We start from the raw sequence: 72,089 nt of genomic DNA, 5'->3' as shown, positions 1-72,089 counted from the left end.
CCCGCCTTCATGATACGAGATGGTTACCTTCAATATGATCAGCATTGTTCAATAAGCAGCAATTTGTATATGACTCACTTACATTTAAGGCGAATTGCCTCTTAAAGAAGCGTTTTCTGATTCAAGTTGACAAATTCTTGTTGAATATCTAATTGCCTACATTTGTTTAATGGACGCCATCTGGCGATGGGTGGTTGGTGGAAATAGTATGGGCCAATATGGGGAAATGTTATTTTCGAAAAAGCTGTTCAGTAGCCTTTTGGCGTTATACATAGCAAAGTGATTTTTAAAATTGCGCTATGTAAATACAAGTTACGAGTTACATTTCAACTGGGTGTTTATGGTTTGAGTGTAAAATAAAACACGATTTATACAGAGTGGAAATTCCATATACTATAGTTCTGACATTTAAAGTATACTCAAGCCAGGAGCATATCAGCATATTTTATCTGAGTAAATAGTTATGTAGTCATTATCACCCTCCCCAGTACTAGGCTGAACACATAGCAGCCTGTTATCTCTCTCCAAGATCTATTGAACACATTGGAGCATCTCAGCAAATACTAGCCAATTGATAAGGGTTCCAGAAAATAAACAGTCAAATACGTTAATATGTGATCATTACATTTTAGAAACTCGATAAAACAGGTATTGAGACAATCGTGTAATTTTATATGTAACAATACAAAAAATCTTATCTAGTACTTTTATGAACTCAATGAAATATAAATGTGTGTCCTTATAGAACGTTTTAAAAGGGATTAGATTGTGGTAAGTTCTGTTTTGATTGTACTTCTACGTTTACCAACTACTACTACAACAACTACTATTAATACTACTACTACTACTACTACTACTACTACTACTACTACTACTACTACTACTACTACTACTACTACTACTACTACTTCTGCTGCTACTCCTGCTGCTGCTGCTGCTGCTGCTACTGCTGCTGCTGCTACTTATTCTTCTACTACTATTACTACTGCTACTACTGCTACTGCTACTGCTACTGCTGCTGCTGCTGCTGCTGCTGCTGCTCTGCTGCTGCTGCTGCTGCTGCTGCTGCTGCTACTACTACTACTACTACTACTACTACTACTACTACTACTACTACTACTACTACTACTACTACCAGTACTACTAATAATAATATAATGATAATAAATCAATTAAATTTGTAAAATTGTCCTTAAGTTAAGCCATATCTTTGAAAATATCAAATATAGGCAGCACTCTTTTGGGGCGCCGACTTATAGCCTACTACATGTCAAAGGAGCGTTCTACACAACAATATATTTAGGCATCGTTTTTCTTCACATATCTCACACGAGCGTTCCAGTGCCATCATGAAACTCTTGTTTTGTAACAGTGATCAAACAAAGAATAACAATGACTTGAATAATGATTGATTGCAACAGATTGTAATACATCATTTTTTCATATCAAGCCCATCATTATAATAGCCGTCTTCTAGAAAGCGGTTTGCTTTTTGGGGATTTTTATTAAATATACGATTAACTTAATAATTTCTTTGGCGTCTTGAAAAGCTTGCATTGGTTTCCGAACGCGCATTTAAGATCAGCAACATACAACTAGCTGGCAGTTGCTCTTGGTGAGTAGCAATTTGTGCAAGTCAGTGGAATCTCTGCCACTGAGATGGCATCATAATGTATTGCACCAAATAAAGTATTTAACTGCATGCATTCAAAACACATTTTCCCGTGTGTTTTATTTTGATATGTTTTTCCGCCCTTTTTTGGCCCCATTCCTTTCATGAAAAAGAATATATTTTTCGCTTCCCCATCAAAATCACCTTTACAAGAAAATCATTGACATCTAAATATTTAACAAATGTAGCGATATAGTGCAATTCATAAATATCTCGATAAAATTGTTGAATTAAAACTTTGAAAACAAATTGAACTTTATATAAATCATGTTAATATTTTCCTCCTTTTTTGCAATTGACGCTATTTTCCCTGATCAAAGGGACCCGCCACCATTCACTTAAAAACTTCTCACTAGCTTCATGACACAGTTTGATTCTGGTGTTTCTTGTCTATGCTTGTTTAAATCAAAATTCCAAATACGATTCACTTATTTACCAACTGCGGCACCCATTAGAAAACGGTTAGAACAAATGGGTTACTTTTGTGATATGTTAAATTCTTCACGACTGTCTTGTCTTTAGTCCAGTACTTTGGCATTGCAAGAGCTATAAAACACCGTTGAAAAAAAAACCCACTCACAGCCCAACTCAGCGCTACCCGCACTGTCAGTTAATAAGGTTTTCATTTTTACACTAATCCTGTTCAGGAATGGGACATCTGCAGCAAATTCTGACAAGAAGCGAAACCACATAAGGAAAAGATCGCGCATGTATTGCGTAATCTTAATTAAACTTCCAATGCATACGTAGCGTCATAAAAGCGCCATAATAGGCTCTACTTGAACAATTATCTCGACCAAAGAAGCTCATTTTATTTCAATGACTGAAGGTCATCAGCTCATGTGAATTTCCTGGTTAACTAACGTGACATAAAGGTTTTCAAGTTCATAAAATCAAAGAGCGAGATCTTATTATAATTTTGAATGTGTCAATCTCGAAAAAAGCGTATTAAAACAGTTGTAAAATCTACCCGTTTCTCTTCATTTATTTAGACTTCAATTCCGTTGGAAACTGTATGATAACAGTAATATATCAGAATTTCATAAACACATTGTTTTTCACACCGTTGGTAAAAGGATGGTTGTTAATATTTTTACAACATGGATAAATGTTGAGATAACTCAAAAAAGAAAGATTACCGAACGAAAGGTTAAGGTCGATGTATATTACTCCTTGAACTTTTATTTCTCCTTTACTTTCATTCAGAGTAAGATAAAATTAATAGGCACAGCAGAAATGCTGATATTATATCTCTCTATTGCCAAAAAGCAATAATGGCCTATATCAAGAATCATATCAACTGCTTTATCGAATGACGTATACGACATTTCTTATTCATCTAAAGATACCCTGTAATATTCCACCGTATTTTCTATGAAAACGGAGATGGGTAATAAGACGGTGTCCTGTACAATTATGTATCCCTACATTATTCACGACAGCGAGTGCGGGGCCCTTAGACAAACGCCATAACTCATAATCAATGCGGCTCGATGGGTCATTTGCGAGGCGCATTTTAAATTCGCCGGTCATGTTCACGCTACCGAAGTCTATAAACGAAAAAAGCGTCAGTCCATTGTTTAATGTTTTATATTTTATCGGGCCTCGATCCTATTGATAATTGCTTCACATCATCTTGCGTTTTTACTGGTCTTTCGTCGTATAACAATTAAACAAAAGCAACCATAAATGATGTTAGAATTAATGGAAGCCGAGTTCAAAAATGCCTGTGTATGATGGATGACGTTAACATAGTTGCATTCTGCCCTCAAGTTACATTAACTTTGCTGGTGATACCTTGCTCACAATTTGCTAGATCCATACAGGGTGTGCTAAACTTGGCCTGCACGTCTGAATAAGTAGTGGATAGCGCGACGCTGTGTGATTGGGCACTGAATGTCATAGCGCTTGTCGGTGCTATTGACACCTTTGCAATTTAGGGCGTTCTTGATGTTCACCTGGTTGCCCGTGGACTGTGACCCTGTTAACGGCATGGTAGTCTCGAACCTGGCGCGCTTGGCCGCCTGCAGCTCATGGTTGATGTCGCGACGATCCGACTCACACATATTATGAAATGGAAAGAGAAAAAAGTAAGCGAAAAGGACAGCATGGTTACCCATTAGCGAGTAAAATTATTTTTTTCTAAGCATTTTGCTTACAGTTCTTTAGTATGTATGCTATAACAATGCCCACTAAACTGCTACAATATACAGTACAACACAATTATTGCAGTTGTGACAATACTGATAAAACGTATCTCACACCCTTACAAAACGTATGTTCCCTGAGCTGAAATGAAGCATATTGAATTCCGGTATTAAATAAAAAATCAACAAATTACAAGACGCACCCTCCCAACTCAGATAGTTATGCGGAAGCTGTCATTACCATTCTGTTTGAGATACAGCTTTATAATATCAAACCAAGGGGTAGTTACGTATTATATTATAGATGCTATTATTATTGAAACCCGATCTAAAACGTACAGCCAAAAAATATTTGTTTCGACGAAGTAAAAAACATTTTGTTCCGACTTTTTCCATATTCAAACGTGACCGAGCTAAACGGAGGACACACCTTCACATAAACTGCTGCAGTCATTGACACAGTGACACAGATATCGATCTTATAAAAAAACTCTGTCAATTTAGTTACATTTGCAATGTATAAATATATCAAAAAATTCTTAATTGCCATCAGCTCATTATACTTATCGCAGACGAGAAAAAATACTGGAAATGTTCTTTAGCTTGAAATGATATTCAAAAAACCTAAACGAGAAAAACAATTTATCTCGCATGAAAAGGATTCTTAGTGCGCGTGTTGTGTATGACTGTTGGACTGAATAACTTTCTATAAGAAATGCCTTCAAGGGTCTTGCACAATTGGCTTCTGACATAACGTCTTAACAGCTTGACATTTCCTCTGATAGAATGTCAAACTATTGCTGGAAAATATCGGTGGGATTTATTAATTAAAATGTTTAATTGACTGGAATAAATATCAGTCTTTTTTAAGAAAAAAACATTTACGAGGGTTGTCGCATTGTAATTAACAGCCTGATAGGATTGCAAACTATTGCAGATGAGTTTCTTTTCAAAGCTGTGAGATATTAATGATACAAAAGTAATTGAAATGTATAATTGTTCGGGGAAGAAATGCAATTTCAGTTTCCAAAATAAATTAAGAAGCAGATCTCGTATAAACCCAAAACTTAAGTATGTGTTGTCTCGACCATCCATGTTTTCTGAACATGCTATATACAATATGCAAAACTATAAAGAAATGTTATGATGACGCAGTCAATTGATATAAAACACACGTGTGTCTAAAACATTTTGATATTTCTTTTTTTAAAATTGTAGTAATAAAGCATATAATTAACAAAATACGATTAAAGTGAAAAGTTTGACAAAGAATTACCTTTCTTTGAATTCAAAGCAAGAACAAAATGAATGTACTTTTGTTTGAATTGGCGTATATAATAATATAAAATTATGGCCTGCAGTATATACATGTAGTTTTTTGTTGTTTCACTGGTAAACTAATTGAAAGAAAAGCGTGATTTCTGTTCATGCTTTTCGATGAAATATGGGGTTTTATCAGTGAAATAACAACAGTGAAAATATCAAATTTGAGTTTGTAGTTACTTCCCTTTCATCAAAACAGAACACTTCACTTTGAACCAGAAAATGTTGGCATTTTTATTTTTTAAATTTAAAGAAACACTTTATAAATTTAAATAAATATGTTTTTGGAAATTAACTACTTACCGTTTATTACCGCATATCCCGTTTTTCAAATGTTTTCTTGATCTTGAAGCTGAATGTACGAACATTTGCTTTCATACCAAACAAATTACAGACAAACAAAACTGTCCGAACATAAAAAGAATCTTATATCATCGTTCAAATGTATTTTGAACTGTTTGACGTTATAATACGTAAAACGAGCTTCCCAGAATATTCACACAACAATTTTCGGATAACCTGATTTTTTTTACCTCACCCACGCCTCAAAATTTGTCAGCAAACTAGCGTGGAATTTACTCTTTACCATGAAAACAAACCTGTTTCCAAGCGAAACAGACTGGTCTCTGACAGTTAGATGACTGAATATTCATATATCATTTAACACAGTCTAAAACTAAGAAAAATGATTAAATCCAATGATTATCCGCATTTGTTTTGCTAACACATTTGACCTTCCTTAAAATAAAAGTGATTTCGTTATTATTTGGAACATCTGTACACTTATAAAACTTCATTGATAACTTTTCATAAGAGTTTTGCAATAAAAAATGAGCGAATAAAAAACTATAAGAATGAATAGCAGAGAACTTTTTCTCAACAAACCGGAAATAGGAAAGTTGACAGCTATAATTTGATGTAAGGGGCGCCCCACGGGTAGCGGCGTAAATAACACCCTTTTCAAAAAAGGGGTAATTAAGAAATAAATTTTAAAAAAAATAATAAAATTCCAAAAACAAGCATAAAAGAAACAAAAAAAAATGTTTATATCAGTGTAAGATCGTATCTAATTTCACTCGTTATCATAGAAAAAAACTATATATTCAGTCGTGGCTTCGCCACTCGTTAAATATGTTTTTCTTTGATATTCGTGAAATAAAACACAATCTTACACTGAAATAAACGAATATCCTCTATATTTTTAAAAATGTTTTCACCTTCTCTGACTAGTACTGCCATCCATGAATTTTACGAAATCTTGCATTTAACTCACCCTTCATAGTAACGTTAGTATAGCGGGCCTATTGCACAGTGAGTCACGCTTCCTAGATCAAGTATACTCCCTGTGGCAGCGCTAAAGCAATCAAGCTTCTGAATGATAAATGATTACTTGAATATTGCAGACAAAAAAAATGGTAATAGAAAACATGATATATCTCCGACATGCGCAAATTTCACGTTTATATAAAATATTAAATTGTACAGACAGTAGGAATATGTTATTTGCTTGCATGAAGTGGAGGATAATTGGATCGAAAGAGTGAAGTTCGATTTGATCGCACACCGAAATTCTATATGATAAGGATCATGTCGATTCATGGCGTTTCTTCACAGATGAGAAACACACGCTCCTGCTCTTTAAGGAGCTCTATAGAAAAAAGGGCCAAAGACATTTCCGAGCTACAGTTAAAGTGTGTTTATTATACTCAAAAGTAAGTATCACTCATTCTTTTACCTATTTGCGAACACATCGAGTGAAAAACATTTTCAACTTGGTAAAGAGAACGATATGTTCTTTTTATTAAGCAATACGGGAACTCAAAGCTAGAAGTGCAGTAACAATTTCTTAATGGATTTTTTCACTGCACTGAAAATAACAACAGTGGAAATATCATAATATTTCAACTTGTATCAAAGAACATTGTCTTTCTCGTACTTAAAATGAGGTAATTTCAATATTATTTTTATAATTTAGATCCTGAAGCTTTAACGATAATTTGTATCCTTTTTAGGCTTGTCATGTATTTGATGATGTCAGTGATATTTTTCTGCGCTATGAAACTTTGTTTCGTCAAATTTAAGACGAGCATGCACCAATCAAATAGAAAAAAACCTAAACGTCGGTCTCCATCTAATTTGAATTCACAAAACAGGAAAATCATTATTAGACAAGACAAGCCAATCCTCAATACAATAACAACAGAAGTAATGAAAATTATATACCACAAGAAACCTAAAAACAAAAGTTAACGCGAGCGATTAAACATTTTTTAATATCAGAAGAGCTCTTACAAATCAGATTATCCAATAATACTCTGGACAACAATAAATATACGCATCGCGCAGCAAACACAAGTGACCAATAGTATTATACGAATGCAGGAGAAAAGCTTGACGTTGAACAGAAACACATGTGAGCTCTACAAACGTAAGCTATATATTCGGCGAGGATGGACGTTTTGCCAAGAAACATGTGACGTCATCAACAATGCTCCTCAACCAAAAATGTATCGGAAATAAGAAATTTTCTAGCAAATCATTAACTGACGAGAAAACACAAACAGAACGAGAAAATCTAGCACTCGTATGAGCCAAAGAGCATTGGCATATTTTCTTATGTGGACACTCTTTCACTTTCGCAAATCTGTGCAAATTCAAAGTCGACTCCACCAGCACGACTTGAACGATGAAGAATGAGGTTCCAAGTGTACGATTGCAAGGTGAAATACACACCAGAGATTCAAATATGTCTAACTTTTACAATAGACATCCGAATGCGGCTAGACCAAAGCCAACAAATAAGTCAAAATGTACCCAGGAATATGTGTCATTGAAAGTAAACCATGCTGTACCAAAGTCAGTGGAATTATTCGGCATACACACAAGGACGACCTACTACAAACGGTGTTGTCTATTGTTAAACGCTCGAAATTGCAAAATTGAAAAAAAAAAACACAGTGTGATTGAGACTTTTTGCACGGTGAAGAATGCAATAACTGTCGTGCTCGACTAATTGCAAAACAAGAATAACGCAATAAACTCTCGACACCATTTGATCCAAAGCCATATGAGATTATTGAAATCATTTTAGATAATAACCGCTCGGCGAGAAGTCAAGAAAATCAAAAGAAAATCGTCAAAAATTAAACCTGCTCATAGTCAACCCGCTTTATCCTGTTCCAATAAAAAGGAGATCGACTTTCCGCCTTTTGATCTACCAGCAGCTCCAGTACGGCTGCGTAGGTTTAGAAAAAGTTCGATAGCCGCCGATATGTCTAAAAGACTATGTGTGTAAATAGCTTTGTAAATGTGTTAATTTATGCATTTGCCCAATAATCCATTAGTAATAATGGATTATTGGGCAAATAATTAATAGTAATAATTAAATAGAAGTTTAAAAGGATGTTTGTACTTGTGTAAATAATTTAATTGTTAAACTACGTTAGAAGTGCGTGTATATGTACATATATGATTTTGTAGTATCATCATGTGTCATTTCTTAAAATCAAAAAAAATTAAAATTTTAATTATGGCACTCTTTATTTAAATTAAATGACAGGTCTTAACTATTGAGCACCATTTTCGAATATTTAAAAGAACACTCTCATTACTATAAAATTTCATTCATAAGAACGTTAAACCTGATACTGACTGAAACATTTTCTCCTGGAATTTCAAGCCGCACTGAATAACTTGCAATTAATATCTATTAACTCTTGACAGGTGCGATAATGTTGAAATGGTTCACACGAGCAACACATGCAGTTGGTGTTTTATGTTCATCTTTACAATTGTTAACTGGTTTGACAAAAGTTCTTTAAAACTGAATTTGAATTAGAATGCAGTTTCTTTTTTGAAAACAAATCCACAATATTATTAATTTATAAGCCATGCAAATTTCAATGTGAGATGAGAGAGGATGTAATGTTTATTGTTTCTTAAATGTCAATCTGTAGAGCACGCCTAGCAGAAATATTAGTACCGCCTCCATTTTTTTTTATTTAGTTTTTTCCCTCCTGATATCATCAACGTAAACATGTAATTTTAGAAGTTCTAAAATATTAATAGTCCTAAAGCGTGTTGAATATTCATTCCTTAAAATCCTACGATGTTACAATGACAAGAACTAATTTATTTTGCTGCAGTCGAGGTGTGGAACAACCTTACGAATTATTTTAAACAAGTAGAAAATTTTAAAGAATCAAAGAGACACCTGTTCAGGACCAAACTACAAGTGTTCCATGTGTCGTTTTAGTTAAAACTGTACATACTTTTATAAGCACTAGTGCTCTACAATTCCGTTTAATATTATCTCTTTTACCTCACCTGTTATAATTTTATCAGTTAGAATTCTGTAGAATTTACATTTGAGTAATTTGTATCTGCATTTCCAAGCAATTTGAACCCTCTTTTGAATCTGCATGTACATGGTTCTGAATTATTATGTTGTGCTTTGGTAGTATTGTACATGTAAATGTCTTAGCTATAGTACATGCTTAGAAGTAGCGTTTTGCTCAACCCTGTGTTTATCCTATAATCAATTTTATTTTAAAAGTGCATTTTTCCTTTCTTTTGTCACATTTTCCCCAGATTTGTTTTATGTCTGAATAGCGACTGTTATAAAAGAATCGCGAGTTCTTTCATGAAAAGATGCATATCAATGTATTATAATAGATTCGAGGAAATACAAATGAATTTATTCAGCACTAACACATTTTGCTGTTCAGGCACCCTTTCTTTCTATTTTTTAAACTATGCCATACACATGCAAGACATTTAATATATTAAATGAATGCAAATTGTATGAAATGAGTGATGTATGGTAGTGTAGATCAAATCAACAGATCAAATATATTCGTTCATTTTATGACATATGCGTACTTACTTTTCCGATTTGTTGGTCATTGTAATCTGATTTAAGACTTTCTTTAATAAAATTTACTTTTAGAATTGTTTTGCGTTTAACATCATTTCCAACGCAATTGCATATTTTTGCGTGGGCCTAAATTACTAAACATCACTCTCAAAATAATGTAGATTTGTGTTTTAGTGCGGTGGTCTCACGTATTACAAATAGTCCACTTGTATTGTTTTTGTTGTCCATGTGGTTGGTTCTTCACATATTTATATTTGTATTTGCCTAAAAGTATTTAGGTAGGTGTAATAGCGGCGTGAAACCGTCAGACTAGAACACAACATCCATTAAGAGATTGTACTTCTTAAATAGGTTTTGGCATTGTACTCGGTAATTGTCACCTTTAAGCATCTTTCTGCACCCCTCCAGTCAACTGGAGTTGTCACACCTTCTTTTCCAAGAAGAGTCGAGAAGGAACTTTTCCTCTTTTCGATCAAATTAATCCGGTACACCTTTGGAAACACCATTTATAATCTTATAGTTGTTTGAATGTACATTTTAATTTTCTAATACAATGTAATAAAACAGTCATTGAAAGACGTGTCAGTCTATACTAAAAACTGTTTGCTCTTGGTCGTGCAAAGACCAAGGCTACTAATGACCTCGGCCTACCTGCTTCGGGTCCTTTCCCGACCTTTTTCAAATCTACTGTTGACCTACGAAGTAATTAAGTAGGTGTATTATAGTTGACCGTGTGACTTGCTGTTTGAAAGTTTCCAGAATTAAAACCTGATCCAAATCGTACAGACAGATAAATATTCATTTGAACTAAGTAAATCATCCCTGACTTTTCATCCGACACACATTCTTGACAAAGTCAATGCAAACTGCTGAAGTCAATGACACAGTGATACAGATATCGATCTCATTAAAACCCAATTATAAACCCTAATGTAATGTCCTCTGTAAATTTAGTTACGTTTGCAAGGTATTAACATTAAAGGACAATTTGAGTTTCCATCGTAAACGCGCTCTTGGTTTTCAGCAGTTCATTATAATTATCACAGACGTTAACACTTAGTAGAAATGTTCTTCAGCTGGAATTTCTTTTTCAAAAACAAAACGATAAAACAATTTATCTTGCATGAAAATGGCTCCTTAGTGCGCGTATAGCTTATGACTGTTAGACTTAATAACTTTCTATAAGAATTGTTTAGATTTATTCAGGGCACTTGTACAATACGCTTCTGACATAATGTCTTAACAGCCTGCCATTTCGTCGTATTCAATGTCATTTCAAATAAAATAGATAAATAAATTCAAAGTCAGTTCAGTAACAACATACACATGTATTTAAGATTAATCAAATCTTTAATGTTAGTGTTGAAGGGACATGCAAATTTATTAAAATAACAATAAAACCATACTCTAGCAATAATGAATTTATTTTATCATATTTGTTATAAGATTTTTGTTAAAACCAACCATTCATCATTTAGACAAAATGTTTTTTATTAAAACCATTTTACAGTTAATGCAGTCCTGTGTAAATATAAAAAAATGTCTAATATTATTGTTTATTTTCCAATCCAGCCATTAGCTGTCAATTGAATAGTTTACAAAGAAAACTATTAATAGTATAATTTAAATATAAAATGACATTTTTGGTACATTCCAATTAAAAAGAATAATCAAACTAAACATTGTTTCAACATGACAAGTGGTATTTATTATTCATTTTATATTACACTGTTGGGGTACTACCCATTAGTATGATAATTTGAATTGCAAGAAAAGGATCTGAGAAAACAAATATGATGATTAATATATAAATTACCAATAAACATTTATTATTTAACCCTGTCCATACAAGATAGGACGTTGACAATAAAGCCCGCTGGGAGCAGCAATTTGAAACATTTCCTTTTCCTCTCATGAACTTTTATGTTCCACTTTGTGGTATTTCCTAAAACAGGTGTCTGTCAGATGAACTTGGTCATCCAGTGGCTACAATCTTAAGAATGGTAAAATGAATATTTTAAATCATAACAATCATGTATGTACTTTTAGGCATTTGAACACATTTTATAGGTAGATGAATGATATGATTGCCAAAGAAGGGAAAGCCCCTTTAAAACACCACGAAAAACTAACCTTTATTAGTGACAAGAACTTGAATGTCAAAACATGATTTTAATGCAACAGAATGCAATTTGGTCTTTATAATACTCCAATGCTCAATTTTATTATTAGATCTGGTGTTGGTTCTATATCTACTATAGCAGACATGTGTAGAACTTATCAACACTGGTTCTTCCGACTTTGGCTGGTAAAACCACTGAACTGAAACATAAATTTATTATATCAAATACGAGATAAATAAAGTATCTATCTTTTTATCTATGACATGTTATTTGCATATTACAGTATGGTCTCAAATCACAATTAAGCTTACATTTGCTCATTTATATCACGCACGCACGCACGCACGCACGCACGCACGCACGCACACACACACATTTTCATGTGTTTTCAATAATATAATTACATACTACTGAACAGTAGCAATTATCCTCCTGGGCGCCTCTACCAAGGTGTATTAAGAGAAAGTTGTAGACATAAACGTTATTATGGGTAAGATTCCTTGAAAATGACGTCATTGCTGTCAACTTTTCTCAATGTTTACACGCGGTTTATTTTGATTGTAAATATGTGAAAATGGAACAAAATATGTTTAAATCTATATCTATATCTATACATAGTAAGGACGAGACCTGCAAGCAATTGTTGGTCTCGACCCAAAGTCGTGACTTGTATAAGATTATAGAATAATGTGCCCACAAAAACAAGGTAAATATCGTTCTCAGAATGCAGCTTGTTGTCATTTTTTTGTTTCAAGGTTCCGTGGTTAAGTTTCATGCATAAACTAGGTCACAAATAAGAAATGGATTTTTTCTTACCTCTAAATTCATGACAATCATGGATATCGATGTTATACCATTTGTTTTCTTTTCTATTTAGGCAGAGTCCATGTGTCTGTAAAATCGTCGAAATAAGTTGGGAATCGAGCTTTTTGTGTCTGCTTCGCCATCTTTGTTTTGGATAAGTCAGTTAACCATACTCCCAGAGGTCGGTTAGATTTTGTCCAAAAGTTAGCCGAATTACGCGCTGGTTAGGATAACTTAATTCTTATACAATCGGTTTTCGGATAACTTTACCAAACCAGGGAGATAACCAAAAGATAACCGCTGGTTAGGACTTATCCATGCTTATACAATTAGCTGCTGATTTCTAAAACTGTTATCAGATAACATTTTAACTATTGTCCTATCTTTTGTCATTTTTGTAAATAGAAACTTTTAATACAGTGCTCTTCGAATAGCTTATTACAATTTAAGTAATTTGTTTCCTAAATCGCTGTATTTTGTCTTCTCTTCATGGTGGAAGGATTCAAACAATTGTTTACTAGGTATTTCAGCAGAACATTTACATGATCTTGTTAAAGTAAATAAACACCTATATACAGCTTCAGATTTAAAAACACAGTTGACATTCGTAGAGTGAATATGGCATGAATTCATTTCATTTTGAGACTGTCAAGGTGTTGACAAGCCTTCCGAATGATTTTACACAAGAATACAAATTTAAATAATTAAAAAGTCACCTGGTCAGCACCAAAATTCAAGCGTTCCATGTGTCGTTTAAACTAACACTAAACATAATTTTATAAGCTACTAGTGCTTTACATTGCTGCTGGTCATTATCTCTTTTATGTAACCTGTTATCGGAATTTTATCGGTTACGTTTATTGTAACTTACATATCTTCATTCTCTAGTAGTTTCAACCTCCTTGTAGATCTGCATAAACATTGTTCTAAATTGGTATGGTGTGCTTTGGTAGTATTGTATACATATTCCTGTGTTAGCTGTATTACATGCTTAGAAGTAACTCTTTGCCTCCATTTGTCCTACATTTTAAAAGTGCACTTTTGTAACATTTTCTCCGGATTTATTTTATGTCTCAAATACGATGTGCTTTGAGGGTATTTTATGGCAATTAATTAGACAATATGCTGAGAATACCAGATGCCGGAATGTTATAAATTAACCGCGATTTCTTTCATGAAAAGATTCATATCATAACAGATATGACGAAGTACAAACGGAATCTGGTGAATTTTATCTGAATATCAATAATTATATTTATTTTGGCCGAAATAGCAGGTAGTCGCGTGCTGCTAGGGATGCCGCGATCGCTTAGCAGTTGGGTATGCTTCGGTTGTTTCAAGTCACGCGCGAATCTCACGCATGCGAATCACGATCTCTTCCTTTCTCGTGACGTAATCTGAAGCAACCGGTCCTATTTTTTGAAACAGTTTAATATCTTACTAAATCTCAGATCTTAGATTATATATAGACACATCATGCCGGGAAGCGGTCGATGGGTTAAGAGGCAAAGGACGAGGGAGCTTTTAGTGAATCCAAGTCTGGACAGCAGCACAAAGGGTAAAGCGACATCGTGTCGACTGACTGTTGATTTTGAACAAATTATTCAAGAATCTGGCATAATTTCACCAGCAATGAGGCCTCAATCCCCCGTCACTGATGCCCCTGTACTTTCTGTCCCTACTTTTAATGACATTTCCCTCTTATCTTTAAACGATAGTTCACTCCAACTACCGTCCAATCCACAATTGTCATGTCCTTTGGTATTTCCAAACGCCATTGCACCTATTCGCCTTGCAGCTGTCGATGTTTCTACCCATGTTCAAGATCAGTGATAAGTGACTCGTCCCTTTTTGTTTCGGCGGACGGTCGTTTTAAAACAAGGGCAAAAGATGGACGAAAAGTGGACTGATGCATTTATTTTTCTCATTTCCGTTTTTATGACCGCGGTGCAAAACAAGGGCAGAACGCAGTAACTGTAGCAGTATATCAGGAATATCCGCGAATTTGCCTTGCCTCAAGACGGAACGGTGTGGCGTACTTATGACGAGCAATATCGGCTTCGGCAATCTATTGCTCCGTCATATTTGGCCATCAATAACGATCTCTGGTGACACTGTATTCAATTTGTACCCATATGTGGCGGGCAACGAGCCCTGAACCGTTCAATGCATACTTTTTCAATTTTTACAATACGGACAGGAAGGGCAAGAAGCGCGCCGTCACCCTTCTGTCGTCCTCAACAAGATGGGCAGTTAGTAGTAGTAGTAGTAGTAGTAGTAGTAGTAGTAGTAGTAGTAGTAGTAGTAGTAGTAGTAGTAGTAGTAGTAGTAGTAGTAGTAGGAGGAGGAGGAGGAGGAGGAGGAGGAGTAGGAGGAGGAGGAGTAGTAGTAGTAGTAGTAGTAGCAGTAGCAGTAGCAGTAGCAGTAGCAGTAGCAGTAGCAGTAGCATTAGCATTAGCAGTAGCAGTAGCAGTAGTAGTAGTAGTAATAGCAGCAGCAGCAGCAGCAGCAGCAGCTGCATTAGCAGCAGCAGCAGAAGTAGCAGAAGTAATGGAAGTAGAAGCAGACCAACAATCATGCCAACACGAACATGCAGACACCCGCCATTATAACAGGGTCGTGTATTGTCATTGTATATTCTACATTTACTAACACGATATTATGTTGTTCTTATATTAAACATGAATAACTCGCGGCATAATTATATTTCTATTAGCCGAGCAGCACATAAATTCTGAAAGGTGTTTTCGGATATAAAAAATGACCGTTTCATTTCAAGGAGATGTTGTCTTCGTAAGTTTGATATATAGATGTAACGTAGTCCAACACATAAAACCCATGCGGGTTTAAGATCCGGAGTTGTTGTCCGTATCTACATTCTTCGATACAAATATTTGCGAAACCATTATTTTTCCATGCCAATTAATTTGATCAAGATTTTTTTTTTTGGAAAGTGATTTAGTCTCAGCTGTAAAAAAGGCTTCCTCGTAATCTTCAAGCTTACACATATTTCCGGACAATAAAGTCATATCTTTTATATTTAACATAAAATATATTATCTAGACATGTGGCGTTCTTGTTCACAAAAATAAAACCAAAGTTTAGCAAAAACCTGTGATCTGTACTTATAACTGTGAGCTGTATCTACATCTGTGATCTGTACCTATAACTGCGAACTCTAACTACAACTGTGATCTGTTCCTACAACTGTGATCTGTTCCTACAACTGTGATCTGTACCTATAACAGTGATCTGTACCCATAACTGTGATCTGTACCTACAACTATGATCTGTACCTATAACTGTGATCTGTACCTACAACTGTGATCTGTACCTGTAACAGTGATCTGTACCTATAACTGTGATCTGTACCTATAACTGTGATCTGTACCTACAACCGTGATCCTTACCTACAACTGTGATCAGTTCCTACAACTGTGATCAGTTCCTACAACTGTGATCTGTTCCTATAACTGTGATCTATATCTACAACTGTGATCTATACCTACAACTGTGATCTGTTCCTACAACTGTGATCTGTACCTATAACTGTGATCTGTACCTACAACCGTGATATGTACCAACAACCGTGATCTGTACCTACAACTGTGATCTGTACATACAACTGTGTTCTTTACCTACAACTGTGATCTGTACCTGCAACTGTGATCTGTATCTACAACTGTGATCTGTATCTACAACTGTGATCTGTATCTACAACTGTGATCTGTATCTACAACTGTGATCTCTACCTACAACTGTGATCCTTCCCTATAGCTGTAATATGTCCCTACAACCTAGATCTGTACCAACAACCACGAACAGACTCGACATTTGTCAATGTCACTATATATTTTCATTTATGTTATCATTTGAAATTAAAGACAGACACTACAAATGAGATTCACTACATGCATTTAAAATGTGCAGGTTCACATTCAGCACATCTAAAAAGATTTTTTTTTTATTGAAACGTTGACTTTCTATTTTCCATAGAGACGATGAGTGGGACAGCGGCGAGGATGTTCTAAAGTGCGTTTCAAGGAACATTGAAGGACTGACACCAAGTAATACATCGTATCCAAATTTAGTGAAACTATCGTGCAAATACGACATTGTCTGTTTAGTGAAACAAGGAAAATAGTAAGTCGTATATTAATTTTAAAGGTTATAGTATGTCTCAACCAAATGCTCAAGATGCGGATTTTATCATTTTTATTTTCATTATATAAGGCATCTACTTATTATTTGCTTTTGAATGTCTGCAACGGAACTTTTACCACACCTAAATCCCCTTGTTATCATTAAATGCACATCAATATGAGTAAATAAATCTAATTCTGTTTTTGTCATTCTTAGGTATGCATTCCAAGGAAGACCAGGCCCCAACTTCGAAACTTCTTAAGCTTAACAGGCTTAAGTCGCTTATTTCATTTAGCCAAAATACATACTGAAAATGTATTTTGATAAATGAAAAATGGTTTATTCTGATAATCTTACAGATCATTCCTACATAATTTCTAAAAAAAATATTTTTATAGAACAACAAAAATAGTGAGATTAGCTTAATCCTGTTAAGAGTTTTCGAGAAATTGGGGCCAGGAGAACTTAAGTAATGGCATGAATCGAACTTGAAGTACTCAATACTCGTTTTAAAGTTTTGAAACACATTCGCTAATAATAAAACATTAGTTTATAGGTAAAGATCAGAATAATCTACCATTGTTTAAAAGTAAGATTATGTCGATACATCCTGCACATGCTTGTATGCCTCATCAGATATGTTCTCACAATTATTCATGCAATATTGATACACAGCTTTTCTTATATTTTAATAAATCAACGTCGCTTTGAAAGTCTTGTCTTGCAAAAGATAAATGCCTCTAAAGGTAGATTATTAACTAAATTTGCATGAGATTGCTTAGGAAATAGTAAACTGTCAATAAAAAATTGATTACTTACCATAAATGCCACGTACTTTTCAATGTTGTTTGGAGTTACAGAAATTCTTGTTTTCTTTCTTTGATATAGTTATTTAAATATTGCTATAACATCTCTATCTTACTTCATCTGTTTTAAGTTTAAATCTATTTCGTGTTTAATTTTCTTATCTTTTATTCATTTTCTTGCAATTGTTTACCAATCTTATGCATAAAAATAGGCGTTATTATGTTCACGTAATAAAACACGTTACGTTTTCTCATGTTCGGGTAATTAAACACGTGCCGTTATCTTGTCGGGGTAATAAAACACGTGGTGTAATTATGTTCGGGTAAAAAAAACGTGGCGTTATCATGACAATAAAACGCGTATTAAAATAGAATGCTGTCTCATGTTAGCCATATAATATATATCCGGCGGAGTAATAATATTGTATTCATCTAATTGTATGTTTATTGGTCACAAAGTGCATGTCTTGGACACTTTAATTCAATATAATTCAAGCCATTGATTGAAGAATAGCTACGTCTATCAGATATCACGAACCAGTATCTCTTACAAACCAGTCAATAATTAAACACATTTTAGTTAACACATCTAGATATATGATATACTGCACTTAATACACTTTTATACACTTTTCATGGCGGAGACTTTCGAAGTTTCCCGTTTCGAAAACTTAATTTAGACCATTTGATTGGCTAAAACCCAAAATCTCCATGCACGCATTGGTAATTAATATAATCCCGGCTTACTACACGAGTTCGGTACCATCCCCACACAGCGTTTAATTGCCACTTCTCACAGGATTGTATCCGCTTAACAGGCCAAGTATTCTGGCTTCAAAAAATTCGAACAGCACTACTAGTTCCAACAAAGACACAGGAAATGATCATTTTTAGTTCCTTACGTTGATAACGATTCGTATGTCAGTCCCATGCCAAATATTTTCAATAACCTTGGTTTCATTGTTTCCAATCAGCTCAAGTCGAAAATAGTGGCTGGTGCTTATTTTTATTTTTCGCAGTACTTGACTTAAAACAATGCGTAGAGGAGCAACATCGATTATTGTGATAGGCGGGGATGGTCGCTTATTGATTTGTCGCATTTCAACAAAGTATCGCCAATAGTATAACAACATTTTCACATGGACTGACACATCCTCTTTATACATGTCATTTTTTAGGCCGCCCATCATGCTAGAAGTCAGGAATTGTTAAAACATAACCATAATATCCGCCTTGCCTCTTTTAAACACGCAGGTCTAGGCTAGCTTGACTACGATCAGCAGTTTTGCGACCAAACCGGCTTGTCCTGTGCAAAAACTGATTACGAAATGTGGATCCTCTGCATGGCACCTTCTTCGACCATTTAAACCAAGAGAAAACACTTAGCCCACCACAGTGATAATCTATTTAAGCTTGGAAATCGATTCATCACAAATAGTTATCAGGATTCCTTAACACTAAATTGTTGAATCAAAGTCCCTTATATTGCTTTTTTCAACAAAGTAAAAAAATAACCCTGCGAATTGAAATCCCTTACGGGCATGTTTTTGGTCAAGCCATTCCTTCTAGTAATGCCTTATGCAATTGCGGCTTTCATACGATGCTATGTCTAATTTAAAATGTCAGTTCTTTGGAATAAAAGTAACATAGAGGGTCATTCTTGTAAATGTTTAAGGTTCTTTTGTAACTGGCAAAATGAGAGTTATAAGGTGTTTCACTGAATATCTTTTACTTTTATCCATTGTCTTAACAAAAGTTTTGTTTTGGGTGGGATAGCCTACACCCACTAGAATAGATATCAGCAGGCATTTTGAATATGTGACCAAGTCTGCGAAAATGGGTCCTAATGAGGAAAAATGACATTTTCAGGTATTTACATTTTCTGAATTTGCTATGTTTCAGAAATAAAGTCCTGAAGTTTAAAGCTGATATCTTTAAAATTGACTGATTGAGGACAAACTTCGCAAAACCACTATTTGTAATAAAATGGCGAAAACAATGAAGGAAATGGAAACATAAGTAAAAACAACTACCTTGATTTTTATGAGTCTGTATTCCATTAAAATAGAATGCAACACTTTTTATTTCTGTGGAAACATTATCATAACATCAATAACATCATTTATGGAGAATGTAACACTACATGTGCATTTCATAAAAACGGTTGCCATGACTACAATTTTTTCACGAGAAATTTATCCAAATAAACGCAAAAACTGCTTAAATACATAAAATCACATTTGAATTTGATAGGTTATGTTTGCAGGAAATATTTCAGTACAGCATTAAATTTTCAGCCACATATGTAGTAAAATAGAATGTTTACAGCAATTAACAATAGACCCTGTAGAGAAAATCTGCCACTTTTCTTAAACAAGGTTAATCGATAAAAAGTAGTGAGCTTATCATTGTATTGATCAAAACACAAACATATTATTTTAAAACAAGCAATTATTTAAAAGATGAAACTTGTCTGGTGAAATCATTTTTTTTTAAATCAATAAGAAGACATGTTATATTTGGTTGCCATAGCAACTTACTTATACCTAGAATAGTTCATATTTGTGCTCATTTCATTATTTTGGAGTTGTAAGATGACACAGAATGAAATGTATTTACAAGGAAAGCATTGACACATGCCTTATTTGACAAAATTGAGAACAAACATAATGCAAGGAACATTGAAACTATATTAATGTATAACTATTAAGTTATAACATGTAGACTTATAATGTACACTTGAATATTATACTGCAGTCATGTATGGAAAATATGAGTGCCATCATACTTTACTTATAGATGGCCAACTGTTCAATGATATTCCCATAAATGAAATACACGTTTATCATAAATCATAAATATTTTATCTAAAATCATAAATATTTTATCAATGTAACACAAAGAAATATATTCTTTGAATGAAAATGAAAACATAAAACTTCAACTTATACATGCCAATCTGTTTATAGCCAGACACAAACTATACCTTTTGCTGAAACACACAGAGAAAGTGTTCTCAATAAAGTTACCTATTTCAACTTTTGTTTTTTGGACTTTGACTAGCCTTCTTTTGCAACTACATATTATGTATAAAAAATAGTATTTATCTAACAAGGGCTAATATCTTTTTTTGCATTTATGATTGTTTCAAATCTATATAACATCTGTTGAACACATACAATTACTTGTGTGTTTTTTTTCGGCAAGAACTTGTTCAGGTGTTATGATTTGGCATTTTCAGTTAACGTTCCTACACAGTTGAATTTGTCATTTAAAGAGTCATTGTCAGGACAGTGGCCGGGCAGGGATTTGGATGGTTACCTGTAGTAAGGCATTGACCCAACCATGGGAGTAGTCATGCCTTTGTACGCTAATGTTTAAAAAAATATCAGCAAAATCTAGCAGTGTTTAAATAACATAATGCATTAATTATCTCCTCTAAGCAATACTTTGCTAAGATTATGTTTCTAGCAAGCTAAATTAATCATAACATACTTACCAACTATAAGTCATCCTGTAATTCCCATGTGCTTAATGCTACTTACAATTTTGCTATTTAAAGTGTATACGATTATCCTTATGCTCTTGAATGAACCAACCAATTTACAGTCGTATGGCAACTAGACGAACCGTGCGCCTGTTGACTGGCCATACAGCCGGGAAAACTAGTTGATATTATCATTGTATTTAGTGCTCTAATCCATTTTACTTTTTGCATGAAAATGATAAAAAACGGCTTTTTAAATAATTGTTTCAATATTGTTCCTTTTTAAAACTTTATATACGAGGGGTGATCCAGAATTACGTGGACTTCTTACATATTTTCTATATTTTTCCTCCAAATCATTTTAAAATTCACGTTTCTACGTTATATGTGAAATGATATTTGCATTATTAAAAAAGTCCACGTAATTTTGGATCAACCCTCGTACACTGTAATGTTCTGATATTTTATGTATGTTTGTTATACATGTCGGAAAAAAACACCTTGAGCCAATGTTTCTTGTTATCATATACCCGACTTTAAATAAGAGTCGTGTATCTTGTATCTCGTAACAGAAAGCATGCGCAATGTCTTTCTATGATGCTAACATTTTTTATCAAATATTCACAGTATTTGTTACGTTCGTGAAGGAACATGGTCAGAAAACGAACATTGCAACTACTCGCAGTACTGGCTAGAATGACCTTGGCTACGGTTGTTATTTAAATGGACAGTGGGCTTTTTGGGCACGGATGTGGAACAAAACTGATAAAATGAAGTATTTAACTTTCTCCAAATGGTCCCATTACTTTTAAGCATGTTTTTGATTGATAAAAAAAAATCCGTACTAACAACGAGGCCTTAGTTGCCACAGTTAACAAGCAGTCTGCGGAACCAAAGCAAGTTATGCAGCTATTAATAATGTTTGTTGTAATGTGCATGTAAAAAAATGTCATTTTAAGGCAGTCCATAAGGCCACAACAAATTGATCATTTGTTCGTAGGATTTGCCGCACCTAAAATTCGATAAACAAAAAGAAATAAAAATTTAACTTTGGCTCCGCACATATAATTTGGCCGCGCGGAATATTTTTTGCTTACTTTTGAAATTTATTTTTTTCTGAATTTTCAGTAAAATCAGAAAATAAAACCTTATGATATTAAGATAACATCAATACAATCAGAAAATAAAACCTTTTATAAGTAAAATGACTGTTTTAAATTTCTTAATTATTTGTTCGCACTTATTGTCTTTGAACGATTAGTAATAAAGTGGCCTGTTTCTTACGGGCATTGAAGCTATTAGGACTGTCATGTTATTCTTTTTTAATGCACTGACCTATAAGCCATAGGTTCGTGGCCAAGACAAGGTTTTGAAACAGAAACATCTTTAATCCACCACCTGCACTACATAAAATGACCAGCGCCACATTTGCACATTTGTTTGATACTGCTTCAATTATATTGTCCCACAATTCAATCCACATTTTCGATCTACTGCCATGTCAAAGTCACTATAATTTTGATTTTTAGCATGTGCTTCAAGAGGTTCAAATTTAGGCTGACCCGATATTTGGAAATGCTCAAATGATTTAATCTTACTGAATAATCTAAAATGTTTTATGTGATAGTAAGTTAGATTAATTCGGAATTAATACAATTGTTTTTATTTTTTGGTCTTTGAATAATTACCCTTGAGGAATGTTGTCGTTACAATATATCCACGTCTAAATTGCTGATGCAATGACAGTTAATAGTAAAGCACTTTATCTTATTGTCATTTGTTAAATATTGAGACAGATTTTCATTTGATACAATCAAAACTTTTCAATTATAACTGAAAACCTTTTTTTTGCAATTAAAAAGCATTTATTGACATAATTATATGATAAACTTGGTAAGAAATATACATTTTTTTATTATTTTATATTAATTTTCGCTTTGCGCTCGCCTCTGATTTGCCTTAAATTAAAAAAAGATATATTTGTTTTCGTTCGCTCGCTCCCACTTTTTTGTTTGGCAAAATCCGTAAAACAAATGATCAATTTGTTGTGGCCTAATGGCACTAAAGTGAATAATATAGATGATGCCATTTCTCGAAACAGTGGGGTTGCCTTTAGTATCTGCTTCTGGAATCAGTAGAATGAGAGCAGTTCCAGTTTTCTGAGAACGATCTACACTAAGTAGCTCGTAGGTTTGAAATCAACTCCTTTTCAGACAACACTTTGAATTCGTACAGAGTCGGTTACAGAGATTCTAGAATTTTAGACTGGTTGCCAATTTTATGAAAATCTTTCATTGAAGACTTGGAGTGGTATTCAATATGCAACTTAAGTCAATCTTATGGTCATACATCATTGATTTCATTCACTGTATTGGTGTGTTATTTATACCTGTTAATCTGATACGCTACATGAATCTTAGATCCAATTAAGACCAATATTGAATATTACCCTTGGTATTGTTTTTCTTCTCGAGAAGCAGCATCAGCACTACTACCACCACACCAGAACCATCATCATTATCATCATCACAACCATCATTTATTATCAACATAATTATGACGTCAAGAAGAGAGTTATGTTTTGAAGCTTGAGGAAGAGGGAGACTGAAAGAGAGAGGAATGCCTGGTGAGTAGTAGATGATGGAGTCAGATGCCAAAACAACACTTCAACAGAGCATAAATCTCTACTGAAATCTTAATAAATGATCAGTTGTTGTAGCTGAATAATGCATAACATTTACGATGAAAATGAATTGCCTCCATACCGCGCTTAGTGTCTATGGCAGTTGAACATAACTGTGTACCATGAATATTTTTAGGTAATTTGATAAAGGCACTTTAACAATTATGTTCTGATATTAATGTGTTATGGTCTTTATATTTTGTCTGTTTGGATTGTAAATTATTCGAAGAATAATTGTGTATTACTTAAACAAAATGGTAATTGTTCATTCTGTCGTTAAGAACATCAGTCAATTACAGGAAATTCCCTCTTTCTCATAACATGAATTGTAAATGTGGAGTAAGGAAGTGGAACTCAATTTAACTTTTTCCAGACTTAAATAATTATTGTAAAAAAAAATAGGATCTAAGTCTGCCACCACACCTTCAGTTATGTAGGGTGAGATGTAATATTTTAACGCACGTCCGTCCGTCCATCTGTCTGTCACACTTTTATGCTCGTTTTCTATCTCATAAACACCTTGAAGGACTTTCGTGAAACTCGGGTCAAGTTTTTAATACATCGAGACGTGGAGAACCGACATCCCAATCCGTCAGCTCAAGATAAGGGTCACAGGTCAGGGTAAAAATTGGAACAATATATTTCGTTTCTGTTCCTACCTTCTAAATCCCTTAACGGGCTTTCATGAATCTCTGGCAAAAGCATGGGGGAAGACACCTGTTTAGACTATTGGAAAGTTGGAGATCGATATAACTGCACAGAAAGTGCTAAAGACATAATCGTCTGATCCAAATTATATTTAAGATATGCAATCAATCACGACCGATTTATGTTTACTCTAACGACTCTTTTAGTGGTCTTCCTGACAGACACTATGTTTGCTTAATGCAATATACCTTAGAATTATTGTGTATTTTATTGATGTTAAAAACTACAGAATTATTAATTGTTTAGTGATAGCTGTGGTGTAACCTGGGTAATTGCGACGATATTCAAACTTTTAAACTGTCACAAATGTCAACTTATGTCATTTGGTATATATCTTTTCTGTGCTGTTTGTTTTGTACAGATAGTTTGTGTTCTAGCTGTGTATCCATTCATCTGTCGTTTGATTCGTACTTACAGTATGCTAACAGTGTATCCATTCCTCCGTCAATTAGTTTGTCCAGTTTGCATGTGTTCTACCTGTGTATTTATTCCACTGACGTTGGGTGTACACAGATAACACGTGTTTGACGTGAACATCCCTCCCCTTCCGTTGGTTTTGTTCAGATCGCCTTTATTCCAGCTGTATATCTATTCCTCTATCGTTTGGTTTGTCAAGGAATTCCGTGAGCTAGCTGTTTATCAACCCCTGTTTTGTTCGGTTTTTCCATAATTATATCCAGTGTGTTAACTGTACATCCATTTCTTAGCCGTTCGGTTTTTCTAGATTTCGTATGTGCGAGCTGCGTATTCATTTCCCTGTCGATTGGTTTGCCCGGATCTCCCGTGACCTAGCTATGCATCCATTCCATTATTGTTCGTTTCGACCAAGTCTCTCTTGGGTTAACGGTGCATGCATTCATCTGCCGTTCATTTTATTCAGAGATCTCCCATGAGCTAGCTCTGTATCAATTTATCTGTCGGTTGTTTTGTCAAGACCTTCCGTGTGCCGGCTGTGCATGCGTTCCTCTGTCGTTCCGTTTGCCAAGATCTGTCATGTGCTAGGTGTGTGTCAATCCCACTGTCGATCGCTTTTATAAGATTTTCTGTGAGCTGACACTGTATCAATTCCTCAGTTTGTTGGTTTGATATCATCCGTGTGCGAGCTGTGTATCATGTCATGTATCGTTCTGTTTGTTAAGATCTCCAGTGTTTAATCTATTTATCCGCCGTTCGGGTTTTCCTGATCTCTTGTGTTCTAGCTGTGTGTTCATTGCACTGTTATTTGGTTTGTCGAAACTCTTGTTTGTTAAATGTGAATCCTTCCGTTTGGCATATTGATTGTCAAAAGCCTCCGTCTATTAACTCTGTATCCATTCCTCTTACGTTCTGTTTGTAAAATCAATGTTAACCGTGTTTCCATTGCTCTATCGTTTAGATTGGCACCCCTCCCCTCCCGGTTGTAAACTGTGTTTCCATTACTCACTGCTTTGGTTTGTTAAAAACCGTTTGTTGACTGTCTGTCCATTCCTCTCTCGTTTGGTTTGTAAGAAAAAAAACACGTTTGTTTACTGCGTATATGTTCCTCTGTTGCTTCATTTGACCACATCGCCGGTGTGCTAGCTTTGTATCATTTCCCTATCATTTTGTACGTACATATTTTCCGTGTACTAGCTGTGTATCCGTTCCTCTATCGTTCGGGATGTCCAGAACTCCCTTGTGTTAGCTGTGTTTCCATTTTTCTTTCGTTTTGTTTGTCCAGACATCCCTTAGGTAGGCTTTAAGAAGCTTATCTGATTATCACCATCACTGTTTAGCAGAACAGCTGAGAGTGACTTGTGAAATAGGTCGTTTTTATATCAATTCATTATCTATTCCTCAATCATGTAAAGCGATGATCATAATTATGTACTTTAAACACAGGGACAAGTCAGACTTTAGTTTAAACAATATATATTGTACAACGATTGTGCAGAAAACTATGATAGCTTATACTTAGTCGCTTTCGTTGGCCCGATGTTGCGCGAGAGTGTTGTTATGTGTTGTGGGGGATACCGGAGTACCCGGAGAAAACCCACTTGTCCAGCATGGTGACCCATAACTAAACTGACAAGCGCCCAGTCCGGGAATCGAACCCGGGTCGCCTTGGTGAGAAGCAAGTGCGCTAACCACTGCGCTAACCGGACAAGTCAGACTTTATTAGCATTACTGTATTCTTACGGGATCATCTAATCATCGTTTCATAATTTCAAAGTTAATCCGTATGGGTCAGGTAAGACACAGTAAGTGAGAAAAAACAAGTAACCCTTTCAATTCAATAATTCAGTTCTTATTATTTGTTGATAGGACGGCTCAAACATCTCTAATTTAGCACGTCATAGGAATCTATCGAAGATGGTTTCACTTCGAGGCGAAAGTGTTTCTTCAACAGTCTTGACAAAAAATCAATATACAGTGTACAATGTGTAAGGTCGTTATTTAATTGCCTGCACAAAAAACAAAACAAAAAATAACGGTAAAGAAAGTCCTGATAGTTTCTTTCTTTTCATATGTATTTTTCGTTTTGATACTGACATAATGATGGATACAATTAGACAAATTATATACTTGTAGAACTGTTTAATTGTATCTATGGTAAAATTGTGACATAAGGCAAATAGCAATGCAGATAAAACAGAAAAAAAACATGTTTAAATAAGTTTAAGAACAATAGGTATAGAGCAATAATTTAGCGATATAAGTTTAAAATGAACCATACGGTTGGAATCGTTTTTCAGGCGAGATAAAAAAAATATGTTTGGCGTTATGAAATGTAAATTATTTTAATGATGATCATTCGGTATTGGTTTATATATATAAATCGATTCCGTGAAAAATCACAGTCATTATAACGGATACAAAGGCAATATCGTTTGTAATACAATTCTAAACATTTAATCGCTTTAAGGACCATACACTTCCCAAAATAGTTTCGGCTGATAATTATTCTAGATTTAATTCACTGTAATCTTAACCCTCTAGACTGAGAAGGATCAATTTAATGTTAGTAATTATAACGCTTTTTTACGGATTCTGGTTTACCTTGCTTTCTTATACTCTTTCTTATCTGTAAACACACAGTGTGCAACTGTTATTTATAGAATAATACATGGTTGACCATGGCTTTTGGTCAACCATGTATTATCCTGTATAATACATATGTTTTGTCATTTGATTTCGAATGGATTTAAAAACATGATCTTGTGAAATAATAAAGGATATGCCGTATAATTAGCATCTGCATATAGTCTGAAACTCTTAAAAATGAGATATAACAAAATTGTTTTGAATGACAGTTAGCTGCGAAAAATTACGAGTGACTGGGAATCAAAATAGCAAAGCTTTTCGTACGTGTTTTTAAAATAAGCCTGCAATGTTTCAATAGGTGAGCACAGCTAGGGTCGATCTATCATAGGTCAGTTTCATAAGAATCTCGGCTTGAATGACCCTAGCCATTTCACTGGAACAATTAACATTTCTCAGCGAATAAAGTAAAATATAACGTTTCTCGAAAACATTTCCTTGTCTCACTGCCTTATGACCTTTACCGAATGTAAACATCCGGTACAGTTTCGGATAGTACTCGTTACTGAAACACGGAAGGTGTCATTATTGGGAAAACTAATTTCACTGTTATTGCACCGATAGTTCCATTTTAATCCCTTTAATTCAAAGCTACTAATGTTTAATTGTTTGCCTACCAAGTATACGGCGGCCATTTTATTTTTGTGAAAATGAACGAATTTCTATAGTAAAATGTTACTATTTATAGTAACATGTGTATTATGGTAATATAATAATAGTTTATATATATATATATATTGTTTGAAGAGCTAAATGTAGTATGTCTGAGCGTATTTAACTTAAGTGAACATGGTGTAGAGCTGAATCGTTGTCTGTTAAATAGACTCAAGGCTACAGAAATCTGCTTAAATATTTTAAACATTGATGTTTCAATTTGTATTGAACTTGAACATGTTTTTTAAAGATGTTTTGAAATAATAAGCACACTATATGTAGATTGGTTACATTGATTATATTCACTGCCATGGAAACATCGTATTTACCATTTAACACCCAAAGTAGGTGGCTTGTGTTTATCATTTTTGCTGTTTCGACGATATTCAAAAAAAGCTAAGCATAATGTCGTATATGAAGCGCATTGAAAAGTAATCATTTCAGTCAGTAATGTGTATGTTGTTGATATCATTACATTTGTAGAAATCAACCGCATGTTTCGGCATATCTCGGCTTATCTCAGATACCGGCATACTTCGACATATGTCTCTGCCCTGTTACCAACTCAAACAAAAAATGCTCAGCTAAATAATACTGTGATAAGTATAAATTAAAAAGCATCTTCCAATGAACACCGTTACAAACAAACACTATAATTCAAGCTTTGCTTTCGCTGACTAAATCTTTATTCTGGACACGTTTCATCAATCACAGGGGAACAATCACAGGGGAATATTGATAGATAGATAGCTCTAACAATTTTATAACATTTTAGAATTCACGGAAGTCGTGGCGACAAAATTCGGTAACTTCTGTCTCTTAAACACATCTCTTGGTCAGCTTAACAAATCAGCAAATGTACATAGAAGTCGGCGCGAAATCTATATTTTGTATGACCGGTCTTAGAAAAAAGCCTACATTTTCAGCCAATGAATTTGCAGATAGACATTCATTACGTTTTAAACTTAATCATTAAGAATTCAACTCATGCTTTAAAATTCCTCTTACACCCACTCATCTGATACACACTCCCTGTGACAGACTTTGCGTTGACAATGTATCAGCCAATGAGGTTGTATTCTAACTCAGCTAGATGACATGAATAAATATCTATATGATTGCTCAGCTCACTCCACCCATTCTTAATCATTACGATTTTAGTTCATGTCATTCTAGTATTTTATCATTAAAACTATAATTAGATGAGTTGGAATAAAGAAGCCACGCAAAATATAAACGTCTTCATTCATTTGACTATTTTTTTATTTTTAAATCTGTTTAATATCGGTCGATGTATTTATTATTTGCTGTCTACGAGAACAATGCAGCATGCGGTGAATGAACCAAACACTATTGTCAATCGAATAAAATCATATGAGAGAAACACATTCCCCGCAACTATTTCCCTGATGTAAGGCGTAATGACTGTTCAAATTGGTACGACTTGCAAAAAGCCAGTTGGAAACGCTTATTATAGGAAATCATTTCGCCGATGTCGAGATGTTAACTGATATTTGGGACAAGAGGCCAATCGGAACTTATTTGCCATTTGTCATCGAAAACAACCTCGGATGTATATGGACGACATACAATGACATAATTCTTAACATTTAACTGCGCTGCACGTGTAGAAATTTCCATTTAGCAGATTTATATCTGGGTTTTTAATTTTGTATGCAATAATACACTTAACTGGGAATCAGTTTGAACTAAGTCATTACATTACACGTTAAAACACTACAATTTATTAATATTAGTTTCATGAATTTTAATAACTTCTTCTACTGTTATACCGGCACACATCAGGGGTTGTTTACGATTGAAACTATTGGATGGTTTCGATTGACTAGTAGCAAGCTGGGCAATAGTCAAACACATAGCCGGTCTACAATATATGTTGTTTGTAGTTAACAGACCCAGGCTTTTTACAGTAGGTAGGTATGTCGGTTTGTTGTCAGGATAATGTGAACAATATGACAGCACTAAATTGCTAACAAAAATATTTATCTGATGTCCGGTGGTTACAATGGAATGTTTAATTGGTATCGTGTTCTATATTATATGCCCAAATCTTGAGAATTGATAAAATCAAACACAATTTTGGAAAGGAAAACAAATAAAGCCCCGTTTAACCAAACTTCGAATTTCGGGAATCCGTTCCTGGTACGTAAAACAGAGAATGTTTACAGTAAAAAGAAGTAAAGCCTAAAGCACAGGCTTAAACGGAAAGCACTGCTCCCGACATCTTAATGCGCTGAGTATATTCAGATGACAAAAGTTGCTTATGATAAATGGCTTGTGAGACAAATGACAAGTTTTAGGTTTGACCATACAAAATAATTTAAGCCCCCTGTAGACTCCGAGATAACTCGTGTTTCAGTGCACTTGTGAGGTTATGGCCATACAGAAAACATAAAGCCCCCAGAAAACTCTTGTTCAAGTCAACACGTGTTTCACTGACTCTTCCAAGGCGGTAATCCTATCATTTATCGGTAAACCTATTTTGTTGCGTGTGTTTAAACGTATGTGTCTTACTTCATTGTCCTTTTAACCATTGCTTTGTCTTTTATAACAGGGCTTATTTTTGAATGTTCGATTACGTTCCTGTTCCTGTGGTTATTATTGTATGATTGAGATATTAATGAAAATATATTTATCTTTCTAGAAACACAATATGCTGTTCATTTTATGTCGTAAAGAGTGTACTTGTTAACCGTATGACTCAGTTCGTAAGATTGAGTGGGATTATAGATATTATCCGACAATTTCTATTTTAATAATGAATCCAATCATTACAAGTTCGTGACCGTCGTGCAATCTTTCTGTTTACAAATTGATCGGCGCCTTCCTCAGTCTAGAATTGAAACAATGTTATTTTTTCTTAATGGAATAAAAACGGCAAAATATTTGTTTCGATTAAAATGTCACGATATCCTAAAGGAATGTTAGCCCTACAGAAATATTTAATATCTAATGTGAAAATGTTCTGGTTTGATATATGACGTCTTGAGTAATAATCGCATCTTAATTTACTTTCAGTTTACTTGTTAGCTATGGGTATTGTTACACCATACGAATGGCTACCATACTTGATTTAAAAGTGTTAACTGGGCTAAATAGGTACAAATGGCGGACTCAAAGTCAAGTCGTAACACACTTGATTGCCAATCAAAGCTCATACTCGCTTCCACGCCGCTCCCTTAAAAAACTAATCCTCTTCCGGGAAGGACGTTAAATGGGGGTCCCGTGTGACAGTGCTATGTACACTTATGCACGTTAAAGAACCAGGTACCTCTTACCAGTATTACAATCTTTATGTAGGCTATGCTTTAAAAATGTCTTACCAATTTATCGGGACACTCATCCGAGTGTGAGTATAAATAAACGTACACAACACCATATATGAAATAGTGCATGTAGACCTACGACAGACAGGTTCCAGTATCTTCATCTACTTTTAAGGATCTATTCGTTAAAAGTGATGGTGGATTACTTTGTACTTGAGCGATCAAAGTCTTAAACCTTATGTTTATCAATCTTTATGCAATTGAATGTCAGAACGGCTTAAATACAGAGAAAACAAGGCTTTGAACAATTCATATGAACATAAACGAAAGTCATGAAGCGTATTGAAAGCACGAACGGACCTCAGAAATCAATCAAAATTAAAACGGAAATAGGGGACCTTTTGTTTTTTCGCGACATTAATTCAGTTGTTCTAAATCCATTATGACTCTTTCGTGTATGTTTATCACTTAATGTTACGGAACCCACGAAACGTGTGTTACCTTTCTAGCATAGACTTACAGATAGGTTTGTTTGAAATCTCCATTGAAGATACCAGATGAAATGAAAAAATATATCGGTCTTGCCAATCTTGTAACATTTTACAATATGAGTTCCGCTTATTTCTGTTTCAAAAATCTCAATGTATTTGTAAATAGAGCTTTTTAGTTAAGAAAATTGTTTACTATGTCAGTTAGAGCTGTCGTTATATATGTCTACATATTGATGGAATATCAAGTAACACATAGTTGCTTTAATTTCTGAGCTGTTATATGAGTATGCAAAATGCCACTGATGGGACTTTTTCAGACGGACATTAACCTTTAAGTTGAGTGCTTTGCGCGACAAATATTCCCATGTTGCACATCAATTCTGTTAAATTAAAACTGATTCAAAGTGGCACGCGTTCAGTTAAGAACCACAATATTAGTTGATGCTCGAAGGACTCCATTTACGGTGCAGTTCAATGACAATCTGATAAATTGTAATCATACGATAGGAGAGAAACATATTTCAAAGTAGGGAATTCCGGTTTCGGAAATGTACACATTTTACACCAAATCATATTTTCATGATTGATAAAGTTGATCAGGTTAAATGCGTAAAAGTATGATCTTTGAATAACACCAAATATTTGTACAGATTCACCGACCTCCCTTCAACAAAAGAAGCGTCGCTACAATGTGTGAGTGTGTTCAATTAAAGAGCTTTCTACCAAAAAGGAACACGTCTACTACTTTTGAAAAACTACTCAGAAATTTTATATCATACAAAGCAGCGATTGACATGTTACATTTTCTTTTTCTATGTGCTGAATCATATTTATTTTTTCGTATTGTATAATGATAATATTTCATATAAAAACACAAAAAAACGAGCACCAACAATATGTATTTTTATTTGAGCGGTTCAATGTATTAAATCATGACGTCATGTCAGAACTGCCGCCTCATAACACCTGCCAGGCTGACATAAAAGTGTTGTTCAGCAACGTTCCTAAAATTAATTAGCAGAGAATCGGCTTATTAATAACTAAAAACGCAAAAAAATACGATCACAACTTATTATGATTGCAAATAAAACATTTATTGATTGGCCAAGATACTTTAAATGACCGGTTTATGTGTTTCAATACATCTTATTCAAGCGACGTAATTTCATGTGTTGATGTAGAGCTAATAAGTATATCAACTGTACTTGTTTATCCCTATTGTGTTTAAAGAATGTCATTCTTTTATTATATGTTGTTTGTAAACAAAATATAATGATTTGTTGTCTTCCGGTTAACAATTAATTTTAAAGCAGAACTTATTCATGATTAAAATCAATTTTATGTACTAGTATTAACAGATAACATATCTTTGTTAAATTGCGTATGTATCTTTCCTTGTTTTTCTTTTAACTTAAGACCACAACTAGAACATGTATGCATACATTCCCTGTCCAAAACAGCTTTGTAGGCATCTCAATAGCGTTTCTGCCGAAATGCCTTAGAAATGTTGCTGGACTGACGAAAAGATGCTGTAGTGCTAGTTCCTGTTTGTAAGGTATTTCGGCATCGACAGACCAACTGAAACAGGGTGAAATAATGTTAAGCATGATATGTAGTTATGAAAATTTCTAATAATTCGGGTCGAATGAACGTTCTGTTACCGATTTCAAGTAAAACATTTCGCTGATTAATTCTGAGGAATTACCAAATTAGTTTAAATATTAAATATTTTACAATGATTGTGAATAAAGTTATGAAACTTATACTTAGCCGATGTCGTTTGCACGATGTTGTTCGAGAGTTTGGTCTTGTGTTGTTGGGGAAACCTGAGTACCCGGGGCTTACACACTTCTCTGGCTTCCACTAACAAAACTCACATGCACCAAGGCCGGGAATCAAACCCGTGTCGACTTGCTGAGAATCGAGTGCGCTAAAAACTGCGCTAACCGGGCAAGCAAATTGAGCATTTCAGAGCCTCATTTGCACATTTGCCCCTGACATTTGAACTAAACGTTCGTTAAAACACAAACCTGAATAAAACAAGCGGACAAAAAACAAAACCAGTCTCGATGGTTAAGTCAATGCAACTAAACTCAGCTTTTAAAGCACAAACCTGAATAAAACAAGCGGACAAAACACAAAACCATTCTAGATGGTTAAATTAATGAAACTAAACTCGGCTTTTGTTATTTATTTTGATAGACATTCTTGTTATATATTAATGGCAGACACGATCCGAGTTTAATATCATGTGAATTCGTTTGTTTTTTTGTTATAAATTGCATATCTTCTAACCTTCATAGTGACATTGACGAACATTATATGAGCAATAATGTAATTCTGTATAAGAACAAAAGCCCACGAAATTAAAGCCTCATTAAACCCCACAGCACACGAGTGCTTTCAGTTTGATTAGCTACAACACATTCGCTTAAAAGAGTGTCAGGATGTTAGCTTTGGCTCAGTTCTTGACATACGGATTGTAGGAACTCAGGTAGTTGGGTCAAACGTTCACACCATGCATACCCCTAGAACTGACCGGGAATGGTCATGAACACGGGTTGTTGGGTCAAACTCTCACATCGTACATACCCCTAGAACTGACCGGGAATGGTCAGGAAATCGGGTTGACACCTTTTCATACCCCTAGAACTAATCGAGATCGTCATGAACACGGAAAGATTAGGTAAAACGTCACACCATACATACCCCTAGAACTGACCGGGAATGGTCAGGAAATTGGTAAGATGGGTCAAACGTTCACATCATCCATACCCCTAGAACTGACCGGGGACGGTCTGGAAATCGAGAAGTTGGGGCAAACTTTTACATCATCAATACCCTAGAACTGATCTTCGGCAATGAGCACACTCGCAATTGATGTCCCTGTTCCTCAACCATTCTTGGCACAACAATTGTTTGTGTTGCAAAGCACTCACAGACACGCAATGTATGTGCTAGTGTGAAGGTATTGATTTGGTTTCGCCGTTTGAATTACCACATTAGGAGTAATGTTACAAGATAAAGCATTTCTTCAGTTACTTGGTAAATGCTGTTTCGAAGTCTGCTTATTACAGACACTTTACAACAGTTCATTATATTTTGATATAAGATTTGCGAATCTGTTTATACCTCAGCAGTTTTTAATTTCAAACCATAAAATAGAAACTAGCGAATTTTAGTTGTCTGTATATAGTCGTTACATAAGATGTCTGATGGACTTGAATTTCTACCGATATTATATCTATTAATCATGTGTTCGACTTCTGGGGAAGTGAAGGTGAACTAAGGGCTTCTTTATCTTTATTAATATTCAACTTTTTCAGTATTTTCAGCTTCATACGTAATATTGAGACTTTTGTCAATCACTGTAAAATAATAAGGCTAACTTAAAGCTAGTTGCATCGTACATTGTACATCTTCAATTTAAAATCTTATTAGGTAGGAAGGCTTTTTATCTCTTTTCTGGCAATCAAAACGTAATTAATTATTTAATCATTGGTTTTAATGTGTATCAAGTGTTTAAAGTCAGAAAGAGGTTGGTGTTTGTAGCATTAAACAGATAACTTGAAGTTCACCAATGTTATAACGTTACACCAGCGTATATAACAATTATAATCAGTTTAAACACTACTTAAGCTACAACTTTGCACAAACTAATGATTTTACCAAAGCAGGACCAAAGGTTTTGCTTTTAATCATATTTTGAAAACTAATAGCAAACACACTGAGGTCAGACACGATATTCTGTGCAGCTGTTCACTGGTTTTAGTCGTGATTCGTGACAACATCCTCCATTTCAAGTGATAGGGCAAATGCTAATATAATTTAAAAGAGCATTTAAAAACCGACGGTTAAAAAAGATCTTTGTCATTAACACATTGTGCAACTATACCCTTTATTTGGGAATACCAGCCATGGTGAAGGCAAAAGCAACCTCGTGTTTTCTGGAAATGTATTTGTTTTAAATTCAATTAAGAATAGCATACATTATTTCATAACTGATAATATAATATGTTATCAACAAATATGTCTGTACACGAAGGAAGTGCTAGTGCAGCGTCAGAAAGTCTCAATGTCATATAACAAACAATACCTTGCATCAGAAAAATGTTTTCAAATGAGACCTTAAGATCCGACCGGCAGACCCTTCTATCGGAGAAGACGACATTTCCTGGTCCGAAACAAAATGTCGTCGCCTCTTTTATTGTCGGTCCATTTTTCAAAAGTCTAGTGAAAATTGATAGATAAGTAAATAACTAAGAAAAAAACCCAACTTAATACTCGTCTGTTATTTGAACTTAACAAAAATATATTCAATTCCAGGCTGAGTGAAACCTATATTGACGCCGTGTACTCTGGAAATATATTGGCTTTACTTTCAATTAACCATTACATATATCACACAAATACATATAATCATACGAGTATATTTTATCAATAAATATGTCTGCACACGAAATGCAGTGTTTATGCAGAATCAGCAGACTTTTTTGTCATCTTCGCAATACGGTGTAGCAGTATACGTGTTAATACAATCAAATACAAACAAAATTGAAACAGATTCCGTATAACTCCTCAATCGGAAAAGACGGTATTACCTAGTCCAACCCATGTTTAAATTACGCTGTGATACATTTGAGTGTGTTTGCTATATGCAACAGTGTATGTTTAGTTCCGAGTCCTCCAAAACAGTCATGTTTGTCGTCCTTTACACCCTCAGAGTTATTCGTAGTATCGGGGCGTCTGTGGTAGACTCATCTAGTCGGCTGATATGTAAGCATTTTGTCTGTTTGGTCTGCCCGTGAAATCATTAAGTCGCAGTGTTTCAATATCTTGAAACGAAGCCACTAATCCATTCTGTCGCGACGTTAAGGAACGTTGCCGTCTGCTCGTGCAGCGTTTATGACGACAGAGTGCGTGTAGCCATCCGTCAGAATGAGCATGCGAGCTGCACGTTGGACTACGACTGGTTTTATTCAACAGCGTGTCACTTGTCGACGGACTTTTTAGCGTTTTGCGGCAGCGTGGTGCATGTTTTTCATTCTTGTAATATGTGACCAGTCTAACCCCTTGCTTCTCCTGAGTCGGGCGGCTTATTGACGGTCCCCGAGAAGAGCCCGCCCCACCATCATTGTGTATAAACTTAGCCTTGAGCATGTAAAAGGTTGGCACAGAATTTGTACGCACGAAACATCTGCACATTGTCCGTTTGAAAGCCCGGCGAAATTTCCTCGACAATAAATTGTACAAAATCGGATTAACAGTTGAGCTGAAGAAATACAGGATTCCTGAAATGTAAAATCAAAACAATGTTTAATATATTAATATGGGTTTAACATTTTACTTTTGATAAGTTGACAAGTTTTTCGAAATATTCGGCAAGGTAAACCTCTTGTTAACAAAAAATACTAAATCTTTTATCAACATGTTATGGTTATTAAGTTGAAATACTTTTTAAATCCTGATCAAGGTTTATGGTGGTTTGATAGTACCATGGGCAATGTTTATTACGAAAACAAAATATTAAATTAGCTGAACATATTGATGGTGATTACGTCGTCAAACAAACTCATATAACCTGATTAAGTGGAAAAAAACAACAACAAAAAACGCCTTTGCATGACCAAATGTTATGGTAATAATGTAGGCAAAAAAAACTAGTTATGCCAAACCAACGACGTTCCAACCACTGATAAAGACCTACTTATTGATCCGATATGACCTAGATTAGAATTCGGTCTAGAATTCAAATAAAACACAAATTTTGACAATGTTCATAAACATATCTAAAGCTAAGTGGGAATTATACACAATGACCCACCTAGTCTTGCATTAACCTAATTGATAGTTTAATATCTACAGTTTATGTTAGAATAAGTGTGTTTAATCTGGGAACTCCCCTACAAAAAATCGCATGACACCTCGCATTGGTGATTAATAACATGCTACAATGGCTTGTTTTTACAAGTTTAAACTTGGAATGTTTTCAAATATATGTATTTATGATAATGTGGTGATAATAAAACCCAGACATCATAAAACATGCAAAACTCTTAAATGTCAAATTTGCTCTAGCATTTAAATTAAAATACAATTCGTTTTGAAATCTCATTCTCTTTTCTGTGTTCTGAGTTGTATTTTGTCGATGTTTGGTAGTTTGATTTTCTGACTTTCATAAGTGGCTTTTAGCGAACTCTTAGTTTGATTAATTGACTGTTGGTATCTTCAATGAAGCTTCCATTGTATCATTTAATGAAAAATGCTTCCTCACCAAAATGAGTAGACACTTTTAATGTACTTCCTATTCTGATATTAACGTTTTACCTCTTGACATTTGATCTATGTAGATGGCAAAATATTATGAAGAACTGTTCATTATTCGAGCTGAAGTGGAATCCACCGAATGTCCTTATTACCTAAATAGTTTTTGTAATGGTAATGTCGATAGTTTCAGCGTCTCAATAAAATAGGAAAAAAATACATATTTAAACTAAAAAAACAAACTTCTCACGATGGGTTTCATCGGAATTTAGGAATACTTGGAATACCAAGCATTGCACAGTTTTTTGTTAAGATATTTACGTTGGTCTGTTGCGTAATTAGGTCTTTAAATGAACAAAAACTTTGTACATAAGTGCTACTTCTCTTAAAATATATGAATACAATGAAAAAGACAGGGAAAAGCCCAGTAGTGGAAAACTGGAAAATAAATCCTGTTAGTGGCCAACATGGCTAGGAGTATTTAAATTCAGGTCTTACAGACTCAGTCTCTGTAAACTGGTTATTAAAACAACATAAAATGTGTGTATGAGGCGATATTTTACCATTCAAATGATATGTGTTTCGCACATAATTAAAGCCAACTGCAGCTTAAACCTTTTGTACTATTTGATCCAAACTTCTGCATGCACATAGACTCTATTTAGTATATCCCTCAAATTACAATTGCATTTATCAAATGTTTTAGCAAAAGCATTAGAACCTAATTAAAGATATGATATAATCATCTCATGTCTATGCTATTTCTTAGTATTCTATCAATACATTATGATATCCGTGGTTTTATGAAGAACTATACGAATGGTTAATTCTAAACGGGCACAAATTAATGCACGTGAAGTTACGACCTAGCGGCTTGAACTGTCGCCCTTTCGGCCTAGCGTCCTAGGTGCCTCGAACTATTTTCTATTTCAAATTATTCTGCCGGTTTGTAGCTAGGCAGCTAGATCGAAAATTTTTTTTGTTTTCAAAATCGTTTGAAATGATTTTTTTTTATTCCAATTGTCCATAAAGGGAAGTATAATAACCATTTTCACTCATTTTCGATTGCAACCCAAATACATATTTTGCAAAATGTGGAATGACTTTATGGAAACGCTGATACTCGCTACTGGATGTTAATACATGTATACAAAACGTTAACTTATGTTTATTTTTCGGAGAACGCATATAAAATGCTTATTTTTCGATTAAATAACAATAGCATAGTTTGTAAAACAGATAGTGACTTCTTAAAAATGGACTGCTATATCGAAGTGTCGGGGAAAATGCTGATAATCGCTACAGGAAATTAACCGTTATTTGTTTTCGAAGAAAACACATCAAAAATGCTTTGAAAATGTTTGTATTGGCCGCGAATTTCAAACCGCTAGTCTGCAACGCTGCAAGACCGATAACTTCACGCCACAAGGCCTTCAGGCCGCTAGTTTAACTCCACTAGGCCGCCAGCAGGCCACTATGCTGCTATCTTCACGTGCATCAACAACTGATTGTTTTTTAACGTTTTGTGATTTTACCGGACACATAGAAAAGGTATCCCTGCACTTCGATGAGCTGTGAAGTCCAATGTTCAACGTACAGGGTCATGAGCCGCTGAGCGTGGAATGGAGCCCAACACAGGAAGAACGCCACCACCACTGCAACTGAAATAAACAGATATAAATGTAACACGATCGAACAGTATATTGACTAGTATCGGCATTGTGTCTCGATCATCAGAAAACATTGTATACAATATATGCACGATGTATGTGTCTCAATATGCTAGTTATACTCTTGTTCCTTACAAACTGAAGCGGCCCTGGTGCCTTAGTTAAACACTACAACAGTACAGCGTGTGTGTAGTAAAATGCAATTCTAAACCACTTATCCGATTGCATGAGACCTACTAATGATATATAATCAATAAGAGACAACCTATGCATATTTAACCTGCCCGTTGGTGAAACATGTAATATAAACCCGAGGGAATTTGTCAAAGACCATGTCTTAAAAGTCGCAGCGCCTGACATAAAATGGTACGACGACGATATAAATTATGTAAAACCTATTGGCCAGTCACAGGAAGGCAGACAACCGCTCACCATAATTACTTTCAGACACAGAGATGACAAGTTTTCGACAGAAGCTTAGGGATTTGAATATACGAGTAGCAAATGACTTAACTCTAAATCAGCGTAAAGCATTGAAACACGTAAAGGCACAAGGCCGAAAAGGATATTTCTATAAAGGCCAATTGAAACTAGTTGAAAGTACCCAATCAGACGATATGGTAAACCAACCGAGAATCTTAAGAAAAGCGGCGCGTAAAACTAACGATACGAGCGAAGTTGTAGTCCTAAATGATAGTATACATGAAAACGACATTGAAATGACCAATGGTGATGTAGTGCATGATATAAGTGACGTGATGAATGCTACTGCCCCACCATTAAATACAGAACAATAGGGACACGGCCGAGGCCCAACACACTTTGACTTACAGTTCCTAGCATGGAATATAGATGGTCTTTCTAATCAATTTTTTGACAACGATTTAGTGAGTTATTTAGAAAGCTTCTCAATTTTTGCATTCCTAGAAACGTGGATAGAAAACGAGGATGAGCTCAGATGCTTATAAAATATATTTTTGCCAGGCAATAAGGTGTTGTACACAGGGAAGGGCTAGTGCAGGCCTTGTTGTTTATGTAAAACATGAACTATCAAAGTATGTTCAGAGGATTCATGAATGTTGTGACGTTGCAGTTTTTATCAAAATTAAAACGTGTACTACGCTGTGATGATGATCTTAAAATATGCTTTATATATATCCCACCACATCAATCAACATATTACACGAACAAAACAGTGAAGTATAGACATGTTAGAACAGTTTTTTGCAGACAAGGACCTTAGTATCGATGCAAATTTTATTATAGCTGGAGATATAAACGCACGCATTGGAAATAGGACAGAGACCATCACTTTTAATGGAAATATCGAAGAAGAACGTTATTTTGAAGATATTTTAGACGACTCGCATATTGAAACGAGAACGAGCCTAGATAATATTGTCAATGCGTTCGGAATAAAACTTCTAGACTTTTGGGCGAAGTCACCGATCACGAATTGCTAATGGGCGGCTACACGATGATAAGGGAATTGGCGAATTAACATATATAAGCCACCTCGGACACAATGTTGTTGACTATATGATTTGTTCTGATGATTTATTGCAACATGTGGTAAACTTTAAAATAGATAGCAGAAGCGAATCTACGCACATGCCGGTCACATTCTCTTTAACGAGTGAAACCACATTCGAAAGGAATCGGGCACGATCATTGCAACAGGAAAAGTATGTTTTCGACGCATCATCAATACCGCATTTTAAAGTGAGTCTTAATGAACAGTTTACTGACATGACCATTAACAATTACAGAGATATGATACAAAACGCAGATAAAGATATTTCGAATATTTTAATGCTTTTAAACGAAGCCTTGAAAAACTGTGGTAGCGTTTGCAAGAAAAAATATTGTCGTGACTATAGTCAGCCTAAATGGTTTAATAACGAGTGCAAAACTTTGAAATATTTGAAAAATAAAGCGCTTAGATGTTTCAGACGGTTTAGCACAGATCAATACCTTGATGATTATATCGAAGCAAAGAAGTCTTTTACAAATAATTGCCGTGAACAAAAACTAAAATACAACGAATATCAACTTAACGACCTACTGAACAAGTGTAATAACGCAAAGGCATTTTGGAATAAGCTAAAACAACTGAGTACGAGTGCACAAATTGAAAACAATATAACATTACATCAATGGGTCGAGCATTTTGAAAATCTGTTGTGGATAATACCATACCTGAAATAGTTGACACCGAATATGATAACGAGATTACGGACATTATATTCAACGCTAAAATAGAGGACGATGAAATTGTCAGAGCTGTTTTAAAAACCTTAAAACAGGAAAAAGTGGAGGCAGCCATAATATCATTCCGGACTTTTATGTAGTCTCGATAGATGTTCTATTGCCTATATTGAAACCACTATTTAATAGGATCTTCAATGAAGGCAACTTTCCGAGAGAGTGGAGCGAGGGAATAATCATACCGATTTATAAAAAGGGCGACCGATCATCAACAAACAATTATAGGGGCATTTCGCTACTGAATGTCCTCGGTAAAATATACACCAGTATTATCAACAGGCGACTAACATTCTATGCTAATATTTTTGACAAATTTAAAGAACCGCAAGCCGGGTTTAGAGAATCGTACTGCACTGTATATAATGCGTTTGTGTTGCATAGTATAATTAACAAACAACTGAATAAAAAAGGTTGCAAATTATATGTGGCATATGTGGACTTCTTGAAGGCCTTTGACCTTATACATAGACCGAAGTTATTTCAAATATTACACGAAAATGGAATACAAGGAAAATTATACAAGGCTCTAGCTTCAATGTATTACAGTGTAAAAGCAAAAGTGAGAGATAGTAAAATAGTTATTCGGCAGAATTTGAATGCCCACTAGGGCTTAAACAAGGCTGTTAATGTTCACCGATGCTTTTTGTATTCTTCGTGAATGAATTCGTCAAAACGTTGGAAAAGAATGAAGCAAGGGAAATACAACTTTTTCCGGATTGGAGAGAAATCGTTTCATTACTATTTGCGGATGATTTGGCCTTAACCTCAGATACAGTTGTCGGATTACAGAGACATTTGAATTTACTAAAATAATTTACTGAAGATTTTAATCTTAAAGTCAACACACAAAAAACTTAAGTGATGGTATATGAAAACGGCGGCATTTTGTCTAAGCATGAAAAATCGTATTATGGGGAACACCAACTGGAGACTGTTAATGGATTTGAATACGTCGGTGTTTACTTCTCAAGCCAGCTTTCCCTATATAAAATGGCTAGTCAACAAGCACTTAAAGGAAAACGTGTACTGATAGCATTACTATCGAAATTACACAAATTCGGCCAACTATCAAATTCAGGGTATTTCAAAATATTCGACACAAAAATTACGCCTATTCTCTTGTACGGCAGTGAAATATGGGGAACGGAAAGACAGGCTTCCATTGAAATTATCCAAAATTATGCCTGTAAGCGATACATGTATGTGCCACAGAAAACTAACAACCTGGCTGTTCTTGGAGACTGTGGACGATTCCCCCTACACATATATGTGGTAAAACGGGTGTTAAAATATTGGATTAAAATTCTCAGTATGCCAAATGACAGATATGTGAAGTTGGGTTATCAGATGCTTATAACGCTCCATGACGCGGGCCAAAATAATTGGGCATTTCGTGTGAAGAACATTTTAAACAATTTAGGATACGGACATGTATGGATTGAGCAAAAGGTTTACAATGAGAACAGTTTTATTGCAGCAGTGGTACAGAGACTTAAGGACCAATACATGCAAGAATGGATAGCTCTCACCTCGGATAGTTCTAAACTTAAAATGTATGTTCACATAAAAAACAATATTGAGCATGAGTACTATTTAGACAAATTAACAATTAGAAGGTTTAGAAGTTCACTAGCTAATCTTCACATACATTAGAAATTGAATACGGAAGATATTCAAATACTCCATTGACTGAAAGACTATGTAAACTATGTTTTGGGGACGTAGAATCAGAGTATCATTTTGTAATTAAATGCCCTGCCTATTCTGATTTACGAAAGAAGTATTTACCGGCTAATTGTTTTGAAAACTCAAGTACTTATACATACACTTTACAGTTTGCTTAGTACAAAATCAGAAAGCCTGTTAGACTTAATGAATTACTTGGCTTTTATTTAAACCGTGGATATAAAGGCAATATTTTGAAGAGCACTTGCCTTCTAGTTTTTGAAGATGAATTCCTGGAACAAAATATAGGGTTTTAATCCTTTCATAACTAAGCGTTCAGTCCTTTGATTTTTTATGAAGATTTTGCTAATTCATGTTATCTTTAAAATCGTATTTGGACAACACGTTTTGGGCTGACTCGGAGTGTTTTGGTATGTGACTTCATTTTTTTTTCAAATATTTTTACATTTTAAATTATTTGGAAGGAAAGATTAGCGAATACATGTCGCTTTTATTTTTAATAATGTTTTCCTTATTTGTTCCCAGTTTTAGTACAATGATGCTTTTTATTATGAAACTCTATGATCACACAGTTTTAAAGCTTTTATTTTATAAGGCAGACTGTGTGAGATGTTTCTAGTTTCTAACAATGACTGTATCGAATCTTTGAAAAGTTTTTGCATTAGGTGCTCTGAATTGTATCCCTCCGTCTGCAGATAGAGTTGGGATCACTAATCATAGAAGTATTAGGGGTTTACCTATACGTTTATTATTATTTGTTTTATTGATAAGTTTCCTCAAGTTAATGCATACTTTGATAAGATTTACCTTTTGCGTTTTATCTTTATAAAGGATTGTTGGGATAAGAGTGAGGTTTGTGCACATAAACTGGTTTAATCCCCCAGTAATTTACATTTTAGTGCCCGTTCCAAGGCGGTACCTAAAAATTCTTGATAAACATACCAATTATTTATATACATGTGTCTTCGGCGTTTGCCCATTGCCACTAAACCGGGTTTATGTTTAAACATTTTGCTACTGAGCATGTTTCTGTAGCCTTTTGCATAAATATTGCTCAAGAAGTGGAACTTTCCTAATTGTGTTGCTGCCAATGATGGCAAACACTTGACCATAAGAAAGCCTGCCAGCTTTTGTACCTTATCTTATAATTATAAGGATTTCTCGTCATCATCTTACTGTCCATTGTTTCTCTGGCTCTTCAGAAGCAGTCTTTCTCACTCTAAATTTAGATAATTTTCCTCTTCCCCTTGGCATACTTTGCACTTACAAAACAAGTTAAATATCAATCAGCAGTCAAGCAGCAATACGATTTCGTGTCAAGTCGGATAAAGTAAGAAATTGACCAACCTTGTTAACGCTAGTTATTGTAAGCGTCCGTTAACTTTTAACTTTCGTTTTATTCCAAATTATGTAAGAAATATTCAAACATTGACGGTCATACTTAGCCGATGTCGTTTGCACGATGTTGTTCGAGAGTTTGGTCTTGTGTTGTTGGGGAAACCTGAGTACCCGGGGCTTACACACTTCTCTGGCTTCCACTTACAAAACTCACATGCACCAAGGCCGGGAATCAAACCCGTGTCGCCTTGCTGAGAATCGAGTGCGCTAAAAACTGCGCTAACCGGGCAAGCAAATTGAGCATTTCAGAGCCTCATTTGCACATTTGCCCCTGACATTTGAACTAAACGTTCGTTAAAACACAAACCTGAATAAAACAAGCGGACAAAAAACAAAACCAGTCTCGATGGTTAAGTCAATGCAACTAAACTCAGCTTTTAAAGCACAAACCTGAATAAAACAAGCGGACAAAACACAAAACCATTCTAGATGGTTAAATTAATGAAACTAAACTCGGCTTTTGTTATTTATTTTGATAGACATTCTTGTTATATATTAATGGCAGACACGATCCGAGTTTAATATCATGTGAATTCGTTTGTTTTTTTGTTATAAATTGCATATCTTCTAACCTTCATAGTGACATTGACGAACATTATATGAGCAATAATGTAATTCTGTATAAGAACAAAAGCCCACGAAATTAAAGCCTCATTAAACCCCACAGCACACGAGTGCTTTCAGTTTGATTAGCTACAACACATTCGCTTAAAAGAGTGTCAGGATGTTAGCTTTGGCTCAGTTCTTGACATACGGATTGTAGGAACTCAGGTAGTTGGGTCAAACGTTCACACCATGCATACCCCTAGAACTGACCGGGAATGGTCATGAACACGGGTTGTTGGGTCAAACTCTCACATCGTACATACCCCTAGAACTGACCGGGAATGGTCAGGAAATCGGGTTGACACCTTTTCATACCCCTAGAACTAATCGAGATCGTCATGAACACGGAAAGATTAGGTAAAACGTCACACCATACATACCCCTAGAACTGACCGGGAATGGTCAGGAAATTGGTAAGATGGGTCAAACGTTCACATCATCCATACCCCTAGAACTGACCGGGGACGGTCTGGAAATCGAGAAGTTGGGGCAAACTTTTACATCATCAATACCCTAGAACTGATCTTCGGCAATGAGCACACTCGCAATTGATGTCCCTGTTCCTCAACCATTCTTGGCACAACAATTGTTTGTGTTGCAAAGCACTCACAGACACGCAATGTATGTGCTAGTGTGAAGGTATTGATTTGGTTTCGCCGTTTGAATTACCACATTAGGAGTAATGTTACAAGATAAAGCATTTCTTCAGTTACTTGGTAAATGCTGTTTCGAAGTCTGCTTATTACAGACACTTTACAACAGTTCATTATATTTTGATATAAGATTTGCGAATCTGTTTATACCTCAGCAGTTTTTAATTTCAAACCATAAAATAGAAACTAGAGAATTTTAGTTGTCTGTATATAGTCGTTACATAAGATGTCTGATGGACTTGAATTTCTACCGATATTATATCTATTAATCATGTGTTCGACTTCTGGGGAAGTGAAGGTGAACTAAGGGCTTCTTTATCTTTATTAATATTCAACTTTTTCAGTATTTTCAGCTTCATACGTAATATTGAGACTTTTGTCAATCACTGTAAAATAATAAGGCTAACTTAAAGCTAGTTGCATCGTACATTGTACATCTTCAATTTAAAATCTTATTAGGTAGGAAGGCTTTTTATCTCTTTTCTGGCAATCAAAACGTAATTAATTATTTAATCATTGGTTTTAATGTGTATCAAGTGTTTAAAGTCAGAAAGAGGTTGGTGTTTGTAGCATTAAACAGATAACTTGAAGTTCACCAATGTTATAACGTTACACCAGCGTATATAACAATTATAATCAGTTTAAACACTACTTAAGCTACAACTTTGCACAAACTAATGATTTTACCAAAGCAGGACCAAAGGTTTTGCTTTTAATCATATTTTGAAAACTAATAGCAAACACACTGAGGTCAGACACGATATTCTGTGCAGCTGTTCACTGGTTTTAGTCGTGATTCGTGACAACATCCTCCATTTCAAGTGATAGGGCAAATGCTAATATAATTTAAAAGAGCATTTAAAAACCGACGGTTAAAAAAGATCTTTGTCATTAACACATTGTGCAACTATACCCTTTATTTGGGAATACCAGCCATGGTGAAGGCAAAAGCAACCCCGTGTTTTCTGGAAATGTATTTGTTTTAAATTCAATTAAGAATAGCATACATTATTTCATAACTGATAATATAATATGTTATCAACAAATATGTCTGTACACGAAGGAAGTGCTAGTGCAGCGTCAGAAAGTCTCAATGTCATATAACAACCAATACCTTGCATCAGAAAAAATGTTTTCAAATGAGACCTTAAAATCCGACCGGCAGACCCTTCTATCGGAGAAGACGACATTTCTTGGTCCGAAACAAAATGTCATCACCTCTCTTATTGTCGGTCCATTTTTCAAAAGTCTAGTGAAAATTGATAGATAAGTAAATAACTAAGAAAAAAACAACTAAATACTCGTCCGTTATTTGAACTTAACAAAAATATATTCAATTCCAGGCTGAGTGAAACCTTTATTGACGCCGTGTACTCTGGAAATATATTGGCTTTACTCTCAATTAACCATTACATATATCACACAAATACATATAATCATACGAGTATATTTAATCAATAAATATGTCTGCACACGAAATGCAGTGTTTATGCAGAATCAGCAGACTTTTTTTGTCAGCTTCGCAATACGGTGTAGCAGTATACGTGTTAACGAGATATATCCAATACAAAAGAAATTGAAACAGATTCCGTTTAACTCCTCAATCGGAAAAGACGATATTACCTAGTCCAGCCCATGTTTAAATTACGCTGTGATACATTTGAGTGTGTTTGCTATATGCAACAGTGTATGTTTAGTTCCGAGTCCTCCAAAACAGTCATGTTTGTCGTCCTTTACACCCTCAGAGTTATTCGTAGTATCGGGGCGTCTGTGGTAGACTCATCTAGTCGGCTGATATGTAAGCATTTTGTCTGTTTGGTCTGCCCGTGAAATCTTTAAGTCGCAGTGTTTCAATATCTTGAAACGAAGCCACTAATCCATTCTGTCGCGACGTTAAGGAACTTTGCCGTCTGCTCGTGCAGCGTTTATGACGACAGAGTGCGTGTAGCCCTCCGTCAGAATGAGCGTGCGAGCTGCACGTTGGACTACGACTGGTTTTATTCAACAGCGTGTCACTTGTCGACGGACTCTCTAGCGTTTTGTGGCAGCGTGGTGCATGTTTTTCATTCTTGTAATATGTGACCAGTCTAACCCCTTGCTTCTCCTGAGTCGGGCGGCTTATTGACGGTCCCCGAGAAAAGCCCGCCCCACCATCATTGTGTATAAACTTAGCCTTGAGCATGTAAAAGGTTGGCACAGAATTTGTACGCACGAAACATCTGCACATTGTCCGTTTGAAAGCCCGGCGAAATTTCCTCGACAATAAATTGTACAAAATCGGATTAACAGTTGAGCTGAAGAAATACAGGATTCCTGAAATGTTAAATCAAAACAACGTTTAATATATTAATATGGGTTTAAACTTTTACTTTTGATAAGTTGACAAGATTTTCGAAATATTCGACAAGGTAAACCTCTTGATAACAAATCATCAATAACAATATGAACTAAATCTTTTATCAACATGTTATGGTTATTAAGTAGAAATACTTTTTATATCATGATCAAGGTTTATGGTGGTTTGATAGACTAAGTACCATGGGCAATGTTAATTACGAAAACAAAATATTAAATTAGCTGAACATATTGATGGTGATTACGTCGTCAAACAAACTCATATAACCTGATTAAGTGAAAAAAACAAAACATAAAACGCCTTAGCATGACCAAATGTTATGGTAATAATGTAGGCAAAAAAAACTAGTTATGCCAAAACAACGACGTTCGAACCACTGATAAATACCTACTTATTGATCCGATATGACCTAGATTAGAATTCGGTCTAGAATTCAAATAAAACACAAATTTTGACAATGTTCATAAACATATCTAAAGCTAAGTGGGAATTATACACAATGACCCACCTAGTCTTGCATTAACTTAATTGATAGTTTAATACCTACAGTTTACGTTAGAATAAGTGTGTTTAATCTGGGAACTCCCCTACAAAAATCGTATGACACCTCGCATTGGTGATTAATAACATGCTACAATGGCTTGTTTTTACAAATTCAAACTTGGAATGTTTTCAAATATATGTATTTATGATAATGTGGTGATAATAAAACCCAGACATCATAAAACATGCAAAACTCTTAAATGTCAAATTTGCTCTAGCATTTAAGTTAAAATACAATTCGTTTTGAAATCTCATTCTCTTTTCTGTGTACTGAGTTGTATTTTGTCGATGTTTGGTAGTTTGATTTTCTGACTTTTATAATTGGATTTTAGCGAACTCTTAGTTTGATTAATTGACTGTTGGTATCTTCAATGAAGCTTCCATTGTATCATTTAATGAAATATGCTTCCTCACGAAAATGTGTAGACACTTTTAATGTACTTCCTATTCTGATATTAACGTTTTACCTCTTGACATTTGATCTATGTAGATGGCAAAATACTATGAAGAACTGTTCATTATTCGAGCTGAAGTGGAATCCACCGAATGTCCTTATTACCTAAATAGTTTTTGTAATGGTAATGTCGATAGTTTCAGCGTCTCAATAAAATAGGAAAAAAATACATATTTAAACTAAAAAACAAACTTCTCACGATGGGTTTCATCGGAATTTAGGAATACTTGGAATTCCAAGCATTGCACAGTTTTTTGTTAAGATAGTTACGTTGGTCTGTTGCGTTATTTGGTCTTTAAATGAACAAAAACTTTGTACATAAGTGCTACTTCTCTTAAAATATAAGAATACAATGAAAAAGACAGGGAAAAGCCCAGTAGTGGAAAACTCCTAGAAAATAAATCCTGTTAGGGGCCAACATGGCTAGGAGTATATAAATTCAGGACTTACAGACTAAGTCTCTGTTAAAGTGGTAATTAAAACAACATAAAATGTGTGTATGAGGCGATATTTTACCATTCAAATGATATGTGTTTCGCACATAATTAAAGCCAACTGCAGCTTAAACATTTTGTACTATTTAATCCAAACTTCTGCATGCACATAGACTCTATTTAGTATATCCCTCAAATTACAATTGCATTTATCAAATGTTTTAGCAAAAGCATTAGAACCTAATTAAATATATGATATAATCATCTCATGTCTATGCTATTTCTTAGTATTCTATTTATACATTATGATATCCTTGGTTTTATGAAGAACTATACGAATAGTTAATTTTGGCAATTCTAAACGGGCACAAATTAATGCACGTGAAGTTACGACCTAGCGGCTTGAACTGTCGCCCTTTCGGCCTAGCGTCCTAGGTGTCTCGAACTATTTTCTATTTCAAATTATTTTGCCGGTATGTAGCTGGGGTGCTAGATCGACATTTTTTTGTTTTCAAAATCGTTTGAAATGATTTTTTTATTCCAATTGTCCATAAGGGGAAGTATAATAATCGTTTTCACTCATTTTCGATTGCAACCCAAATACATATTTGCAAAATGTGGAATGACTTTATGGAAACGCTGATACTCGCTACTGGATGTTAATGCATGTATACAAAACGTTAACTTATGTTTATTTTTCGGAGAACGCATATAAAATGCTTTTTTTTCGATTAAATAACAATAGCATAGTTTGTAAAACAGATAGTGACTTCTTAAAAATTGACTGCTATATCGAAGTGTCGGGGAAAATGCTGATAATCGCTACAGGACATTAACCGTTATTTGTTTTCGAAGAAAACACATCAAAAATGCTTTGAAAATGTTTGTATTGGCCGCGAATTTCAAACCGCTAGTCTGCAACGCTGCAAGACCGATAACTTCACGCCACAAGGCCTTCAGGCCGCTAGTTTAACTCCACTAGGCCGCCAGCAGGCCACTATGCTGCTATCTTCACGTGAATCAACAATTGGTTGTTTTTTAACGTTTTGTGATTTTACCGGACACATAGAAAAGGTATCCCTGCACTTCGATGAGCTGTGAAGTCCAATGTTCAACGTACAGGGTCATGAGCCGCTGAGCGTGGAATGGAGCCCAACACAGGAAGAACGCCACCACCACCGCCACTGAAATAAACAGATATAAATGTAACACGATCGAAAAGTATATTGACTAGTATCGTCATTGTGTCTCGATCATCAGAAAACATTGTATACAATATATGCACGATGTATGTGTCTCAATGTGCTACTTATACTCTTGTTCTGTACAAACTGAAGCGGCCCTGGTGCCTTAGTTAAACACTACAACAGTACAGCGTGTGTGTAGTAAAATGCAATTAATATATAATCAATAAGAGACAACCTATGCATATTTAACCTGCCCGTTGATGAAACATTTAATATAAACCCGAGGGAATTTGTCAAAGACCATGTCTTAAAAGTCGCAGCGCCTGACATAAAATGCTACGACGACGATATAAATTATGTAAAACCTATTGGCCAGTCACTGGAAGGCAGACAACCGCTCACCATAATTACTTTCAGACACAGAGATGACAAGTTTTCTATATTCGAAGGTCGACAGAAGCTTAGGGATTTGAATATACGGGTAGCAAATGACTTAACTCTAAATCAGCGTAAAGCATTGAAAAACGTAAAGGCACAAGGCCGAAAAGGATATTTCTATAAAGGAAACTAGTTGAAAGTACCCAATCAGACGATATGGTAAACCAACAGAGAATCTTTAGAAAAGCGGCGCGTAAAACTAACGATACGAGCGAAGTTGTAGTCCTAAATGATAGTATACATGAAAACGACATTGAAATGACCAATGGTGATGTAGTGCATGATATAAGTGACGTGATGAATGCTACTGCCCCACCATTAAATACAGAACAATAGGGACACGGCCGAGGCCCAACACACTTTGACTTACAGTTCCTAGCATGGAATATAGATGGTCTTTCTAATCAAATCTTTGACAACGATTTAGTGAGTTATTTAGAAAGCTTCTCAATTTTTGCATTCCTAGAAACGTGGATAGAAAACGAGGATGAGCTCAGATGCTTATAAAATATATTTTTGCCAGGCAATAAGGCGTTGTACACAGGGAAGGGCTAGTGCTGGCCTTGTTGTTTATGTAAAACATGAACTATCAAAGTATGTTCAGAGGATTCATGAATGTTGTGACGTTGCAGTTTTTATCAAAATTGATAAACGTGTACTACGCTGTGATGATGATCTTAAAATATGATTTATATATATCCCACCACATCAATCAACATATTACACAAACAAAACAGTGAAGTATAGACATGTTAGAACAGTTTTTAGCAGAAAAGGACCTTAGTATCGATGCAAATTTTATTATAGCTGGATATATAAACGCACGCATTGGAAATAGGACAGAGACCATCACTTTTAATAGAAATATCGAAGAAAAACGTTATTTTGAAGATATTTTAGACGACTCGCATATTGAAACGAGAACGAGCCTAGATAATATTGTCAATGCGTTCGGAATAAAACTTCTAGACTTTTGGGCGAAGTCACCGATCACGAATTGCTAATGGGCGGCTAAACGATGATAAGGGAGTTGGCGAATTAACATATATAAGCCACCTCAGACACAATGTTGTTGACTATATGATTTGTTCTGATGATTTATTGCAACATGTGGTAAACTTTAAAATAGATAGCAGAAGCGAATCTACACACATGCCGGTCACATTCTCTTTAACGAGTGAAACCTCATTCGAAAAGAATCGGGCACGATCATTGCAACAGGAAAAAGTATGTTTTCGACGCATCATCAATACCGCATTTTAAAGTGAGTCTTAATGAACAGTTTACTGACATGACCATTAACAATTACAGAGATATGATACAAAACGCAGATAAAGATATTTCGAATATTTTAATGCTTTTAAACGAAGCCTTGAAAAACTGTGGTAGCGTTTGCAAGAAAAAATATTGTCGTGACTATAGTCGGCCTAAATGGTTTAATAACGAGTGCAAAACTTTGAAATATTTTAAAAATAAAGCGCTTAGATGTTTCAGACGGTTTAGAACAGATCAATACCTTGATGATTATATCGAAGCAAAGAGGTCTTTTACAAATAAATGCCGTGAACAAAAACTAAAATACAACGAATATCAACTTAACGACCTACTGAACAAGTGTAATAACGCAAAGGAATTTTGGAATAAGCTAAAACAACTGAGTACGAGTGCGCAAATTGAAAACAATATAACATTACATCAATGGGTCGACCATTTTGAAAATCTGTTTAATACAAATACTGATGTGGATAATACCATACCTGAAATAGTTGACACCGAATATGATAACGAGATTACGGACATTATATTCAACGCTGAAATAGAGGACGATGAAATTGTCAGAGCCGTTAAAAACCTTAAAACAGGAAAAAGTGGAGGCAGCGATAATATCATTCCGGACTTTTATGTATTCTCGATAGATGTACTATTGCCTATATTGAAACCACTATTTAATAGGATCTTCAATGAAGGCTACTTTCCGAGAGAGTGGAGCGAGCCAATAATCATACCGATTTATAAACAGGGCGACCGATCATCAACAAACAATTATAGGGGCATTTCGCTACTGAATGTCCTCGGTAAAATATACACCAGTATTATCAACAGGCGACTAACATTCTATGCTAATATTTTTGACAAATTTAAAAAACCGCAAGCCGGGTTTAGAGAATCGTACTGCACTGTATATAATGCGTTTGTGTTGCATAGTATAATTAACAAACAACTGAATAAAAAAGGTTGCAAATTATATGTGGCATATGTGGACTTCTTGAAGGCCTTTGACCTTATACATAGACCGAAGTTATTTCAAATATTACACGAAAATGGAATACAAGGAAAATTATACAAGGCTCTAGCTTCAATGTATTACAGTGTAAAAGCAAAAGTGAGAGATAGTAAAAATAGTTATTCGGCAGAATTTGAATGCCCACTAGGGCTTAAACAAGGCTGTTAATGTTCACCGATGCTTTTTGTATTCTTCGTGAATGAATTCGTCAAAACGTTGGAAAAGAATGAAGCAAGGAAAATACAACTTTTTCCGGATTGGAGAGAAATCGTTTCATTACTATTTGCGGATGATTTGGCCTTAACCTCAGATACAGTTGTCGGATTACAGAGACTTTTGAATTTAATAAAATAAATTACTGAAGATTTTAATCTTAAAGTCAACACACAAAAAACTAAAGTGATGGTATATGAAAACGGCGGCATTTTGTCTAAGCATGAAAAATGGTATTATGGGGAACACCAACTGGAGACTGTTAATGGATTTGAATACGTCGGTGTTTACTTCTCAAGCCAGCTTTCCCTATATAAAATGGCTAGTCAACAAGCACTTAAAGGAAAACGTGTACTGATAGCATTACTATCGAAATTACACAAATTCGGCCAACTATCAAATTCAGCGTATTTCAAAATATTCGACACAAAAATTACGCCTATTCTCTTGTACGGCAGTGAAATATGGGGAACGGAAAGACAGGCTTCCATTGAAATTATCCAAAATTATGCCTGTAAGCGATACATGTATGTGCCACAGAAAACTAACAACCTGGCTGTTCTTGGAGACTGTGGACGATTCCCCCTACACATATATGCGGTAAAACGGGTATTAAAATATTGGATTAAAATTCTCAGTATGCCAAATGACAGATATGTGAAGTTGGTTTATCAGATGCTTATAACGCTCTATGACGCGGGCCAAAATAATTGGGCATCTCGTGTGAAGAACATTTTAAACAATTTAGGATACGGACATGTATGGATTGATCAAAAGGTTTACAATGAGAACAGTTTTATTGCAGCAGTGGTACAGAGACTTAAGGACCAATACATGCAAGAATGGATAGCTCTCACCTCAGATAGTTCTAAACTTAAAATGTATGTTCACATAAAAAACAATATTGAGCATGAGTACTATTTAGACAAATTAACAATTAGAAGGTTTAGAAGTTCACTAGCTAATCTTCACATACATTAGAAATTGAATACGGAAGATATTCAAATACTCCATTGACTGAAAGATTATGTAAACTATGTTTTGGGGACGTAGAATCAGAGTATCATTTTGTAATTAAATGCCCTGCCTATTCTGATTTACGAAAGAAGTATTTACCGGCTAATTGTTTTGAAAACTCAAGTACTTATACATACACTTTACAGTTTGCTTAGTACAAAATCAGAAAGCCTGTTAGACTTAATGAATTCATTGGCTTTTATTTAAACCGTGGATATAAAGGCAATATTTTGAAGAGCACTTGCCTTCTAGTTTTTGAAGATGAATTCCTGGAACAAAATATAGGGTTTTAATCCTTTCATAACTAAGCGTTCAGTCCTTTGATTTTTTATGAAGATTTTGCTAATTCATGTTATCTTTAAAATCGTATTTGGACAGCACGTTTTTGGCTGACTCGGAGTGTTTTGGTATGTGACTTCATTTTTTTTTCAAATATTTTTACATTTTAAATTATTTGGAAGGAAAGATTAGCGAATACATGTCGCTTTTATTTTTAATAATGTTTTCCTTATTTGTTCCCAGTTTTAGTACAATGATGCTTTTTATTATGAAACTCTATGATCACACAGTTTTAAAGCTTTTATTTTATAAGGCAGACTGTGTGAGATGTTTCTAGTTTCTAACAATGACTGTATCGAATCTTTGAAAAGTTTTTGCATTAGGTGCTCTGAATTGTATCCCTCCGTCTGCAGATAGAGTTGGGATCACTAATCATAGAAGTATTAGGGGTTTACCTATACGTTTATTATTATTTGTTTTATTGATAAGTTTCCTCAAGTTAATGCATACTTTGATAAGATTTACCTTTTGCGTTTTATCTTTATAAAGGATTGTTGGGATAAGAGTGAGGTTTGTGCACATAAACTGGTTTAATCCCCCAGTAATTTACATTTTAGTGCCCGTTCCAAGGCGGTACCTAAAAATTCTTGATAAACATACCAATTATTTATATACATGTGTCTTCGGCGTTTGCCCATTGCCACTAAACCGGGTTTATGTTTAAACATTTTGCTACTGAGCATGTTTCTGTAGCCTTTTGCATAAATATTGCTCAAGAAGTGGAACTTTCCTAATTGTGTTGCTGCCAATGATGGCAAACACTTGACCATAAGAAAGCCTGCCAGCTTTTGTACCTTATCTTATAATTATAAGGATTTCTCGTCATCATCTTACTGTCCATTGTTTCTCTGGCTCTTCAGAAGCAGTCTTTCTCACTCTAAATTTAGATAATTTTCCTCTTCCCCTTGGCATACTTTGCACTTACAAAACAAGTTAAATATCAATCAGCAGTCAAGCAGCAATACGATTTCGTGTCAAGTCGGATAAAGTAAGAAATTGACCAACCTTGTTAACGCTAGTTATTGTAAGCGTCCGTTAACTTTTAACTTTCGTTTTATTCCAAATTATGTAAGAAATATTCAAACATTGACGGTCAGAATTCGCCCGAATTGACTAATTCACCGTTTGATGGACTTACTTTTTAATGTGTGAGGAGGCTATAAAGTATTTTGTAGCGTAAGTGTTAGTATTTTGAGTGAAATAACGTTATAACTACCATCAAATACAGGCAACGCGTAGAAATTTTGAATATTTAACTCAGAAATACTGCTTACGGTAATGATATCATTTATTTTAGATATTTATCAAACTAGAAAAATATTTAACGGGTAAGGCAAGGTACTGAACGTCGATTAAAGTCATATCTTATACAAAAATATGTTTCTAGTAGAAGTACTTATCTTTTGCCTGTTACTTACCGAGCATTTTAAGGATGGCCCGCCGGGCTCTGGTAGCGGTTGCCTTGCCGTACTGTGGGCTGGCGGGCGCCGTGAGTTCCGAGGCCCGCAACTTGACGCCGATGAGCACGTAAATGAGCGTGATGACAACCATTGGAACGAGGAAATATACAAAGGTGGACAGTTGAAACACCGTGATCATCCGGCCCGTCCATCGATGTGGAATGTTACAAACAAGCGAGTCCGCGATAGGCCGTTTCGTCAACGAATCGCTCAGGTAGTAGAACGTCCGTGTATGTACCGGGTACGGCAAGGCACTAAACGTCGATATAGTCCATATAACGATGATACAACGAGTCGCACGTGACACGTGAAAACATGGTTGCACTCTGATGGGATGACATATGGCCATGTAGCGTTCGATGGTAAAACCTGTGATGGTGAGCACCGTTGAATATGAAGTCACCTCCATGACGAATGTCTTAATGATGCAAAACGGCTCACCAAAACGCCACGGATACGCCTCCCATATCGAATAGACTTCTGGCGGCAGGGCTGAAATATACAAGCGCATAGCTGGAAAAGGCAAACCGATTAAAAATACACGTTGACGATATAACGTGATATTTCTTCGCTTACGCATGGTTTAAGTTATCACAACAAAGTACCTTCTATATGGACAGTGGAAATACGTCATTAAGTGACTGGCTTAAAACACTGCTCAATTTGTTAAAAGGATTGAAGTACTCATGCACAAGAACACTAATGATTGAGAATTTTGGCCACTTAATTCATTTGTAAATATACTGCAATACACTGAAATTTGTCAGCAATAAAAAAGAAGTGGTAGTTGGTTAATTATTGTTCATGGAACTGAGATAGTTGTTGATTTCGAAAGATATCCAATACGACAAGACCTTCGGCCTGGACCTCCATAAATAAAACCCCTGTTTAACGGTCGGATGAAGTATATAAGATATACTATATAGGTGCATGACGTAGAGCTTAATGTCGTGTGAACAATAAACATTCCCCTGAAAGTACTGACCTAATTAATTCAGCCATTTAGTACTTAATATACTTGTACGTTTACATATAGCACATACTTAACAAAGCGATCTGTTTTTCAGACAATTGTGTTTTTGTCAATTTCGTCTTAGAGTTTGTGGACACATATGTTTAGAAACTGCTAGTCGTTTATAGCAATTTATCCTTCTTTAAAAATAAATTGGAAACAGACTTATATGTGTTTATAATTAACATTGGGAAAACTCCAATGTGTTGGTGGTTTAATAAGTAATGAGATTTTGCCTGAAATGACAAAAATACAGTACAAAAATACAGTAGAGAAAAACAAACTATAAACAATTCAATATTAAATTCAAAACTTTTTAAAAACATATTTTAAAATCTAATTTGACAAAGCAGGTGCTATTTATAAGGCGTACCGACATTGTGGACGAAACGTTTTCCAACTTTTACGCCATTATCTGTTTAGTTTTAACTTATTTGTTTTAAAACGATCGGGGAATAGAATATATACTAAACAATTTCGTTGAAACCAGGCTTGCAGACTACAATCCAAACTCAAATACATCCACACAGTCAACCGGATCCGATACGCGTGGAGTGTGCGACCCACTGCTAACTGACCAACCAAGCCTAAGTAAAGGTTTGTATTCAGGTTGTTTAATTACGGTTGTTTCAAACAGAACGAGTGAACACACAAAAGCATAAGTGCTTCCGAAATTGTGTTGCATTTCATTATCATATTTTTTTAATAAGATGAAAACGTCAAGGACAATACCTTTTACCATCAGTATTTATTTATTTATAATAGAACGTTGTTTGTTTACCGAACGCATTTTACTTTTTAATGTGTTGGTTTATTATCCGGGAAATGCCATTAAGCATCAACATTAACAAAAAGCAAATGAGATTATCACATAAAACGTCACTGTAATACAGTATTCAAAGCTCGTTTAATAACTACAACAGATTGCATAGATATGCAACAACATTAATATAATTAATGTGCTGTTGTTCCATGTTTCTTGATTGTGATTTTTTGTTTTTGTGTTCTATGTCTTTGGCTTTTACCCAGTGCCATCAAACCGGGTTTGTGATTAAACTTTTTGCTACTGAGCTTGTGTCTGTAGTTTTTCACATTAGTATTGTTAGAATTTTCATTTACTTTATGCAATATAGTCTGCCAAAATAATTCATGTAGATGTAAAGGTAGGTTAGCCGATTGTTCAGAACTTTGTTTATGTCATCGTTGTTAAATTTCAAATCGTTACTGAACTGTGAGATTACTGGATTCACTTGTGATCTGCGGCATTTCTTACAATATATGAGACAACAGTTTAGGATGTTCTTGTTTATTTATTAAATAAATGTGACTATAGCATCAAATAATTGACGTTTAAAACATGTTTACGCGTTTCTCTGGATGTTTCTATTTACATTAATGTTTCAATAAATTTTATGTTTAAGATAATCTATACATCAGCATCATTGGTATTGTCAACAGCCATTATCACTTCATTTTTTTACTTTTTAAAGACAAAAAGATCAAGCATATGATAAGAAATATTTCAGAGGCGAAAAAGGTTAGGGTCAGAGCAAAAAACAGTGTTGGAACATAATTGTGTTGACGTCTAAGCAGGGAATCAGTCTTATTTCTTTTTTTTGAAAATTACCTTTTATTATTGCGCAAATTATACATCTTTAAATATAATACCTATACAGTACTCATTTCCACAAACGACTTTTTATACGATTACTTGTAGGGACCCTTGTTACCTGTAAAAATGTTTTCTTCAAATAACCAAATGGATCCTACGTTTTCCTCCCGTAGTGCAAATATTTTTCATTATTTCCAATTTTGTTTTGTTTAGTACAAATGTTTAAGTTTGGCCATGTTCATTGTGTGTTGTCTTGCAGCGTTGTGTGTCTCTTTGAGTATATGTTGTCTTGAAGCAATGTGTGTTTTGTTCAGTGTTTATTTCCTTGCAAGCTGTATGTCTCTTGTTCAGTGTGTGTTGTCATATCAAGTGTTAGTTGTCTTAAAGTGTTGTGTCTCATTTAGAGCCTGTTGTCTTCAGCCGTTGTCTGTCTCACTCAGAGTTTATTGTCTTGAACCGTTGTTTGTCTGGTTCATAGAATGCCCAGTTTCGATAATTTTGCATTTTAACTAGCTCATAGTTTAATGATTCGTCAACGTTTTGAAAATCTAGCATAGGTCCATAGCGCCCAGAAGGAACTACATGGGACTGATGCTCTACGATGAACTCATATTATTTATGCGTTAGCAATTTCCTGTGTTTTTAACACAACGAGTTCAGCGTCCGTGATGACGGCGACGAATTATAATATTGACTACTGTTAAAACACTTTTAAACAGTGCGTCCGAAAATCATTACAAATGAGTTGTATTCTCGTAGTCGTGTTGTGCATATTCATTAAAATGTCATTTGCATCCTTATTTACTACGGCAATGTTATCTGGCATTCAACTAATTGGTCATTAAATTATTGGCAGTAGAACCTCAGACACTTAAGTATTCCGCAAAGTGGCCCTTCATCTGGCAGAAAATGCGTCAATAAGTGAGGAAAGTAATCAAAAATGTGAATATGGCGTGGGAGGTACAAGCTAAGAGGCTGACAAAACGTCAGAGGTTTGAATTTTTATCAGACAAAGAGATGCATTATCGGTTTAGTAAAAGAAGATGCTAAAAAGTAACTAAGTTAAGTAAATTCAGGGTATAAAACTATTATTAAATTGCATTACTCAGACTAAAACAAATTATTAACCTAAGTGGCATGCTCAATTTTTAATCATGAGATTACATCCTGTACCTTTACACGACCAGTCAGCGCACGAAGATGTACACCCCTTTGGGTGCTTACTGGACGTTTTTATGATGCTGTGTAGTAATATAGTGAAAAAATGTGCTATGGTACTTATATTACACCGAACATTTGATGAATGGCAAAAAAAACCTGACTTTTTTAAAAATTTTGAGTTAGTTCCTCGACATTACTTGCATTATATACAAAATGAACCGGTGTGATATTTTGCTATTAAGTGCCCAATAGTTATAATTGTTTAACGGTGCACAACATCACATTGGTATCTATCTATGTTCGAAGTTTCAATTTTTAGTTGTTTATTTAACTCTGGAAAAAATCATGTTGGAAAAAGGCAGAATAAAAATAGTAAAAAAATTATGATTAAAAATGACAAAAACTGTACGCCTCCCTTTCAGGCGAAGGTGCAACATAATTGAAGGGTATTACTTTCAGTTGAAGGGGAGACATAATAATAGGATAATACATTCAATCGAAGGAGATACAAAATTATGGGAATATACTTTCAGTAGAAGGGGGACATAATTATAGGGTAATACTTTCAGTCGAAGGGCAGAGTTAGTTATAGGGTGTTGCATTCAGTCAAACGGGATACATAATTAAATGTTAATACTGTCAATCAAAGGTGATAAATACTTATGGGGTAAAACTCTCAGTCGAGGGGGGCATACTTATTGGGTAGTACATTCAGTTAAATGGGAAACATAATAATTGGAAAATAATTTCTCTCGAATGGGAGCCATAAATATAGGGTGATAAACTCAGTCGAACGGGACAAATACGTATAGGGTAATACTTTCAGTCGAATGAGAGACCTAACTATGGGTAAATACTTTCAATCGAATGGGATACATAAGTATTGCATAATACATTCAGTCGACGGGGATACATAATTATTGAGTATTTTATCAGATGAAGGAGGTACATAATTATGGAGTAACACGTTTAGTTCAAGATGATAACTTATTATGAGGTACTATAAGTCGACTTCGGTCGAAGGGGAGACATAATTATTGGGTAATTCTTTTAGTCGAATGAGTGACATTAAGATAGGGTTGAACTTTCTGTCGAACGGGACTTATAATTATGGGGTAATACTTTCAGTCGAAGGGGAGATTTACTTATGGGTAATATATTTAGTCGAAGAGCAGACATAATTAAAGGGTAATATATTCATTCGAATGGGATATAGAAGTATGGGGCAATATATTCATTCGAATGGGAAACATAATTATGGGTTAATATATTCAGACGAAGGAGAGAAATGTAAAATGGGGTTATACGTTCAGTCGAAGTAGATATATAAGTATGGGGTATTTTTTTCAGTTGAAGGACACATATTATTATGGTCTAATACATTTAGTCGAAAATAATACTTAATTATGAAGTGATACTTTCAGACGAAAAGGTGACATAAATATGTTTTGAATCATTCAATAGAAAAGGGGAGACATGATTATGGGGTAATTCTTTCAGTCGAAGGGGATACAATATCATGGGTTAAACTTTAAGTCGAAGGTGATTTTAAATTATTTAGTGGGAATACTTTCAGTCAGAGAGGAATTATAATTATGGGGTAAAACTTAAAGTCGAAGGTGATATTATATTATTTCGGGGCAATAATTACAGTTAAAGGGGGGACATAATTATGGGAAAAAACTTTTAGTCTGAGTGGAGGCATTATTATGAGGTAATACTTTCAGTCGAAGAGGAGACATAATAATGTGGTAATACTTTCAGTCGAAGTGGAGATAATTATGTGGTAATACTTTCAGTCGAAGGGGCGACATAATTATGTGGTAATTCTTTCAGTCGAAGAGGAGACATAATAATGTGGTAATACTTTCAGTCGAAGTGGAGATAATTATGTGGTAATACTTTCAGTCGAAGGGCGACATAATTATGTGGTAATTCTTTCAGTCGAAGAGGAGACATAATAATGTGGTAATACTTTCAGTCGAAGTGGAGATAATTATGTGGTAATACTTTCAGTCGAAGGGGCGACATAATTTTGTGGTAATTCTTTCAGTCGAAGGGGAGACATAATTATGTGGTAATACTATCGTCGAAAGGGATACACATTTATGGGATAATACTGTTAGCCGAAGTGCACACATAATAATGGTGTAACACTTTTCGGAAAGAAACACGCACACTCGTACAAAAGAAAAAAAACAACATTATTTAGTTCCGAAAACGAATGACATGCTTTGAAGCATGGCGCAATTAGACACAACAAGGACCATATAATACATTAATACGATGTTAAGCTTCCTCTTTTAGCACTGACCTAGATTTACAACAGCTACACAAAGAGGGAAACAGAGAATTAACACTTATAAGAATGCCGTTTCAAAGGAAACATAAAACGCTTTGCTCTTTAAAATTATTACATAATAAGACTATGTAGAGTATTACCCGGACATGATTTATCTACAAAAGCACCGCAAGCAAGTGTATATCATCACATTTCTAACAAATATTCATGCTGAAAAATCATCGCGTCGTTAAGTTTGATGTTTTGCGCTATACACACACGATACCTGTATGAAATTCCTTGCGAAAAGTGTTCTATACATCCTTCAGAGAAATACCATAAATTATTAACTAGGCTGTACTTTCGTTAAGGTTAAAATCACGAACTTGCATTGCAATACTCAAAAAGGTCCAACAAGTTTTGTCAATCAAAATGTGATAGCAGAGCTTAATAAAATCACCCCAAAACCGTCATTTCATGCAAATGTTTTTGGTTATTTTCATATTACCTATTGTTTATCGTATTGAGTCTTCTTAAATATTAATATTTTTTTTTCGCTAAACGATGAAAACGGATTTTGATAACTTAAGTAAACAAGCTATTAGTTTTAAACCTGGACATTACGCAGGGCGATCCGTATGTATAGTATCTGAAGCGATGGTAGTGTTACTTTATATAAATGTCAACATGTGCATACCGATAATGCTGTCAGTAACACATTTAAAATGAATCTTTGAGATTTTTTAACATAGCATACATATAATGTAAAAACACGGATGCATTCGTATTTTATAGCAAATATAATTTGTATTTCAAATGTTTTTATATATTTTCAAAACATTATGATGAACATTTTATGTCAGAATCTTTTATCATACACAATATATTCACTTAAAATTATTATTGTTTGATATTTAATAGATATTAATCGTCAAAGCAGTGTGTCACATTTACCATGCTTTTACATTCATTTTGTCAATGGAAACACTGGTGCCAAATTGTAAGCAAACAACAAGTCGATGGCGATATAAATGTATGTGTTCCATTGTAGAACCTTATGGTTTTAAGGGAAGTCCATTGTCCTGAAAATTTCACTAGTTAAAATTTATAAACCACCGAAAGCATATAACAGATGTTTTACCCTACCACAAAATTAACGTTACAAAGGTATTAAAGTAGTATTTTGCTAACAGATAAGGTTTCCAGTGAAACCACCAATTGTCAGAACTTTTAACTTATTTAACTGATATGCATTACAAAAACATGAATTGCTTACAAATACGATACGATATACTTACATTATTTATGCGAAAAGCTACAGAAACAAGCCCAGTAGCAAAGATACACAAATAGAAGTGTTGGTCAAAAACACGTTCCTTCGATGCACTGCATATTGAATTTCCCTCTAAGACAACAGAATGTTTCACTGTATTTCAATATCAATACTATCCATGGCCTTGAGTGTTATTAAATCTGACAGTTTAGGAGATTTCGAGGTCTATTAGCACCATTACGATTTACTAATTCAACTATTTTTAAGTCTTCACAAATTGTTTGCACGCTTAATTAAATTTAGTTTTTAAATAATTTCTTTGTCAGCAGCAGATTAAGTGAAACTGGTTATTTTATTCGATTTGGTCAAGTTGACAATAATGTTTGTTTAGTATTCTTTCAATAAATGAACAGACAGCAGTATAACCATGAACACTTTTATTTCTTTGTATCATGTAGTGTGAGTGTGGTAAAAAGCTGAAATTAACAATAAAGCTGATTGTAAAGTACAGAAAGACTAAAATATAAAATATAGCATGTAAAATGAAGTTTTCTATCAGATCTAATCACGTGGGAGAAATTACGTAGCATTAAGAACAAAGGAAACAATCTTTAGAACCAAAATTTATGTTAATCAACAATATTGTAAAGAATAACAATTAGCAATTCACTAATTAGTTAAAGAAACTATCTTAATACATCAATATTTGCATAATACATACAACGTGTGCCTTTGGAATCTTTGAAAAGTCTTCGAAGGGAAAATTTTGGAACACCATGAATACTCTTCAACAATAAAACAAAAGGAGGAATATTTAAGACAAAACGTCCTTAATCCAAACGGCTAACAGCACAATGTTTATTGATTGGTAAATCAAAATATTACAAATAATTCATCGATTCATTTAAATGAGGAAACTATTTGTTGTTGGCAGCTTATGAACGTTTGGTATAATCGGATGTAGGAGACTTCAACCGTAAAGTAGAATCAGATTATCATGGCTATGTGACCGTATTTAGTTCCATCATCGTGAAGCCCCTCGGCCTCGGAACTGCATTGGTTTCCCATTTAATTTATTTTTCTAAAGAGCGCATTTCACTGGTAGGAATAATCACAATCAATTTGACATTTGACAACTTTGGTGCCAATGAACAGTCTCAATCAGAAAAGTTGGTGTTTATTCCGAATGCCTCTATACGAGGAAAAAGTAGGCATTTTTTTAAATCGAACCCTCATTACGCAAACAATAAAATCGAGAGAGCAAAACGTCATACGTAAATACAGAATTCATAAAAATTAATGTGAGTACCAGTTGCATTAAATATTGGCAGTCGAAATCAAAGCCGAATACTCTATTTGGCAGTGAAAATATCTCTTCCATTAATATTAAATGTGTACCCTTTTATTTCATTTCTTTCTTTATTGTTGTAGTATTTTTGTATAATACACGCTAGGTGGTAGATGTATTTATTGTTATAGTTGCTGATCAATAACATTAAAATATCAATATACGCACATGTCAATTTACGATTAAAGTAATGTTAACCGACCAGAACACGTTGTTAACTTATCAGATAATAACACAGCATCCAGCATGTTCGAATGAAGAAGTGCGCGTAATAGACAGGCCGTAAAGTAGTGTCTCGGAATTATCAATAAGTGATGGATGAATGACAATTCTAAAATGTGCAGAGAGCCAAATTTGCAATTCTTCGTCTAAATATTAAAGGTTTATCTCCCATAGTTCTTTAATTTCTTATTAAAGTTGGTACAAGACATGGTAATGACCATGTTGTTGAATAAAATCCCTCGTATTGTAAAATTGCTTTCATTACATAGGATTTATATTTGCTTTATAAAAACTATAATAATTGAATGACCAAAATACAACATCTAATAACAACAACAACAACAACAACGCTTCTGGAATAAACAATTAAAAATCGCAACAACAAACATGGGCTTCGGTCATTCACAATCGCAGGAGGGTATCGAGAAAAACAACAACACATACAAATACAAATGCATTTCTGTAAAATCCTGGCGTGGAAAATGAAAGTTAATATGTAAGATTCAAATTTCAATATAATAATCGAAATGTCACAAGGATTTCATGCATATATTACATTTTCCAAGCGAGAAAAATATAAATAATTTCCATGTATGTATGGAAAGAGGCAAAGTGATACTAAATAAAATAATTAACAACTGAAAATATTACACATACTTTTGCTTTAAGACATTATCATTTCACTTCAAAACAACAACATGTATTACTGAATTGATGGAATCAAACATTACATATAAACACTATTCATAGTAAAGGTTAATGACTGCATTTAACTGCAAATTTGAGCATTTTACGTATTTGTTCCAGTAACTGTGGGACTAGCTGGAGATGCGTGAGGATCATGGGTTGTTGTTACTGGTATCCTGGTTTATACCAAAACTTGTACACGTTTAATATTTAACGAGTTTTACATTAAGAAACCTTGTGACTTGACAGAATTAAACTGAAATTCAAATTTGTTACAATATCTATATACACATTTTGAGGTATGACTTTTGTTCTAAAATAAATCGAATGCAACTAGTAGCCCCGGATATACATCTGTTGGTTATTGATTAATTCAAATAACATTGTAACGTAATAGACACAACACACATAATCGAAACTTACTAAATATCGCTGAATTCAATCCGATTGTAGCTAATTGATTGTCAACCAGAAACAGAGAATAAAAAAGATGCCTGTATCGCTTTTCATGTTAATAAACCTGGTCCAAGAAAGTAAAAGCAAACCAATGCATCATGAAAAGGGAATGGACAGGGGATATGTACACATCCAGGATGGGGTTAGATTCGAGAAGAAAGTTGAACGTACCAAGAAAAAGGGTCAAGACATCTGACACGGCGAGATTGAAAAGATAGTAGTTAGTCACCGTGTGCATGTATGAGTTCCGCCAGATTACAATACACGTGCTGAGGTTGCCTATAACGCCCGTAATAAATATGGCTGTGTAGATACTTGTAAGAAGCAGCACGGTGGCCATTCCCTTTCTGCGCTCTCCGAGAGCCCTAAGTAGAAGGGTTGTGGTATCGTCCGACCCAACCAACGTGTCATTTACATCCGCGGAGGAGATGTTATCCGGTCCTGGTGACAGTGGCTCCACGACTTTGTAATCTCCATAGCTGCCCATTCTCACTCACACTCACTTCTAGCTCCTTGCCCTGTCTCCATTAGTATTCAACTATGGCCGAACCGTTATAATGAAAATGGTCAACTTCTATAGAACAATTCAAACAATATTCCAGACACCGAGTAAATATCAAATCACTTTGTTCCTAGTGAGAGAAACATCGCTTTGCGCGCATACGTTAACTTAAACGATTGCTCGCGACATTATTATAGTGATTCAATAAACTGTTGCTCTGACAACTTGAAACTCAAAAATGAATGAATTTCGTCTATCTAGCCTCGTTAAATATCTCCAATAGTGAACTGAAATGAGCCCTGCCAATAGTACGCTGCCAGATTTCCAATGATACAAGAAACGGTGGCTGGATGGTTTGACCCATCAAAGTCGCTCTAGTTGTTCTTGTACAACACAACCAAAAAGCTTAATTATCATGTAAGTTTTACAATTTTTTATTATTTGGTAAAAGCATCAAGTAACTTCGTTATGACGGTTTTACTAGTTTAAACATATATTAATCAATAACGGAAAGAAATAGAAAGAAATACACAATTTTACAAAACTCAATCAACTCTATGCCATGCGGACTCGGTGGAGGCATAGAGTAAAGATTAGGGCTTATGGCATCAGTTATTTAATATTGACAGTCAGAATAATTTTCAAAGACTGACCTCCTTACGTGGTAGACAACAGTAAATTTCGAATTGGAAAAATACACGACATTTGCGAAAGATACATGTGTCGTCAATGATGTGACAATTTTCTTTGTTTCTTGCAACTGTGTCATCTAATTTCTAGGCCCTTTGTAAGTAAACATATTTTGATTCTTTACAATTGTTGTCTCTGTAAAAAACATTCCATATACAAACAACGCTCAATTTTATCCACGAAGATGAACGCAAATTTAAAACACGCATACTTTCCTTATTTCTTGGTGGATTCAAATTTAAGTAAAGTTTAACGATCTGTTTAATTTGAAGATTAGCATTTTTGTTTCCTTAAACGAAATACAGAAAAACCAGACAATCCATATATTGGTCCTTATTTAGTGTTCGAAACTATATGTTTTTTCCAATGAGACAGCAGTATGTTTTAAAATTGAATTTAAGTTCTTAAATTGATTTCCGTAAATCAGCTTTAACTAGAAAATGACTTAATAGCGGGGAAATCCTTACACACTGCTCGGGACTCAGTACTCACACGAAACTAGCGCGGGACTCTTAAAACTCACTTGAAAAAAGCGAGGGGCTGATTACAAACTTGAAAATAGCGCGGGACTTATTATACACTTGAAAATAGCGCGGGACTTATTATACACTTGAAAATAGCGCGGGACTCAATACATCGTTTAAAAAAGGACAGGACTCAATACACACTTTCAAAAATTAGCCTGGTCCGCTTGAAGACTCGGTAGCAATTCAAAAGCCGAATTATTTTCTTAAGTTTTGATAGAACTTTTCGTAGTCAATTGTATGATAATATCAGCGATCTGCTTGGTCGTTTACATACACCCACAATAACAGAGTACTCCTTATACACTGCTCGGAACTCATTACTCACATGAAAATAGCGCGTGACTCATAACTCACTTGAAAATAGCACGGGACTAATTACACACTTGAAAATAGCGCGGGAGTCGTAATAAACTTAAAAATAGCGCGGGACTCACTACACCCTTTAGTGCAGGAGTTAATACACATACATTTAGCCTGATCCGCATCAACTTTTAGCCGAATTACTTTCCGAATTACTTTCCTTAGTTATCATATGTTTTTTCGTAATCAGTTTTATGATGATAGCATGTGTATGTTGAACGGATAGTGAAGATATCAAAGTGTTTTATAAACTATGACTGCAAGAAATCGAAAGATTCCAATGCTGAATTGGTAGCTATTTTGTCCTGATTTAAGAACTGAATAACTTTACCTCTAGGATTCTAGTCCGAATCAAGCCTGTACTTTGACGATTTCATAAGCAACCTTTTAGTTGATCGGGTTTTTAGAAGACAACATTATTACTTTAAAATAAGTATTTATTTCCAACTAAGTTTCGATAGTTTGCATTGATTCTTATTTGTTGTACTATATAATTTGCTGGTCCGAAATATATTTCAATACAAGCGGGTTTTACTTCTTGCAAGCAAATGAATATCGAGAATGTATGTGAAGTTCATTAATAAGACAGTTAAAACAAAAGAAGGTACCATGTAGCCGATATTTCAACCAGGATCTCACTTGAACAATGATTAAAAGTCATGTGTGCTCATAGCTAACCTATAAGTTAAAGCTCATTTCATAAAAAGAGTATTAAATAATTAAACAAAAACGTCAGTCGAAGAACTTGCGAAGGATATAATTGTGCATAAATCGCACCATCATTGGCAATCTTGTGTTTTACGACTAGCCCACGAATCCGCCATTTCTACCTTTTAAGCCCAGTGAACACTTTTAAATCAAGTATGGTAGTCATTCGTATGGTGTAATGATTTCCTTAGCGAACAAGTAAACTTTAATTGAGTTAAGATGCGATTATTACTCAAGACGTCAGATATCATACCCGACCATCTTTCACATAAGTTATTAAATATTTCTGTACGGCTTGCACTCCTTTAGGATATTTTAAACAATTCAAATATCTTTTTTGTTTTTATTCCACTAAGAAAAACATAAAATTGATTCTATTCTAGACTGTGAAAGGCACCAATCAATTGTAAAAAAAAGATCGCACGAAGGTCACGCACATGTAATGATTGGATTCATTGTTACATAGAAAATTGTCGGGGAATAACTATAATCCCACTCAATCTTACGAACTGAGTCATACGGTTAACAAGTGCACTCTTTATGACTGAAAATGAACAGCATATTGTGTTTCTAGAAAGTTAAATATATTTTCATTAATATCTCAATCATACAATACCAACCACAGGAACAGGAACGTAATCGAACATTCAAAAATAAGCCCTGTTTTAAAAAAACAAAGCAATGGTTAAAAGGACAATGAAGTAAGACACAAACGTTTAAACACTCACAAGAAAATAGGTTTACCGATAAATGATAGGATTAGCGCCTTGGAAGAGTCAGTGAAACACGTGTTGACTTGAACAAGAGTTTTCTGGGGACTTACATTTATTTGCATGGCCATAACCTTAGAAGTTCACTGAAACATGAGTTAACTCGGGAATTAAAATATATGGTTTGGCCATAACTGTACGAGTTCACTGGATCACGAGTCTACAGGGGACTTAAATTTGTATGTATGGTCAAACCTCACACATGTTATTTGTCTCAAAAGACATTTATTTTTAGCAACTTTTATTATCTGAAAAATAATCTACGTTACATGTTCCTTTAGGGCATCTTGAGGTCGGGAAATCTTTAAGCTTTACTTCTTATTACTGTAAACATTCTCTGTTCTATGTACCACGAACGGATTCCAGAAATTTAAAGTTATGTTTCACAGGGTATTATTTGTTTTCCTACCAAAATCTTGTTGATTGTATTAATTCTCAAGATTTTTGCACATACTATAGAACACGATACCAATTAAACAAACCTACATGACCACCGGAAGATATAATAAAAATCTTTGTTAAGACTTGGGTCTGTTATATTTTTCACACTTTCCTGACAACACACCGACATACTTACCTACTGGAAAAAGCCTAGGTCTGTTAACTACAAATAACATATATTTTTGACATACTTTGTGTTTGAAATATGCCCAGTTTGCCATTAGTCAATCGGAACCGTCCGCTATTTTCAATCGAAAACAACTTCGGATGAATGCTGGTATAACAGTCAAAGTAGTTTTTAAATAGATAATTATAATATTAATAATTTGTGTTTTAACGTGTAATTTTAATACTTGGCTCACATTAAGTTTTATTGATTACAAGATTAAGATTCCAGAGTAAAATCTGCAAAAGTGAAATTACTACGCGATCTACGTGCAGCGCAGGTAAATGTTAAGAATTCCGACATTGTAAATCGTCGAGAAACATTCATTAAGTATTAGAC

At 34.8% G+C, this 72,089-nt stretch overlaps 2 protein-coding genes across 2 annotated transcripts; both read right to left on the bottom strand.

Moving 5' to 3' along the window:
* Positions 1-37,025: 37,025 nt before the first annotated feature.
* On the bottom strand, positions 37,026-40,184 carry LOC128238090 (uncharacterized). Its single transcript, XM_052953664.1, has 2 exons — positions 40,064-40,184; positions 37,026-37,555 (listed from the first exon to the last, which is right to left on the bottom strand). The coding sequence occupies exons 1-2, from the start codon at positions 40,131-40,133 to the stop codon at positions 37,026-37,028; spliced, it is 600 nt and encodes a 199-aa protein (XP_052809624.1). The 5' UTR covers positions 40,134-40,184.
* An 8,408-nt stretch (positions 40,185-48,592) lies between these two features.
* Positions 48,593-68,073, bottom strand: LOC128238089 (pyrokinin-1 receptor-like). Its single transcript, XM_052953663.1, has 4 exons — positions 67,758-68,073; positions 57,493-58,026; positions 51,655-51,780; positions 48,593-49,122 (listed from the first exon to the last, which is right to left on the bottom strand). The coding sequence occupies exons 1-4, from the start codon at positions 68,071-68,073 to the stop codon at positions 48,593-48,595; spliced, it is 1,506 nt and encodes a 501-aa protein (XP_052809623.1).
* Positions 68,074-72,089: the final 4,016 nt, after the last annotated feature.

The sequence above is a fragment of the Mya arenaria genome, chromosome 6, assembly GCF_026914265.1.
Source record: "Mya arenaria isolate MELC-2E11 chromosome 6, ASM2691426v1".
Lineage (NCBI taxonomy): Eukaryota > Metazoa > Mollusca > Bivalvia > Myida > Myidae > Mya > Mya arenaria.
The sequence above is the reverse complement of the archived record's forward strand: the minus strand, read 5'-3'. Positions and strand labels throughout refer to the sequence as shown.

What these genes read in the sequence shown, in the direction of transcription:
- LOC128238090 (XM_052953664.1), bottom strand. Translation starts at nt 40,133, where the DNA reads ATGACCCTGTACGTTGAACATTGGACTTCACAGCTCATCGAAGTGCAG. An exon ending in ATACCTTTTCTATGTGTCCG is followed by an intron (nt 37,556 to 40,063) that starts GTAAAATCACAA and finishes TTTACATTTCAG; the next exon opens with GAATCCTGTATTTCTTCAGC.
- LOC128238089 (XM_052953663.1), bottom strand. Translation starts at nt 68,073, where the DNA reads ATGGGCAGCTATGGAGATTACAAAGTCGTGGAGCCACTGTCACCAGGA. An exon ending in TGTCTTGACCCTTTTTCTTG is followed by an intron (nt 58,027 to 67,757) that starts GTACGTTCAACT and finishes TGTATATTTCAG; the next exon opens with CCCTGCCGCCAGAAGTCTAT. An exon ending in ATACCTTTTCTATGTGTCCG is followed by an intron (nt 49,123 to 51,654) that starts GTAAAATCACAA and finishes TTAACATTTCAG; the next exon opens with GAATCCTGTATTTCTTCAGC.